This window comes from Panicum virgatum, chromosome 4K (assembly GCF_016808335.1).
Source record: "Panicum virgatum strain AP13 chromosome 4K, P.virgatum_v5, whole genome shotgun sequence".
Classification (NCBI taxonomy): domain Eukaryota; kingdom Viridiplantae; phylum Streptophyta; class Magnoliopsida; order Poales; family Poaceae; genus Panicum; species Panicum virgatum.
The window spans coordinates 12,361,006-12,429,493 of NC_053139.1; the positions used below are offsets into that span (position 1 = coordinate 12,361,006).

At 48.4% G+C, this 68,488-nt stretch overlaps 9 protein-coding genes, 3 long non-coding RNA genes and 1 pseudogene across 18 annotated transcripts in view; 8 read left to right on the forward strand and 5 right to left on the reverse strand.

Moving 5' to 3' along the window:
- Positions 1–3,369: 3,369 nt before the first annotated feature.
- LOC120703152 lies at positions 3,370–6,982 on the reverse strand. 5 transcript variants are annotated; one of them, XR_005686820.1, is made up of 5 exons: positions 5,750–6,982; positions 5,482–5,662; positions 4,734–4,794; positions 4,030–4,065; positions 3,370–3,884 (listed from the first exon to the last, which is right to left on the reverse strand). It is a non-coding gene; the product is annotated as an uncharacterized LOC120703152 (long non-coding RNA). The 5 variants fall into 5 exon arrangements; XR_005686817.1 differs by having other exon boundaries at positions 3,370–4,065; XR_005686818.1 differs by having other exon boundaries at positions 3,370–4,329.
- An 871-nt stretch (positions 6,983–7,853) lies between these two features.
- LOC120703155 lies at positions 7,854–9,325 on the reverse strand. Its single transcript, XR_005686821.1, has 2 exons — positions 8,859–9,325; positions 7,854–8,079 (listed from the first exon to the last, which is right to left on the reverse strand). It is a non-coding gene; the product is annotated as an uncharacterized LOC120703155 (long non-coding RNA).
- Positions 9,326–9,620: 295 nt separating this feature from the next.
- LOC120703154 (protein PHOSPHATE-INDUCED 1-like) lies at positions 9,621–10,736 on the reverse strand. The gene has a single exon (XM_039987166.1). The coding sequence runs from the start codon at positions 10,603–10,605 to the stop codon at positions 9,652–9,654; it is 954 nt and encodes a 317-aa protein (XP_039843100.1). The 5' UTR covers positions 10,606–10,736; the 3' UTR covers positions 9,621–9,651.
- A 1,326-nt stretch (positions 10,737–12,062) lies between these two features.
- Positions 12,063–16,368, reverse strand: LOC120703156 (protein PHOSPHATE-INDUCED 1 homolog). Its single transcript, XM_039987168.1, has one exon. The coding sequence runs from the start codon at positions 13,271–13,273 to the stop codon at positions 12,257–12,259; it is 1,017 nt and encodes a 338-aa protein (XP_039843102.1). The 5' UTR covers positions 13,274–16,368; the 3' UTR covers positions 12,063–12,256.
- Positions 16,369–17,236: 868 nt separating this feature from the next.
- On the forward strand, positions 17,237–24,281 carry LOC120701899. The gene is made up of 5 exons (XM_039985704.1): positions 17,237–17,466; positions 22,822–22,929; positions 23,022–23,170; positions 23,453–23,517; positions 24,027–24,281. Exons 1-5 carry the CDS (start codon positions 17,237–17,239, stop codon positions 24,120–24,122), a joined length of 648 nt encoding a protein of 215 aa, XP_039841638.1. The 3' UTR covers positions 24,123–24,281.
- A 312-nt stretch (positions 24,282–24,593) lies between these two features.
- LOC120703157 lies at positions 24,594–25,299 on the forward strand. Its single transcript, XR_005686822.1, has 2 exons — positions 24,594–24,820; positions 25,028–25,299. It is a non-coding gene; the product is annotated as an uncharacterized LOC120703157 (long non-coding RNA).
- Positions 25,300–29,989: 4,690 nt separating this feature from the next.
- LOC120703158 (protein PHOSPHATE-INDUCED 1 homolog) lies at positions 29,990–31,649 on the forward strand. Its single transcript, XM_039987169.1, has one exon. It carries the CDS (start codon positions 30,126–30,128, stop codon positions 31,086–31,088), a length of 963 nt encoding a protein of 320 aa, XP_039843103.1. The 5' UTR covers positions 29,990–30,125; the 3' UTR covers positions 31,089–31,649.
- Positions 31,650–37,250: 5,601 nt separating this feature from the next.
- LOC120703160 (protein EXORDIUM-like 2) lies at positions 37,251–38,576 on the forward strand. The gene has a single exon (XM_039987171.1). The coding sequence runs from the start codon at positions 37,360–37,362 to the stop codon at positions 38,341–38,343; it is 984 nt and encodes a 327-aa protein (XP_039843105.1). The 5' UTR covers positions 37,251–37,359; the 3' UTR covers positions 38,344–38,576.
- A 10,003-nt stretch (positions 38,577–48,579) lies between these two features.
- On the forward strand, positions 48,580–52,159 carry LOC120703159 (serine/threonine-protein phosphatase 2A activator-like). Its single transcript, XM_039987170.1, has 2 exons — positions 48,580–49,856; positions 51,675–52,159. The coding sequence occupies exons 1-2, from the start codon at positions 48,689–48,691 to the stop codon at positions 51,692–51,694; spliced, it is 1,188 nt and encodes a 395-aa protein (XP_039843104.1). The 5' UTR covers positions 48,580–48,688; the 3' UTR covers positions 51,695–52,159.
- A 226-nt stretch (positions 52,160–52,385) lies between these two features.
- Positions 52,386–53,181, forward strand: LOC120701900 (pentatricopeptide repeat-containing protein At2g37320-like). Its single transcript, XM_039985705.1, has one exon. The coding sequence runs from the start codon at positions 52,582–52,584 to the stop codon at positions 53,179–53,181; it is 600 nt and encodes a 199-aa protein (XP_039841639.1). The 5' UTR covers positions 52,386–52,581.
- Positions 53,182–53,650: 469 nt separating this feature from the next.
- LOC120701901 (pentatricopeptide repeat-containing protein At3g20730-like) lies at positions 53,651–54,703 on the forward strand. The gene has a single exon (XM_039985706.1). The coding sequence runs from the start codon at positions 53,651–53,653 to the stop codon at positions 54,701–54,703; it is 1,053 nt and encodes a 350-aa protein (XP_039841640.1).
- Positions 54,704–64,567, forward strand: LOC120703161 (annotated as a pseudogene).
- Positions 64,568–64,962: 395 nt separating this feature from the next.
- The window catches only part of LOC120703162 (polyadenylate-binding protein 2-like), a 4,277-nt gene continuing 751 nt past the window's right edge, over positions 64,963–68,488 (reverse strand). For all 3 annotated transcript variants that reach the window (XM_039987173.1, XM_039987172.1, XM_039987175.1), the window contains 4 exons: positions 67,802–67,872; positions 65,631–65,822; positions 65,402–65,517; positions 64,963–65,288 (listed from right to left, as the gene is read on the reverse strand). In XM_039987173.1, coding sequence (XP_039843107.1) covers positions 65,246–65,288; positions 65,402–65,517; positions 65,631–65,822; positions 67,802–67,872 — 422 coding nt within the window. In that variant the 3' untranslated portion in view covers positions 64,963–65,245. The remainder of the gene's footprint in view (positions 65,289–65,401; positions 65,518–65,630; positions 65,823–67,801; positions 67,873–68,488) is intronic.

Sequence of the window (68,488 nt, forward strand, 5' to 3'; positions counted from 1 at the left end):
GCGGCGAGGTGATGCCGGACACCGCCTGCATGAGAAGCGCCACGGACTGAAGAGAGGTGGGATTGGGGAAGCTACTGATGTCAGCATCTAATTGGGTCCTGAGACGGGGAAGGGGCGGTAGCGTTGACGGAGAGCCATGGCTGGCTAGCTGTGCGTATGTACAGTAAAGAGGAATGGGGTATATAGGAACAGGGCTAGTTTGGCTTCCAGATTGCGCGAACATTGCAGACAAGCGCTACATTGGCTAGTCTGGGGTCCAGATTGCCCTAAACGCTAAATCCTAAACGTTGCAGACAAGCGCCACATTGGCGATGTCATGTCAGGAAGCCGTCTAGTCGGTTCGAAATTTGCCAGCCATAAACCAAATCATGCGTAATGCTCTTGCCAAAGAACATGTGCTCATACATATGCTAAATTAAGGATTATTTAGCCAACTAAACCTAATCGGTCTTTATTATTGTTAGTTTAGTATTTATTGAGAAATTGGTGCCTCTAATTTAATACTGGCTTCCAAGAAGTGGTATCAAAATAGTGTGATACCGATTCTTCCGCGGATCCTATATTCACACTATATAAGAAGACCTTCAGACACCAGTATAGGAGACAAACTCAATCTCAAAAAAAAAGGAGATCAATTTTATTTGGGGACTCAAATCTTTATTCACGATAACACTTATTATAACACAAGACTCTTTATATGACGACCCTACCATAACACTACTATTTTACATGACAAGTTTGTCATCTTCTACTTGAGACCTCGTATGCCATAGTATGGCAAGAGGGGAGGGGAGCACCCCTATTTATAAGACTCCATGGCTCATATGATTTTGTCATGTGTTTATCTTCTACATATTTTCTACAAAATATCTAACTCTATAATTTTTCTCATACTTATCTAATCATACAAATATTTAGTTTCTAGAGTATTCCACATTTTATCATGAAGCATGGGAACCGTGGTTCATGCATACTCTCTAATATTCTAGAAGCTTCTCACAAGTATGCATTGCTATTTTTAATAATATTGAATTCCATCATTTACGAACTTAGTATTTCATTAGTGATGTAATGAGAGAATGAAGCTCTAGATGTACTTCAATGCATGATGTAATGAACTTTGTGACATGTATCTGTTTGATTTGATGTTCCAAATATATAAATCCTGAACTTATTTACTCATTTTGCAAAACGGTTAAATGACATTAGAGGGAGCTATATCCGCTATAGCCTTCTCTTAGCCTCTGGAAAACCGATCGCAAAGCGTCTTAGCCCACTATTTTTAACATTAGCTACAACTCTATGGGTTCACATTGAATGCTACATTGCAAATGCACATGAATAGCCTAATTTGGTGGCATTCGTGCAGTGCAGCTTGGTTTTCTTTAAAAGATATATTGCATTACTTAGAGGCACGGTACAAATACAGGGCAAAACATGCCTCAATCAAAGTTCTGGAGTGCACTTTGCATGGTACATTGAGTAGAATGCACAATTGCTTCGCAAGAGAAAACTCAACAGGAGGAGCCCATTGTTATGCCGCACTAAACCACTGTCTTGCACCCAATTTACACAAAGTTTTTATTTGAAACTAGGAACAGAGTAATCTAATTAAGACCTCCCGTAACATTTTCAAATAGATGCAGCAGGGTGACAATCACCATGGCAAACCACGATTGCTGAATACACGTCATCAACCATCCATACCCAAAAATACCGTAGAAAACCTCAAGAACATGTAACTGGACACAATTGGTTACAAAACCTTATCACAAAACTCCGATAATAAACAATTCAATTTTACAAGAAGATTTCCCGAAAACAGCGTCATTGCTTCAAAAGCCCACACGGAACGGCTCTGTTGTGTGGCGACTTGTGTATCCTGTATGTGTGCATCAAGGCGGTTTTACCCCATCCGTGTGCTGCCGCACATTCTATCCTGCGGCTGAGAGTGCTTCGCGATTCGCGCTGGTCAACCCGCGTCCTGGCGTGCGGGTGCCTACTCCCGGGCAATTCTTTCCACGAGGCAGGAATTTAGGCATCTTTGGTCCTGTTTAGTTCCAACGCAAAAATATTTTGCGATAGAATCTTGCTAATTTGAAGTACTAAATGAAATCTATTTACAAAACTTTTTACACAAATGGGTTGTAAATCACGAAACGAATCTAATAGTGCTAATTAATTTATGATTAATCCATAATTAGCGGATAGTTATTGTAGCATTACTGTTGCAAATAATGGACTAAGTAGTCTCATTAGATTCGTCTCGTGATTTACAGCTCATTCATGCAAAAAGTTTTGTAAATAGACTTCATTTAGTACTCTATGCATGTGTTAAAATATTCGATGTGACTTTTTTTGCGTTTACAGAATTTACGAGTAAAGATGTTAACAAAAGCCTTTCTCTCCCTCTGTCTCATTCCACTATCTCTGTCCATCACATTCCCACGCTCTCATTCTCTCTCATTCCACTACTAGTAAATGACGCGCGCTATCGCGCGCGAGCCTGTCAAAGGTGCAGAATTTTCTTGACCTAATGCAATTTGAGATTTCATTGCTTCATTTGTTTTATCATTGTTTGGTTTTCTACGTTAGTTTTTGTGCCAAACCTTCAAATATTTGTTCCATGGCCCAATAATCCCCTCATTCGGTACATACAATGGATGTAATCCATGTGCGTGAACGCATCGGTCATGTTTTTTTTTCTCTAACTGGTCATGTTTTTTTCTAATCTATCATAACTTATTTGGTAATTGGTCTTCTATCTGAATAATGGAATTTGTAAATTTAGTAGATTGAGATTGCAGAGGAGAAAATTTTCCTGATTATATTATAACAAAATATTAGAGTACTTTACAAGAAGTTCTAGCATTTGCAGTTATATTACAATAGAACATAGGGTTCTAGCATTTGTTGAGATAAAAGCTATCAGCTTCATAGTCTAAGATAGAAATCTAAAATATACATATGGTTATTCTAGGTAAACAAAGAGTTCCGCAAGGGGCCTGTTTTTGTTCACAAAAGGAGTGAAGATGTCATGTAATATTATAATGCAAGAAGCATCAGTACTATAATTAAGTTAGAGATATTTTGCTATTGTGGGAATAATAAAATCTAAATTTGGTGACTTGGCAGTTGATGGTGTAGAAACTTACCAGGAAGTTAGGACCCCTGTGAGATTTGGTGTTGGAGCAACATTATTGTCACCATTAGTAAAATAGTTATTAGGTGGGTATTTCTGAAGAAATAAATTAGTAAGAAGTAGAAATATCCAGATCATAGTACATGATGCGATGGTAATAAAGATTTTCCTTTCAAACTGCTGAATGCCACTACTCATCTTTGGTGACGCAGCTGTTAGAAGCTGAGTGATCATGGAATGTTAAAATTTTATCTGAAGAGCAAGGCTTCTTGGCTTTACACAGAATCGTTTGAAAAAATTATTGGTAAAAAAATTACCAGAAGAGGATACAGTCGGAATAAACAGTGAGAGGAGAACCTGGAAAAAGCACAAGTCCACTTGTATGCTACGGATCTGGAATAATTTGTGAGACGTGTGCAAGGTCATCATGGGCCAAGAAGTCTTCTATGACAGACCATATATATGATCAGCATGACAAGAGAAAGCATAACTTGTCAATGTTTTCATACTTGGAACACAAATAGTTGCGAGTAAGTAGTGAACCGTGTTGTCAGTGATCATACAAAGGATACTTTTTTTCCCGATTTCACACCCTTGCACACCTGTTTTCACACTCTTTTGTACCTGGTTTCACACAATCAGCTGAGTAAGCAGCTTTTCTGTCTGCTACCATTGCATCTCCACACAGCACCACATTGCGCACTACAGATCTAGCTGCAGTCAATCATTCCACCTTGTACTGCTGAAATAGAGTATGCAAATGCAGAAAAGTACGGGTAGAGGATTAACTAAACACAAGAGAAGCAGGTAAATAAAGAAAATATGTACTCGATCCTTTGTCCTGGCCATACAAACCAGAATCGAATCAGAAAGAAGGAGATGCACACCTGAGCTACATGTTAGGCTTGTCCTACTGGTGCCTTCTGCAAAGATCAAGCAAGATGTGAACTTATCCATTCAATCTAGACCTTTCTAGAATTAGTACCACAAATAGTATCTCCATGTCCATGAAAACTAAGAGCTAAGAAAATAAATGTAGGTAAAGAGTAGTTAAAATCAGAGCTGTTAGGTAAAACCAAATGTGTGGGGTTAGTTTAATAAAGATTGACATAAATAATGATTTTAACAAACTGGAGGAGCTTAGCAGCAACCTCCCTTTTCCTTTATCTGCTGCTATAATTATGCATCTGCAAAAAAAAAAAGAAATACTTTTGTTGAAAAATGAATTCCTTCTTGTGGTGAGTTTTGCATGGTTCTGTTGAACCAACTGTTTGAAAGATACCTAAAGGTGCAAATATCGATCTGCAAAAATCTTATCAGTCATAAGATTAGTTTTGAACATCATAAAAGTATTAACTGTGATTTAGCATTCTAATAAAAATATTTATAACACAACTTTTCTAAGTTTCCCTTTGCCTAAAAAAAAGAATTGTCGCCATCTGATGTTCTGGCATGGAAACATATACAATAGGTGTACTATTAAACTAAAATGGTCTATAAGGATAGAAGAATAGCAGTAGCTATGATCGAGGTGTGGAAGCACTCAAGAAAACTAATTGGAAAACGTTATGATTAAGGATAGTATCATTACCTTTACAACCACGAACTCTCCTTAGCTAGAGCTAGTGGTACAAATCTTGGCCAGAAAATCTCTGTTTATATGAAATGAGTATGGTTACATCAGATAAGGCCATGTCACAAAAGCATATGGTGAGCTTAATCGCAAAGGGTAAAGAATGATTGTTCTTTTGTTAATGCAATTATGTGTTTTTCTCAGAGTTTTTTTTTCTGTGTGCGTGAGACCGACAAAGGAACATCATATCCAAGGCATTTTTAACATGTTTAAATTATTGTTTCAAATAAAAAAGGGCACACCCAGTGCCGTAGGCTTCCCGCACTGCGCGGGTCTGGGGAAGGGTTGTCTTTAAGCCCCAAGCCCCACACAAATGTGCAGAGGCTGGGGCTCGAAAATTATTATTTCAAATATAAAATTTATATTCGACTTCGAAAAATTACCATAGACAAGGCAAGTAGCTTGAATGTGTCTTCTTTTCATCAAATAGGACTCCTTGTTAGCTAAATCTTAGCATGGTTAATTGGTCAGTGTTGCAAAGGCAAACCATCAAACACATAGCCTGCATCCTTCATGGCCGAAGCACAGGTTGCACAAGCAAACCATGAAACACATGGCGTAAATCATACATGGACGAAGTACTTGTTGCCAGCAGGGGGTGGAGTTGCAGCAGTACAGCTGTATGCTGGTCTTGCTGCGTTGCATCAGAGAGGCACAAAAGAACGGCCGCGAACAAAGAAAACATGAAGTGTAAGATGCAACTCACTGCTGCACGGATGTTGTTGCTGACTTGCTGTGGCTCCTTTGGCATCAAATGAAACTGCATGAAGGATAGGGGCAATTGCGTTTGGGGAGCTCGATCCAGACCCCTTTCGGCACAATTGTTGTCCCTGTCAAGCTGGCCGTTCGTGTGTTAAGAGGGAGCCCAAAAGGTCTGAACTTGGACCCTGAATTTGAAGAAGAATGATGATCTGTTCATGAGTAGCAAGGAGAGATTGCCGATTAAGGATGAGAAGTATACAGATTAGACATACCTGTAGTTGTACAATTCGTCGTATATACAACGAGCATGTGCTCGGGTAGTAGGCAGACGGCCTTCCACGGGGGCGCCAACTGCAGCACCGGCGACAACTCCAGGAACACGGCCGCGCGGATGCGAGTTCCTCTAGCTTGGCCTCCCGAGCGCGGCGGCGCTGGTCGGCGGGGAGGGTGCGGCGTACGCCGTGACGGCCGAGGCCGCGGCGGCCCAGAACGAGGATCTAACAGTGGTGTCTGGGCGTGTGCTCACAGGCGGAGGCTTTGGAAATGGAGGAGGACGCGCCGGTGGGGACGTCGGGAGGCAGTTGTCGGAAGGATAACCGCGGACCTCGGCAGCGCGTCGCGTCCGCCAGGTAGCCGCGTTAGTCGCACTATCTTCTCGATGTGGCTGCACGCGTGTCCACACCGCGCCGCGGAAGATAGCTCGCCGCCGTCGACGAGCTGCACCGAATCAGCTACAACTCATCCTCGAGCTGCAGTGCCGCCATGGAACCCACCAGCTCCTCTAGCAGTGCGGCGGCACGGGATGCCACGGACGGCGCAGAGGCCAGGCGGAGCCGGGAGATCAGCGCGTCCGCGCCAGAGTCCACGCCTCCACCGGCGGCTGAGGGTGCCGGCGTGGCGAGGAGCTAGGCGTGCGTCGAAGGCCGTGGCGGGTGGGGCTCATGGAGTGCCGCAGCCGGGCCCGACGAGGGGAGCTGGTGAACTATGCAGCATCGAGGAGAGACGAGAAGACTCTGGAGTTTAAGATATTTCTTGCAATAGTACATGAGAGGTGGGAGGAGCGTGTACCGCTGATTTTCGATCGGATGGTTGGAATATTTTGAGCTGACGTGGATGGCCTGGCCGGCTGCTGTGGGAAGGAACTTTCATCTATAGAAAAAAGAAATCTCTCTCATTCCCTCGACGACTGCCCTTGTCTCTGCCTCTCCTCTCTCTCTCTAAGCTCGCCGTCGAGCAGGGAGCTATCGCTCCACTCCCACTCCAGCTCGCCGCCATCCTATTCCTGCTTCTCAGCATCACCTGGCCGCTGCCCACTTGGCTCGTCTTCAACCTCTGGCTCGCCAAGTGCCAGATCTCTCTCTCTCTCTCTCTCTCTCTCTCTCTCTCTCTCTCTCTCTCTCTCTCTCTCTCTCTCTCTCTCTCTCTTCGGTATTTTTTTTGCCGCCGGCCCCCTTGCCTCTCGCAGATCCCTCGCCGCCGTCGCCATTTTTGTGCTTCCGTCCCCCCCCCCCCTCTTGCCTCTCTCTCTCTCTCTCTCTCTCTCTCTCTCTCTCTCGTCACACACCCTGGGCACAGTTCTGTCAGCGCCGCTGCCCCCCCCCCCCCGGCTCTCTCTCTCTCTGAACCTGAGCTCCCGGATCGGTCTCGTTCTTAATTTTTTTTACTGATGTTGGTCCAGAGCCTTATGTTTTAGTACTGTTGTTTGCTGCATATCAACTGCAGTGCCTTTCTAATAATGGTGTTTGCTGAATATCAACTGCAGTACATTTAGCGTACAACTCATTTTTCCCCTGATTGATTGACTATGCTTGGATAAAGTTGAAATGTATTTCCAAACTCAGTAATTTTTAATACTCGGTATGATGCAACCTATATTTATTTGTTTATAATTACATAGTTCCCCGTTCCCCCTTAGGGTAGTGAAGCTACGGCTTTACCTTTGAATATTTGTTTGTTTATTATTTCAGTAGCTCTATTCTTCCATGTTAAAGTTACTTTCTTACCAGATTCTGATTATGCATAATTTTGCTAGACTCAAAATTGCAGTACATATATATATAGATGCATACAGTTTTTTTTAGAACTGATGCATACAGTTTATGAGCTTGCATTTACTAGGATTCAGATGTAGTAATAATATTTTTTTCGGAATCACTGAACCAAAGCTGCAATATGGTTACCATGTTTTTTTCTTCAGAATCCATATCAACCGATGCTACAATATATTTGTGAGCCCCTGTTTATTTTTACTGTATACTTTTTATCTAAAAACCCTCCATATACTACCGTAAATTCTTTACATGCATTTTCATCCTGACCGTTACCGGCATTTTCAGAAACTTAAGAAACATGGTGTAGCATCTTGTTGGTGCATTAAAAAAACTTTTTTTTTACTTTCTAACAACTGAGGATAAACATTGACATTTGTTCTACTTGTAACAAGAAAACAGGCATTCATGGTCACCAACATTTGCATATATGTAAATAATTTCTTGCTAGCAGATCAACCTCCTTGAGGAGACAAATGTTTCCTTCGTAAAAATATTTTGCTGCCCACGGATTACTAGGATCCAAATCATCCCCATATCAGTAAATTACATATCTGCAAAATGGCAATGAGGTTAATGTTGTACTACTATATAAAGATTTTATACTAGACGCCTACAATGATTTAGTACTCACTACCACAAGTGCTGCTCACTTGATAACTGAGTACCAATGTGAGAACTAGTCATCTTTAACTGACAAAAAATCATACTTCTAAAACTATCATGCATGTAAATAAATTCTCTCATGAGCACCAATGAGCTTAACAAGATTATTGTAGCAAGGTATGTCAAGGTAATCAATCTTTGTCAGTTATGTAATTTCTATTATGTTGTAAAGAATCCTGAAACTGACATTTGTGCTTGATGAAATGGAGGGCATAATAGACCCAACCTTCTGGGTTACAGCTGCTACTTGGGCACTCAAATGCATGTCATGGCAACTTTGATAAAAGATATACTTCTTTTTCAATTATAGATATTACTTATATCTGAAATATAATACTTTTTGCAAAGTGCTCTACTTTGTGAGAACTAATTACTTTCATTTTACAGTAAATGATCTATAAAATGGAGTCCATGACATATAACAATAATTAATATTGCAGTATGAACTATAGATAGTATTTTTTTAATTCTACTATAGATAACAATATTTGACATCGATAGTTTACTTTATATTTCCTATGTAAAATTGGCCATAAATTCTAAATATCTATCAGCACTACTTGGAGCTACGGAAGACAATCTTTGTCAGAATAGTGATATATAGGTAAACAAGAAGCACGCTTTCGGCATCAAAAGCAGTCAAAGAAGAAAGCAAGACGGATCAAACCTTAGTGGAGAAGAAGATATCTGAACGAAGGCGGCACTCCTAACGGTCGCCGATGTCGACGCCGATGCCGATGATAAACTCGGATGCGGCGCTGGTCTGGATCCGGGGATGCGGGAGCTCGAGGAAAGACTACGGCAACAGGGGAAAGACGGTGCGGAGAGAGAGAGAGAGAGAGAGAGAGAGAGAGAGAGAGAAATAGAAGCAGGGAGAGGGAGAGAGAGAGAGAGAGGGGGGGGGGGAGAGAACGGTTGCCTCAGAGTCAGATCCGGATCCAGAGAGAGAGAGAGAGAGTGGAGAGAGATCGAGGAAGACACAGAGAGAGAGGGCTAGAAGAGGGAGAGAGGGTGGCCGGCGAGGGAGACAGAGGTTGAAGACGACCGGGGGAGTGGAGAGAGAAAAAGGTATGGGGGAGAGAGAGAGAGATAGCTCACTGCCCACCCTCGGAAACTGCACGTGGGGCCGGGGTGAGAAACTGCCTGCGTGGTGAGGCACAAAACGCGCGCGGTCAAACTAGCCAGGGCGCGAGGCGCAACAAGCACGAATATTGGCGTGCGGTGTGCGGTCTGAGATAAAGTGTGCGCGAGCACACGGATGTGGTGTTGATTTTCCGAATCTCGTATATGTACAGAAGATGCTTTTGAGAAGAGCGCAGCAACGCCAAAAGAGCTAATGAGTTTCAGCAGAAGGGTTTGTCAGAAGATCCAGCACACGTTTAAGTGATGATCCACGGCAACAGACACGTCGTCGAATGCAAGAGCGCCGACTGCAAATCTTGCTGCCTTGTGCGCTGGATCTACACCAAAGTAGAGCACCCAGGCTTGGCGGCGTCGTAGACGGCGGGGAGCAGGTACTTGTGGCCTCCGGCGCCGACGGCGTTGTAGCTGCCTCCGGTGGCCTTGTCGACGAGCACGTCGCCGGCGTACCCGGGGTACGAGCCGCTGCCGTACACCCCGGCGCACGCCGTGCAGGCCTCCAGCGCGGCGTCCTTCTCGCCCTGGTAGTAGGCGTCGCGGAACGGGTTGGTCACCGCGCCCGCCACCATGCTGGCGAGCGTCACCATCATGCCGTCGACGCCGACGGCGCCGTTGGGCGCGGCCAGCGGCTTGTCCTTCGGCCCGTAGGACGGCCTCGCGAACGGCCACGCGCACTGCCCGGGGCACTGCCGCTCGGCGTCGCCCGCCCACGCGTAGACGTAGCCGGCGCCCGCGTCGGCGCCGTGGAGGCCGCACCGCACGCTGCCGAAGCCCTCGACGACGACGTCCGCGTCCATGAGCACCAGCACCAGCGCGCCCTTCCGGGGCGCCGCACCCGCCGCGAGCTGGAACACCTGGTCCAGCGTCAGGGACTTGCCGAGGGAGTACTGCTCGTCGGCGGCCTGGCTGGCGAGAAGCACGCGCGTGTCGCCGCCGGCCGCGGCGGCGTTGGACAGGTAGACCTTGCGGATGGTGGCCCACCACTGCGCGACCGAGGGCGTCGCGGAGGCGGGCTTGGACGTGAGCGACTCGATGAAGTCGACGACGATGGCCTTCTTCTCGGGCGAGAACATCCCGTACCAGACGATGGAGACGGGGATGTCGCCGCTCAGCACGGCGCCGCCGTGGTACGTGAGCTGGTCGCCGGCCGGGATCTCCGCCAGCTCGAGCTCCCGGCGCTGCTGGCACAGCGACGGCCGCGCCAGGCTCAGGACGATCAGCGCTGCCGCCGCCATCTGCAGCGCCCTCGAAGAGATGAACCCGCGAGAGGCCATTTGGGCCGGGCTTACTACTTGGGATTGGGATCGACCGGGAGATGGGAAAAGCAGCGGCTTGCTGGTTGCAAGAAAGAGCACCGTTGGCAAGGAATTTATAGGTCATTTTGGGGGTTGAAATGACGCTGCCAATGCGGGATCTGATCTTGGCACCCATGTTCAAATTAGCTTCATGTCACGCTATGTGCTTTGCAGCCCTGCTGCAGGCATCGACGATTTGCTGTTTGAACGGTGCTGCACTTGCAAACGATGGTGGACTGGTCGGCAGGTGGTTTGTATCTGCCGATGCAAGGCACGACGTGCGCATTGGTGAACTGAGACACGTTAAAGCGCTCGGTGGCGGTGGTCGCGACAGTATCGTGGGCAGGCGCGGGACTTTGACCAAAACGGGGCCTGCATTGTCACGTAAGCGGAGTACTTTCGTGCAGTACTCCACCCAGAATCCACCGGAAATCGGGCGAGCTCGTAAAGCAAGGTATCCCGGCCGGCAGCCCAGGTCGGTCGGTGCCGGCCGGCCAGCCGGACACGGCCGCGCGCGCGCGTTCCCGGGGGGCGCATGGCCATCCGGTGAGCGCGGTGCGGTGCGGTGCGGTGTGCGGCATGCCCGGGCGCTCTTTGGCTGCGGCTCCCCTGGTCGACACCGGCATGTAGCACGCGCACGGACTCACCAGATCGAGTTGCTGCGGCTGCGGCCCGTGCACCGCGGCCGAAGATCCAGACGCGTACAACTTGTTGCATTAATTGTTCCAAACACGGGGAAGTTTTCGCGGTTCATAGCGCCTGGTCTGGTCGGCTATCATGTGATTCCGATGCCTTGCACTGCGCTGCTAGTACTTACTAGTGTATGAGGATCAACCGTGCTTCGAAAATGTGTTGGTGCCGAGTGCATCAAAGAGAGGAGAAGCCTGGTTTCGTCCGCTTTCTTCTGCCAGTTGACCTGAGATGGCTGGCAAGTGCATGGTTTCGGCTTTCTTGCAACGTGCCGTGCAAGGGTCGCTGCATTACTGGTTGGTTGGTAATAGTATGTGTATTGGCTGGGCTGGGCTGGGCTGGTCTCACCGGAGTGGAAACGGTTTGGCCCGGTCTGAAAATACATGGGCCTTAACATGCATGCAACAATACAACAAGAGGGCCTCCAAAAAGAATACAAGAGGGTCCACACCAACACAGGCCCAAATTCTAGGCCCGCACAGCACGCTCTGCCTGCGATCAAGAAGAAGTCGAAGTCTGTAATAAAAAAAACTCTTCAAAAAAAAAAGAAAAGAAGAAGAAGAAGTCGAAGCCTTCCCCAAAATAGGGAGAAAAAAATCGTAGCTTTTGCGTGGGCATTGCAGATCAAATTCACCCATGAAGCATTTTCGTTTGCTAAATGAACTCGTCAGCTTCCGCGGTGCATGTTTCCAGTTCACAAAAAAAGAAAAAGAAAAAAAACACAACGTCACGATGACACCGAGCACTTCCTGGAACAGAGCACTTCACATTTTATACGGTTCTACCATCCTGTTGGTTTTTGGACTCCAAGTATATACTTATTAACAACACGCCATCACTCGGGACCGTCGCAAACTAGTATACACACCACCTGGCATACAATCACATCATCCACGGAGACGGATGCCTGCTGCCAAGACACGGGTCCTCCTCTGTCCTCTCAGACCAAGGTGGCGCACTCACCCGTGCCGGGGTCGTACAGCGACGGGAGCAGGTACTTCCTCCCGCGCGCGCCGTGCGCATTGGAGCTGGCCCCCGTCGCCGCGTCCACCAGCAGCTGCCCCGCGTACCCGGGGTAGGCGCCGCTGCCGTAGACGCCCGCGCACGCCGTGGCGGCCTCCAGCGGCGCGCCGCGGTCGCCCTGGTAGAACCCGTCCCCGAACGGGTTGGTCACCGCGCCGGCCACCATGCCGGCCACGCTGATCACCGCGCCGTCCATGCCGGCGTCCCCGCTCGGCGGCACCAGCGGCGGCGCCTGGGGCCCGTACGCCGGCTGGTGGAACGGCCACGCGCACTGCCCGGGGCACTGCGCGCCCGGATTCCCCACCCACGCGTACGCCGCGCGGGCGCCGCCGCCGCCGCCGCCGTACGACCCGTGGTGCCCGCACCGGCTCGCGCAGAAGCCCTCCACAGCCACGTCCTGCGCCGTGAGCACCAGCGCGATGCCGCCGGCCTTGGCGGCGGGGCGCGCCGCGGCCGCGAGCGCCGGGAGCTGGGACAGCGTCAGGCTCTTCCCCAGCGAGCACGCCTCGTCGGAGACCTGCCCGGCCAGGACCACCCGCGCTCTCCCGGCGGCGCCGTTCTTGCCTACGGCCGCCGCCTTGGAGAGGTAGAGCCGGTTGATGGTGCCCCACCACTGGGCGACGGACGGGGCGGGGGGCGCCGGGCCCCGCGGCGCGGGGGAGAGGGAGAGGAGGAAGTCGGTGACGACGGCCTTCTGCGCGGGCGTGAAGCGGCCGTACCAGAGGACGGAGACGGGGACGTCGCCGCTCAGAACGGCGCCGTCGTGGTACCTCAGCATGTCGCCGGCGGGCGGCCTGTAGAGCTCCATGAGCCTCCTGCTGGGGCTGGCCGCGCCGCGCCGCGCCGAGCTCATCAGCAGGAGCGCCAGCGCCAGGAGCGAGAGCAGAGCGCGGCCCCTGCGTCGGAAGCCACTGGAAGCTGCCGCCGAGGCCATCGCCTCACCTCCACTGGGAGAAGAGGAGCGAACTACCAAGTGGAGTAAGCACTACGCGGGGCACTAAGATACTAGTGTTGACCGGAGGAAGACTCGGTGGTGGCGTGGCTCCGAGACGGCGAGGAGCTGGCCTTTTTATAGGGCCTGCCGCCGCCATTGTTTAGCGATCGCTGCTGGTCAGGAATTCAGGATGAGTGTGGGCCCCGGGCTAGCAAATACCAGGTTCCCATTATGCTTTACTATACTTGTACGCACAACAGTACCGGTATCACAACTGCACTCAAAACTTGTTAGTAACATTAAAATTTAATCAGAGCATATATAATTTGTAGCAGAAGCAAATAGAAATATAGGACTTCCATCCTACAGTAATGTGCCTCACCATTCCCACAAGCAACTGACTGGAAGTTAGTTCTAAAAAAACCAACGTCAAAAACCCGTATCCCTCGGCAAGGAACTGAACTGAGGCGGCTCTTCTTCGAACTCTGGATTTTAAAATTTTAGCAACAAGAGTGAGTACAATTTTGTACTCACAAGATTTCGGGTGTATATCAAAAATTCTATAATAATGCATGGTTAATCAAGGAAGGCTGACTGGTTCACTAGCACTAGACTGCATTTTATTTGAGTGTATCTTCGTACGCTTAATTTTGAAAATATTTTGTTTTATACAAAACAGACCGACATCACCAATCATGACTCCCTATTTCCCATTTCGCGGTCCTTTGACCATCTATATCGGTCCACCACCTTTGAACCGGTGCAAGTGTTTCCAAACAGTTCCCATTCCAAATTTTCAAACCAAAAGCTCTAAAACCGGCGACTAGCTCAAGCGCTCTTGACCGTGAGCACAACTATTCGAATAGTTTTACACTCTGCAGAAGTTGTACACTTTACCCATACGTCATGTATCGCTTTGATGCCAGTGCGGAGCCAAGGCGCATTTACACAATCCCTTAGATGTGTCGACAAGCTAACATGACAAAGCCGTTACATCAACTAGATCCAAGATATGCTACTCGACAGACTGTAGGAGTTTCTCGGCTCCGTACATCTGCCCGGGTTAGCTACCCCGACGCCAACGAACTCCTCGAGCACTCGGGCGGTAGCATCCTCTCGGGGCCAACTGACTTAATAAGTTAAAGCCAGTGCCCATTTAGTCATATGGTTGCACTGTAATACTTGGCTAGAATAGTGCCAATTACCGGTCCTTAATTTGACACGGGTGATAAATCCCTAAAATGCGCCGAAAACACATACAGTACCAAGCCATATCCATCATCCATTTTACCATTTTTTTTCTATCCACATTCTTTTTCTTCATCCTCGTACCATCATAACCGCTAGACCATATATTCACCCTCATCTACCATAGAGTTTTTATCCTTTTAAAAACAACCACATAAATGTATATTTTCTTTAAAAGAAAACAACCCATGTGATGCTATTTGACTATTGCGCAAATACTAAGCCAACTAAGCATGTGACGGAACTACGCAAGTAACCCATAACCTTAGGGTAACAAGGTATAAAAGGGGTACAAAATAACAAGGAAGATAAATGCATTGAAGTAGGACGTGTCTACCCGACATAAAATAACATTCGGACTCATAAAAATCATCATCGCATGCATATATTTGTAGGCTTAGGAATTCATATATGAGCAAAAAATGATCAAGGAGGTGCTTGTCTTGCTGCTGATTGTTCATATTCTTAAGTATTAGCTCGGCGTCTGGCACAGTTACGAACATCTTGTTGTCTACGTGAATCGGACGAACGACAACACATGCAAAAGAACCAAATAAACAGCAATAAACAACCAAATTGTTGGGGATTGGACCTTCGGATAGGTTCCCACCCTCGGAAATGCTCCCTAACTCGTTTGCAGGGCTCCAACGAAGGAAGGCGAGCATACCCGAGGGGTGACGGTCACTCCCGAGATCGCCCAGGCCAGGGAGCTCACCTTCGGGTCCCGAAGGAGACGAATGGTTACTCAGAAACACAAGCTTAAAGACCAAGACCTGCGATGAATAAAGGATATCACCTTTGGGTGGCCGAAGGTGACAGATGGTCACTCAGAAGCACAAGTTTAAAGACTAAGACCCGCGATGAATGAAGGATATCACCTTCGGGTGGCCGAAGGTGACAGATGGTCACTCAGAAGCACAAGCTTAAAGACCAAGACCCACGACGAATGAAGGATCTCACCTTCGGGTGGCCGAAGGTGACGAATGGTCACTCAGAAGCACAAGCTTAAAGACCAGGACCTTCGGGACCAAGGGGATTGCCTTCGGGAACGAAGGTGACGGCTGATCGCTCGAAGACAGAACCTTCGGGGCCGTGACCCCCGAAGTACCCCGAAGGAAACGAAGACCTTTGTCGGGTGTAAGCGTGCGTGTAAAACGTGAATACGTGAGAAGGTCGGGTTTGTACACCTGAATACGTGAGAAGGTCAGATTTGTACACCTCCAACCTTGTAATTTTACCCCGAAACCGGTTGTAAGTGAGCTGTAAATGAGTTGGAAGGGGGCAATTGAGGAAAACCTGGCCGAGGGATAGGGGTATAAATAGCCCCCTCTCTCCACAGTGTAAAGGGTTGAATTTTCTGATTATTACTGGAGAATTAAGTGCCTACTTTCATTGCCATTTTCATACTATTCATGCTTACTGTTTGGGCATCTAAGAAGCTAAGATCCCAACACAAATAAACACCATGAGATGATAGAACATGATTTTAGGAGATTTTAGGAAAAAGAATCACCTAATTTGGAGCTAAAATGATAAAGCTATGCATGGTTGAAAATCAAATTCAGGATTAAAAGGTGAAAAAAAACTATTCTGATGAACCCTAGATTTTCTTGGTTTTTCTCCATTTATTTTCTTACAGGAAATTCATATGCGAAAAGGTTTGTTTCACTGACATGTGGGGTCCACAGGGCAGGGTATATACTATGTATAAAACATGTATTCGGGATTTATTTTTCTAAAGAAAAGACATCGCTGACATCATCGTGACGTCAGCATGACGTCACTCTGCTCGAGTCGAGCAGAGGCGTCGCGCTCGCCGGCCGATTCGTGCGCGGAGAAGGCGCGCTCAGGCCCGTATCTAGACACGTGCGGACCGTGCGACCGCACAGGGCCCCTGAATTCGAAGGGCCCCCAACATATTAGATATACATTAGATATAGTCATGTAAATACTTTAATTTAATTGATTGTTGATCCAATTTATGGCAAAATATGACCCAAATTGCTTCTAAAAGATAAATCATTGTAGGCGTATCACTTATCACTTTCTTTTACATGGGTGCTACTCGGGGTCACGTGTGTGATCTCGAGTGGACCTATCACAGCACCACAACCTCTCCAGGATTCCATATTTTGAAACTAAAATCGGCCTAATAAACCAGGCCCCTCAATGCTTTGTTGCTAGAACAAATTTTTTTTGGAAAAAATTTTTGTTGCTCAAACAATAACAATTGTTCCAGCAATAAAAGAAATTATTCCGGAATAAAAAATAGTTATTAGACCTTTTGTGATGATTTAACTGCCAGTCACACGTGTGACTTCTAACATTTGTGTTTTCACACAGCACATCGCGCTTGCCGGCTGCTATCGCTTGGTATTCACGATCCTGCACTAGTTTACTAGGGCCCAGTCCATTGTTTCGTACAGGGCCCTCGAATTTACCAGTACGGCCCTGGCGCGCTCGCGCCGTGCTGGCCGCGCGTGCGCGTGCGCGTGTGCGTGCGCTACCGAACGGCTGCGGCTCGGGACCCGAGGGTCACCGGAGCCTCGCCGGCGGCGAACAGTGCGGCGGTCAGGGGCAGGGCAACGCGGCCGGGCCGATTCGGCCACGCGCAAGCGTAAAGAGTATGCCGGGGATGCTCACTGTGATGTGGGGAAGCTTGCAGGGCGGCCAAAGCGGGCGGAGGATGGCCGGAGCTGCTGTCCGAGGGCGGCGATGGTCCGGCGGCTGAACGACGTCATGGAGAGGCGGAGCAGGAAGACGTTGCGACGTGGTGAGCTCGTGGTGTTCGGCAGGGGCGTGCGGCTTGACAGCAACGGCCTTGGGTTTGCGGAGTCACCGTGCAGCGCAGCTCCCCGTGGTGGTTCCTCCACGTTCAACTCCTCCTCGTGGCTGGTCCGGCTCAGCGTGGTCGTCGATGCAGTGGCGTCACAGCTTCCGGCCTGGTAGCTCCTTCGGCTCGCGGTCGGCGGTGTAGTGCTGCCCTCCTCCCATTGGCTGCAGCTTGCTTGCTTGCTGATTGGACAAGGGTGCAGTGCTTGAGTGGGCAGAACTCGTTCAAGGGAGCAGCGGCGGCCGGCTGCTCTACTTGCTTCTTGCATGGAGAAGAAAAACAAAGAGGAGGGAGAAGGCGCTGCTGGGTGCTGTTTGCTTGCGGTGGAAAAAAGAAGGCACTGGGGCTAGCTCCTTGTTTGCTCGGATTAGAGAAATCAGAGGAGGGGAATCGATTGGAGAGAGCTACTGGTGCTAGGATTGCAGCTCGTGCTTGCTCGGTGGTGTGTTGGAGGAGTAGAGGGGATGAGGGGCTGCTGCTGCTACTTGCCGTGGGTGGCTCAGTGGGGAAGAAGAAACAGAGAGGGAGGTGAGATTGCAGCTGCTTGGCGTGGGAAAGGAACAGAGGGAGGGTGGCGTTGGGCTGCTGCTCGGCACGGGAGAAAGCACAAAGGAGGGGAGATGGCTGCCTGCCGCCGCTGGCTTGCTGTGGAGAAGAGAGAGGAGCAGTGGAGGCGCCATGGAAGAGGTGTGCTTCACGGGACGCGGCTCACACCGACAGAGAGAAAGAGAGGGAGCAGTGGCGCGAGGACGGACGGCGTGCACCGCGTGCACGCGCTGGAGCTTTCCCGGCCTTGAATGCGCTCGTCCAGCGCATGTCCTTGGCCCGGGCGGCGCGGGAAGAAGACGACGCGGGGCTGGCATGCAGCGAAAATGACCTCTCATGCCATATTTCAATATGATGTTTTGGCGATTGATGACACACACAACACTTGGACTAATATGATTGTTAAGATGAACATTCTCAGGCATTTAGGTTCAAGTGATGACAAAGAGAAGATAGACATAGCTAGACCCGAAGGACTGCCCCTACGGGGGTTCGAAGATTGAAGAGATCGTGAAGAAACCAAGTCAAAACAATCAAGACAGAGATATTTTAGTATCACCGGTTGAACCGACGCTAAGAAAAATTACATACGTCGGTACTTTGACTTGGAGCACGTCTGGGAGTTTTGATAACACCGGTTGAACCGACGCCAGGAAAGTTGAATACGTCGGTGCAATGAACTCAGCAGCTGAGGCAAAATCTATACACCGGATGAACCGACGCTAGATATTGGTGAACGTCGGTGCAGTTGTCCAGAGAGTTAGTTTTTCAGCAACTACACTCACCAGTTAAACCGACGCTGCATCGGTTGATTACGTCGGTCGATTGAGGTGGCCATTGAAGCATAACGGCTAGTTGGAAAATGCACTCACCGGTTAAACCGGTGATGACAAAAACGGGAGCATCGGTTTAACCGGTGATAGCGCTTTTTGTCAGCCTTTTTCCAACGGCTAGTTTGGGGGTGTGTGGGCTATATATATGCCACCCCATGGCTCATTTGAGAGTGCTGGAGACCAAGGAAGTATACAAGAGCCAAAGATCATCTCCAACCACCTTAGAGCTTCATTGTACATCATATAGACTTAAGCACACTTGTGAGAGTGCTTAGTGCTTGTAACAGGGATTAGTTCTTGCGAGAGCTCCCTTGAGAGAAGTCTTGCTGTGGCAAGTAATCCTTGTGATCCGTCGTGTGACCCTTCGACTTGGTGTGGAGTGGCAACGACACTTTGTGCGGGGGAAGAGGAGACCCCCTCCTTGGTGGAGAAGCTCCGTAGTGGATTTCGGCCGGGTGACCGAGAGAGACGGTGGCGGTGCACTAGACTCGGTGTCTTGTGTGCACTTGCCTTTGCTTGCCGGCATCGCCTTGGTGGCGTAGTGCAAGACGGTAATCGGAAGAGCCTCGGTGTCCCGTGGATGTAGGCGTTTGTGCCGAACCACGTTACATGACCGTGTCTACTCGGGAGTTTGCATCCCTCTTGCACTCACCTCTTTACTTACCGTATTACATTTCCGCATTTACTCTATCTTGCGTACCTTTACTTTCCTAGTTGGTTTGATTAGGATTGGCTAGGTTGCAAGTCTTTTAGGGGTAAGTAGAGAGTAGCATAGATAAACCTTAGTCATAACTAGCATGTGTAGGACGTGTTAGGTTTATCTTATGCAAATAGATTGAGCCCTAGGATAGAAAGCGATTAGCGACCCTATTCACCCCCTCCCCCTCTAGGGTCGGACACCCCGGTGATCCTTACATGGCGGATTCCACCGCTACACAGGGGATGGGGAAGATTCGAGGTGGCGCACAGGGACGGGGGAGGTCGGGCCGCGCTGTGCTACTGATTGACGCGGCTCGGAGGAGCAGCGTCGGGCTGGCGGCCGTATGCGAGCGGCGCGGTGAAGCAGCGGGCGGCGCGGGGGCAGTGGACGCGCGGCGCGGGGAAGAAGAAGACGGCGTCGCGGGCGCTGACCAGCGGGCCCGAGCGGCAGGGGGGGCCTATCTATATTCCGGAAGATGGAGAAGATATCATCTTCCGGCACACCTAGGCCCATCTGGCCATCTTCTTCCTCGGCTCGACCACCGCCACGCCTCAGCTGTTCGCCCCCGCCACCACCACCGCCCTGCCCGCTGCTGGAGACGCCGCCGCCGTCTCGACCGCGCCCTCCGTCCACCCGCCACCGGCGCATCCCCGCCCTCCCTAACCTCTCCGGCACCACTCCCCCGCCCGGGACCTGGCTCGACCGCCGGCAACCACCACCCCGGCCAGCGGCGCTCCGCCGCCTCGCCGCCCGCCCACCAACCACCGACCACCGACTGTCGATTCCCCCCCCCCCCACCCCCTTCTCTTCTATGGCCGAAGTCCATTGAAGCCCCCCGACCTCCGGTAACCCCAAACCCTAACCACCACCGGCCTCGACCACCACCCCGGCCAGCGGCGACCTCGCCGCCGGCCGCTCCCCCCACCTCCCGCCCCCAGCCCCCAACCCCGAGAGGAGAGGAGAAAGAAGGAGATCGTGCGGCTGCACGAATCTCAAACATCAGAAGGTGAGGGGGCTTTCCACCTTCCGGAAGATACATAGGATTGGCGGAGCAGCAGTGGTGCGGGGAAAGGAAAGGCCGTTGGGCCGCCGTGGACCGCGGCCTGCCGGCCCAGAGAGGAAGGCGAGCTGGCCCGAGGCTGGCGGGCTGAGGAGGTGGAGAAAAGGTGGGCCGGTTGGGTTCGGCCCAAACCGAGATGGGTTCTCTCTCTCTTTTTTGATTTTTAAGGATTCAAACCAAGATTCAAACTCAAATTTAAATTATTCCAAAAACCTTGAGGATCTCACCAAAACTAGTTTAGTGCTTTAAGATTTTATGTAAAAGTTTGCGAATTTATTTTATCACTCATCTTTTAGCAATATTTTTAAACATGCTCAAGGAGGGTTATTAATGCATAAAGTATGAGAGGAGCCAAATAAAAACAAAACAAACATTGATTTTTTTATTTATTTTGATTTTACTTATATTTTAAATTTGGGCTGTTAGAATGAGATCGGCCTGATGGGCGGAAGCAGCTGCGTGCACGCGTCCGCCGGGCTGCGCTTGTTCGCTCGAGGCGCTCGCTCAACTGGAGTCTTGGGGACAGCTGGATTGGCATGGGGCATGGGCCGTGGCGACGACGCCTGTGAGGATGAACGGGCGAGCGATGCTTCGCGGTTCGCTCGCTCCGCCAGTAGGCGGCATCTACGGCACCTCCCTTTCGGCCTAATTTTTGGCGCCACACAGAGCCGTCCCAAATGATTGGTCAGCTCCCTGTAGCGGATTAGCAGCAAGCGGCGCTGCCTGCTGCCTCAACCTTGGCAGTACGGGTACGGCAGCCTTGATTAAACATTAAGTTGACCTAATCCGTGGGAATCCTGGGTCCGTGATGGGGTGCGATGGGCACTCGTGCAGGGGCACGTATGATTGGCGTGTCTTTAAAGAGGGAAAGCTGACTCGATCTTGGTTGTCGGCTTGGTCCTATCTCAGGCGGCGGCATCGGCATCGGCATCGGCATCGGCGCCATCCGAACAGTGGATTCCGGCAGAGAGCTGCCCCGCTCACTGCGATCCTTGAAGCCGTTGGAGTCGAGCATTAGTGGAAGGCTCGGACAGCTTATAGCCAGGTTCACTGACCACGAAACTTGTCTTAGTACTTGATAAATCAGTATGGCAAGTTGGCAACGCCGTGTGACACACTTGGTCCAATGAATGCCCGTCAGACCAGATGCGGTGGCTCCGGGCCGGTGGGCACTGACAGCGGGCTGTGCACTTACTTGGGGCGTTGGAGGAGACTTTCCGGGTAGTTTGCGTGCCCTGTCGCGTGCATCGCTTCTCTCGGTCTTGAGCATTAGTCTCGTTGAAGTACTACCTCCGTTCCAAATTATACTTCATTTGACCTTTTTTACTTTAAATTTAACTAATCATCTTATTCAAAAAATTTGTACAAATATTATTAAACTTAAATTACTCTTGAAAATATTGTATTGATAAAGCAACTCACAACAAAAAGAAGCGATATTTTGCACAAATTTTTTAATAAAACGAGTGGTTAAATTTGAGATAAAAAAATCAAACGACATACAATTTAGAATGGAGTGATATAACTAGTAAGGTTTGCGCCATTGAAGCATCAGGGGAGGAGTGATTACGTACGGACACGGACAGTGTTTTTACAAAGATCGTGCAGGGCTGCAAGCCATCAACGGCAGTAGTGGCGGAGCTGCATGATATGTCAGGTCTCAGGTGATCCCTGACATGCATACCCTAATTAGCTCAGCCTATTAGTGACAAAAAAAAATGTGTTCGTAAATTGGCAGGCGGGCGGCCGGTGCAGCAGCTGGGAACGGCGTACTAGTAACACTGTTAAGGATGGGCGCTCGGTCATCCCACACCTTAGAGCAAATCCATCCTATAAGCCACCAATCAAACTTCCCTAAGGCCACCTCAAAAATTGCACCCCGCAGTCATATCCAAACCATTGTGTACTCCAGGAATTGTACCCAAAGAAACGATTCCATCAAAATCGACGTCTCCTAACACTACCTACGGACTTCAACGCGGTCGAACGGTTCAGCTTCTAAGGATCCGCAGGCTTCAACGCGCCCCCCGCTCCCCCGCGTCCCTCCCGCGCGCGTACCGCGCGCGTCGCCCTGCCGCACCCGCGGTAATCCTGGGCCATCTCTTTTTCCTTCTTTTTCCCCTTCTCTTCTCTCTTTTTTCTCCCCCTCTCTTTATTCTCCTCACCGCGGCCACTCGCCCGCGCGCCCTCCAGATGCCGCGCCTCCCTCCCGACCCGCGCCTCCCTCTCCCTCCCGACTGTGACATGTCGCCCCCGCCGGTGCCTCCCTGGTCGCGCCACCCCGCCGTTGGGACGGGGCTTCCTCCCCCTCGCCTTCCCCTCCGGCAGCACCCCCCCCCCCGCTCCGATTTCCCCCAGCGCCCTAACCCTAGAAGGCCTAAAGCACTCCGTCCAGCGGCGCCTCCCCGGTCCGATTTCCCTAGGCCGGCCGACCAGGTCCGTCGAGCCTCCCTCCGCCTCCCTCCGATCCGATTCCCCCGACCCTGGTGCCTCCCTACGCTAATGACGTCGGCCCCCTTTTCCTACAGGAAGGACGCCGCTCCCTGCTGGACGGTCGCTGCCCCCACCCTGCTAGACGCCATCGCCCCCCTTCAGGAACAGACAAGGTACGATGCCGGAGACATCACTGCCGTGAGCTCTGCACAGGATCCCACTGTCCGGCTGCTGGATGGCCAAGGTCGATAGTTTTTTTCTCTTTCTAAGACCAATTTATCTTCCTGCACATGGCTCTTCCTTATAGATTCAATTGCTGAATAATGGTTATCGGGTTGATGTTCTGTCAAACAAAAGCAAGGTCTGTATGCTAAATTGAGTAGGCAATGTGCTAAATTGCTAATGCATATTTAGCCCCACTGCTATGGAACGGCCATAGCCCCACTGCTATGCATGTTGAGCCTTACAGATTTTAAGGAATCAAACTATTTTTGAATTGATACATGTGTATCTCCATGTCTTCAAGGCCGTCTTGGGAGCAGTGTATCTCATAGATTGTTGTACCAAGGATATTGCATGCTCAAACATGAGGTATACTCCCTCTCATTTTTTGCCTTTAATTCTGTTATACTGTAATAAGAATTAATGATTGCATTTTCATTATGTTTTCTGATGCAATGCCATGGTGTCAAACATATATTTGATATTTGAAACGTTTGTCCAAAATTTGAAAGTCTCATATTTGTTAGTGAGCTTGTATCCTGATGGCTTCCATTGAACACTAGATCAGCGGGTATGTTTCATTGAACACCAGACCTGCATCTTGATGATTTGCTGATTTGTTCTATGGTGATTGTACTGCTTTTTATTTGTTAATTTACTTAACCTTTGGATTAGGGACTGTGTGTTGCACATATTATTTGATTGACTGCGAGTCTTCAATCTAGGATAGTGACAAGGAATTTGGATGGTCCGATACAAATGCCACATTTTGTGTGTTTATTGTTAGGTGACTTTTGTAATAGTACAAGTGGTATTTTTAGAATTCCACAGCGTAATTCCTTGTTTGTTTGCTCATGTTCCTGTCGTGCATACTTCAGTTGATGAAATGGGGTGTGCACATAGCCATTCAGGACAAGATAGGATCAGAGCAGATATGGGACCTCAAGAGATTTGGAGCAAACTTAAAAGATTAAAGCTTCAGGTTTGTTCAATATTGTAGCTTGTTAGCTGATTTTGAACTTAATTTTGGATCAGTTGCAGACACCAATTTTTTATGGATAGACTCTGATTTAGGAGGATACTTTACTTTGTATTGTTGTGTAAGCTATATATGGAGGTGACAGCCTTTAGGACTTTTATTGTTAAATTGATTAGGTTTTGGGTTTGAAAGGGTAGTTTAGCACACATGGAATTTTCAGTTTGCCACAGGATTTTTTTTGCATAAAAAATTGTTTCTGTTTTTTCTTGGAGATGCTATAAGCTGTGAGGGATTGGTAATTCTTTATTACAACTATCTTACTGTTATTTCTTTCAAGCAAACTAAGTTAGGCTAGGTCAGTTTTCTTAATTCAGATTGTACTGCAACAACTTGAATGCTGCCGAGGACTAATTTGAGAGGGTTAATAGTTTCTCTTTGTTACCTGGCTGTTAGCTTGAGATCAATGCACTGTGTAGACAGTGCACGATCCAATCCTAGGATTGTCATAAAAAGCATACTCTGAATTATATATATATATAAAAGAATGGGTTATGTTGAGCTTGGCTGTCAGAAGATGCATCTGCTGACACTTATATTGCTCTTATCCTTCAGGTTACTATCGTGCTCAAGATGTTTAGGCAAAAATTGATGTACCAGCACTACTAATTCCTGTGCTTGAAGAAACATTTTCCGGTATATCATCTTGTAAAAACCAATTTAGGGTTCATTGCAATATGGAAAGCGTTTTTATTCCTTTATCTGAATCATTCAATCATCAAGCAATGAGAGAAACTGAGTTGTGATGGTAGATTGTGAAATCCTGTTACTCCATATATGCTGCTCAACGTAAAAGGAATAAAAACAAACATAGCGTCTCATGTATAGCTAATGTTGCTGTAGATTTCAGGTTCTAGAGGGCTCTTGGGCTTGCCACTACGTACTGCAGATGCATACTATGCATGGCAAATGATGATCAAGCCCTGTCCACATGCCAACAGGTTCCCCTTTTTACTGCTCTAATCTGATTGAGTTAATATTACTTGCCATGGTCAGAGTTAATGTTAATTGCCGTGGTTTGGTCAAGGTATCAATTGTTATGTAATTCGAACTAGACAACTATGTCATCACTTCTGAACGTAGAAATGCCAATGATCAAGGCCATGTCAATGGTTTAGTGTATTGGTTGCTTCTTCTTGAATATTTGTCCAATTATAAAAATTTTAGTTGAGTTTCAGAAGTTCAAAAACATAAAATTGCATTGATGCTATTGCTCAAATGTACCATTTTGATTTATTTAGTGTATATCATTATTACACATAAATATTACATGTGTTGTTTTTTAACTCGTAGCGTTAGCACGGGCCAACTTACTAGTATTATAGGTGGGTGAAGAGCTGGGCCAATTTACTAGTATTATAGGTGGGTGAAGAGCTGGCTAAATTCTACGTGAAAGAAAGAGAAAATATGAAAGAGAATGAAGCGAGCGACTGCTGAAACGCTTGCTTTCAGCCGGCATAGAGAAATGTTATGTCAATGAATGCTCAGTAGGGCCCGTCACTACCGCATGTGACGAGGCACTTCTCAGCCCGCTGCTGGCGAGGGCTATTAACCATGCTCTTATCGGCTTATCCCTCCCCTGCATTCCTGCCTACGGCCTACTACGAGGCCGGCACTCTCGAGCCTCTGCCCTCTGCCAATGATTGTGTGGCCCGCCCACTGCTAGTTTGAGTACGACTACGGCAGCTGGGGACCGGCCGCCTCCAACCGTGAAGCTATGCTACGCCCACGCGTACGTCCGCGTGCGCTCCCGGTCCCGGAACGCCGAGTGCGCGCAGCTGCCTGCCGAGATCGATGGCGGCAAGATCGATAGCCCAGCACGGCGAGGCCGGCCGGCCTCATGATGAGGAGGCCGCCCGGCCGGCGACGTTTTGACGCGCCGCTGGCGGTTTGCGCGCGCACGTGAACCATGCGGCCGTCGACGGCCCGCCGGCGCGCGCACGCCGTCGGCAGGTAGCGCCACCCGGCCGGCGGTCCCGATCCCGTCCTCGGCCGTCCGCCGTCGGCATCTACGGCCGCGGCAGCTGTTGGTAATAGACCGCTCACCCTCCGGCCTCCGAATCGCTCGCGATGGGTGCCCGTGCGTGTAGCCGTGCTAGCTAGCTATCGATGCCTTGAGGACTCCGCACCGGTTGCGATGAGATGAGATCGATGCCCTGCTGCTGCTACCTGTTGTGTACTCCTGCCAATAAGCCCATACTCCTAAATAAATCCTAACAAGCATGCAGTGGCCAGTGAACTTCTCTAATAAGCTGGCCGATCGAGCTGCAGCAACATTTTTTTACCGTATTTTTGGTATAACGATGCCCTAGAATTCAGGCTATTGCGCGCGCGTGTTTGCCGTCGGCTACGTACCATCAATAGTAAAAATTCTAGTAAAACTGTCAGCAGTGAAACTCGATACTAGCAAGCTGCTAGCTTAAGTGCATGCATGCTATAAACCTGCTGCATGCACTCTGAATCCAACAGTGCACGCAAACTGCTCGACGGAACAGTCAGCGACGCTGACCGCCGCCGATCGCTGAACGGAATTATTCCTCACCGAGCCCACGGCGGCGGCGGCGGCGGCGGTGGCCGGCTGTCGCCTCGACGCGTGACTGCATGCGGTGCGGCGCACAAAAGGCTCCCTGCATCCTTTCGGAGAACAGGTCCACGGCGCGGCCTGCTGTACCCGCCCGCCTCCATTATTGTCGCCGCGACACTGCAGCTAGCTGCCGCCGTGCCGGCCGGGGCACCGGCCGGTTCCTCCCGGCCCGGCGGCCCGTGCAGGTGGTGCCCCGCGCCGACACGTCTCCGCGCGAGTTAAGGTGCATGGGCGCCAGCTGTGCCGGGGCTACACGATGATGATGGCCTCTCGAGTTTACAGGGCTCTATCTAATTAGGCGCTTTCTTTGCCGGTAACCTTTGCTTTAGGTTTGGTTTGGTCACTCATGGAGCGGAGCATGCATGCATGGTGCTAGTATACTACTACACGACACAGCACTTCGCATCATTGGTGACTTGTCGTAGGGGATGGGGCCTATCAATTGTGGAACTGTAGCGCGCTAAGCTAGGACACGTACTCCTACTGATCTAGAGCGGCGGCGGCGGCAGGTCTCCCAAAGTGCTCTTGTTTGGTGGCTGCATATGCCTCTGGGATAATCTTAACAAAGCCTCAGCTGGTTCCATATATGATGTATATATTGCCAATTGTTTTCTTTTTTTTGATGAAACGATATATATTGTCAATTGTCATCTGATTTGTCATGGGAGAAAGGATCGCCGAATCCGAATGTTTATTCCATGGCAGGTCACTCGAGCATCGGCCAAGCAATGCACGATACACGGCAGTTGCGAAAAAAAAAGAAAAGAAATAAATTTAACGTGGCTCGAACTCGAACAAGCAAGCACCGGGAGCAGGTGAGGCCAATTATGGGCCTCGAAAAATCAAGAGCTACCGGTGATCTTTTCTCATCATTATTTTTTTCAAAAAAAATCGATCAAAGAATCGTCTACTAGTTCCATTCCATCCCACTGTTCACCACTCGCTACCAAATGGATGCATGGAACATATTCCTTTTACACCAAAAAGAAAATGAGCCGGAAAAAGGTATGTAGAGGCATCCAGCTGGCGCGCGCGACGGGGACGAGCTGACCGCGACGGCTCCATGCGTGCCTGTCATGTACTTTTGCCTCGCGTTCCTGCGGCCCAAGCGCCCAACGCTCCAAAGGAGCTCCGATGATCCCATCCCGGCCGGAAGGCGTCATCATCGCCATGGGGTGGCCCCCTCCAATTATACGTTTACGTGGATGTGGTCCGGTCCGAGCAAGGAGCGAGGCGACGCTCGTTTGACTTGCACGTACGCGCCCGGGGGCCCCCCGGTGATGATTGGGATCTAGTTCCCGTCCTAATCCTCCAGGACACCGGCAATAATTATGTTCTCGCCTTGCTTGACCACCTCACTACACCAGTACCCCTTTTCTACTTCAGAGTACCATCAGATTTATTTCCATGCTGTGATCCGTATCGCGAGTGTATGGCGGGAGTTTTTGAAAAGTTTTAGGAAAGGTTATTTTGAATAGACAGGTACGTGGTGAATTGATTGCAACATTGTAGTAGTAGTTGAACTCAAATAGGGGAGGGGGGGTGCAGATACTAAATTTCAGGGCAAGCAAATGGGATTTTAGGATAGGTTTAATAGGTTTAAGAGCAAGGCTGATGGTTCAGCTGTTGCCGGCGGTAAGAAAGTCTAGCTGAGTGGGTGGGTGGTGGATTCCGTCATCTTTAATGCTCTCTATCTATACCATGTGAACCAATGGGAAGTGTAGGAATTCGTGGTGGAAGATAATCTAACCACTTTTTGCCGGCGCATGGTCTCTTTCCTACTTTCTCTACCTTCCACATCAGATTTAGCCGGCTCCTCGCCGCTTAACTAAGAGGATGTGCTAAAATAGAGGTGCTAAAGTTTAGTCTAAGTGTGCTAATAGGCCCAAATATAGGATAATGAGAGCTACTCAAGGGCTAATGGGTTATAACGACCAATTGGCCATCATCTTTGTAACTAGATCAACAACTAGTCTATGTTTAATCCTACTATTTGGCATGTAAATATATGGTCTAAAGTTTAACTTCTTGGATCCAAAGCTCCCCTTAATCCTTGGTCGGTCTGGTGAGACGGCCTTATTTAGTTCGTGAAAAGTTGTTGGTTTTGGTACTGTAGCACATTTCGTTGTTATTTGACAAATAATGTCTAATCATAGACTAATTAAACTTAAAAAATTCATCTCGTGCGAATCAGTTAGACTGTGTAATTAGTTATTTCTTCCAACTACATTTAATGCTTCATACATGTGTCCGAACATTCGATGTGACAGGCACAGTAGAAATTTTTTTTGAACTAAACAGGGCCGGTTGAGGGGATTGTCCTTTTTCCCCAGCCACCTAATCCCTTTTGAGTGGACTGTGTTGGTACCTGAAGCACGCCTAAAAACTTTTTGAGTGAACTGTTACTACTCTAATAGTGTTTGGTCGCTAAATAAAGCACCATAAACACTGAAAAGCTGAAGTGTGTGTCGGACTGATGAACTGGTTGGGAACTCGCCTCCGTAGGCCGTAGCTACAGGCAGGGATTTTTTTCCCGAAACCAGTCCGGTTACCGCGGTAACCGGTCAAACCGGTCTGGACCGGTTCTGGTTTGGGGCAGTTTCAAACCGGTCCAAATTTAAATTTTAAATTTGAATTTAAAAAAATATCAAAAAATTTCTAAAAATACTTCAAGTTGCGACGAATTTAATGGTGTCAAAATTTTCAAATATTCGTTCATTTAGTATACTTTGCGAGTATTTGAAGTTAAACAAAAAAAACGTGCATACAAAAATATACAAATACAATGTAAAACATGTTATACATTGTATTAATGTAAAAGTAGTACAAAAGAGGATTGGAGAGTTCATTTAGGCTAAAACATATTATACAAACATTCATTTAGTATACTTTGTGGGCATTTGAATTTAAACCAAAAAAGAAAAAAATTGAATTTGACCGGTTACCACTCAAACTGATCCGGTTTGATTGCCAAACCAGCCAGCTAACCAGTCGAAACCATTTGAACTGTCCAATTTGATTTTGAATTCGACTTTGTCCGATTTTTACCGGTAATCAGACAAATCGGACCGGTAAACCGGGACAGGTGGCCGGCAGTTTCGACCAAACGGTCAGTAAAAAAAACCCTTGGTTACAGCAAGCTGACTTGTTTCGCATGCTTATCGATACGGATACGGATAGTCCAGTGGGGATGCGCGGCGCCTCTATAAAAGCAGTTCTCGCCTTGGCTTTGCTCCCCACACTGCCAAGTGCCAAAACACATCACCTATTCACCTCCCTCCCGTTTTCCCAAACTGAGCCACCGAGCTAGAGGCCGGGAATAGTATTCTTCTAGCCCGTCTCGAGAGCCTTCTCCCAATGGCCAAGCACGTTGCCGCCCTCCTGCTGCTACTGATGGCGGTCGCCGTAACCACGGCCCCGCCGTCAGCGGCGTTCCTGGTCCAGCCCCAGCCGAACCTCCTCACGTACCACAACGGCGCCGTACTGAGCGGCGACATCCCTGTCTCCATCCTATGGTACGGCCGCTTCACGCCGGCGCAGAAGGCCGTCGTCTCCGACTTACTCCTCTCCCTCTCCGCGACGCCGTCGTCGTCGTCCCGCGCCCCGTCCGTCGCGCAGTGGTGGAGCAGCATCAACCGGCTCTACCTCTCCAAGGCGGCGGCCGTCGGCAAGAACGGCGCCCACGGCGACGCCGGGAGCGCGCGGGTGGTCTTGGCCGGGCAGGTCTCCGACGAGGCGTGCTCGCTTGGGAAAAGCCTCAAGATGTCCCAGCTCCCGGCGCTCGCGGCCGCGGCGCGCCCCGCCAAGGCTGGCGGCATCGCGCTGGTGCTCACGGCGCAGGACGTGGCGGTGGAGGGCTTCTGCGCGAGCCGGTGCGGGCACCACGGGTCGTACGGCGGCGGCGGCGGCGGCGCCCGCGCGGCGTACGCGTGGGTGGGGAACCCGGGCGCGCAGTGCCCCGGGCAGTGCGCGTGGCCGTTCCACCAGCCGGCGTACGGGCCCCAGGCGCCGCCGCTGGTGCCGCCGAACGGGGACGCCGGCATGGACGGCGCGGTGATCAGCGTGGCCGCCATGGTGGCCGGCGCGGTGACCAACCCGTTCGGGGACGGGTTCTACCAGGGCGACCGCGGCGCGCCGCTGGAGGCCGCCACGGCGTGCGCGGGCGTCTACGGCAGCGGCGCCTACCCCGGGTACGCCGGGCGGCTGCTGGTGGACGCGGCGACGGGCGCCAGCTACAACGCGCGCGGCGCGCGCGGGAGGAAGTACCTGCTCCCGGCGCTGTTCGACCCCGACACGTCGGCGTGCTCCACGCTGGTGTAGCCGCCGTACGTAGACCCGATCGTGCCGAGGTGACGGACCCTCCAAATTAAAAAAAAAATGTTTCTCAAGTGTTGCTATCTGTGTAAATACTGTATAGACCTATAGTACAGTGAGTATCATCGTACGTATACGTACGTAGCTGCCGGCCGGGCAGTGCTAAATAAAGGGCCTGTGAATTGTACGTAGTATCGTACTATCGTGTACCGCAGCTGGCATGTACGGTGGAGCTCAGGAAGCTTATCGGCTAGGGCCTAGGGGATGAGGCCTGAGGAAGACGACGCCACGCCGAGAAGGGAGATCCAGTCCGTGCTGCCTTATTGGGAGTTTGGGACACCAAAAGGAATGCGCGCATCATGGAATGACACGTAAGGTACGGTTTGCTGGCGACCATACCGCACGTGTGGCCCCAGGATGGCGACAGCATGGACGTGCTTTTCTTAAATGGGACAGGATACATTTTGTGACGGGTCATGGTAAGTAGCCCGTAATTACTAGAATAAATTCCCTGTATGTCATTGGAAAATAGATGTGATCCCTTATATGCCATTGAAAATTACCTCATCCCTTCTATGCCATCATTTATAATTTTCTCCCTTCCATGCCATTGCCGTTAATTTCTCTAACAGATCCGTTAAAAGATACATGGGAAAAGACAATAATACTCCTCTGTTTCCTCACCACAATTTTTTTCCCCGAGCAATTTTTTCCCCGAGCGCCCCGCCCCTCCCATCCCAGACGCAAATCCCGCGTCCCCATGACTCACCGTGGGGCGAGGGCGCGCCGGTGCCGGAGGGGAAAGAGCCGCGCCTCCCTTGCGCAGGCCCCGCGCCGCGTGCCCCTCGCGCGGGCCCCACGTGCCCCCTCGCGCAAGCGCTAGCGCTGGGCGGCGCTAGGCACGGCGGGCGCTAGGGCCGCCTGCCTCGCAGGAGTTGGGCGGGCAGGCGAGCGCGGACGGCCGGCCGCCGCGACGCCGTGGCCCTCCATGCCCGCGCTGGCTGCGGCCGCCGCAGCCCTCAGCGAGCGCACCCTTCCCGCCGCAGCCCTCGCCGGCCGCCGTGCTTGCCGCGGCCCTCACTGGCGCTCGCGCTGGCTGCCCGCCGCCGGGACCCTCGCCCCCGCGCGTGCTCCCCGCCGGCGCCGCGGCCGCCGCGCTCGCGCTCCCCGCCGGCCGCCGTGCTTGCACCCGCTGGCTTCCCGTGCACCAGCCTTCCCGTGCGCCTACACCTGCTGGCGGCGGTGCTGCACGACGCGGCGCGCTACTGGCGTGGGCCAACGAGCGTGGGTCGCCGACGGCGCCGGCCGCGTCCTGGCGGGGCACGCTGACCTGCTCCACCACCAACAGGCGCGCGATGCGCTCCGCAGGCACCCCTGGACGGAGCAGCTCCTTGACGACCTCCACTGGGGCTTCCGCGAGTCGCTCGTCGCGCTCCGGCAGCTCCTCGCCGAGACGCACGCCACGCGGCGACGGCGCGGCGACGCCCGCCTCGCCGCCGCGCTGCAGGCGCAGCGGCGGTCGGCGCGGGAGGTGTCCCGCCTGGCGTCCGCCGCGCCTCTCCCACCGCGCGGCGCCCGACGAGGCCACGCTCGCCGACGCCTTCGCAGCCGCGACGGACGCCGTGTCCGGGGCCTTGTCCGCGGTCTTCGCCGGCGTGTCGGCCGCGTCTGCCGAGTCCGCCGCCAGCGCCGCGCCGTCCGTTCGAGGACTCGTGTAACGAGGAGGAGGAGCGGAAGGCGGCCATGGGCAGGGTGCGCGGGCTCGAGGCGTGCGTCGAGGCCGCCGAGGCCGGCTGAGGAGCTGTACCTCGCGCTCGTGAGCGCCAGGGTCTCCTGCTCAACCTGCTCACGCCCACGTTCTGACACCCTCCAGTAGCTTCTCCCTGGTACGATAAGACGATAAGGCGAGGGTGTTTTTAACTGCGCTACAGTACATTGACGGTGAAAACAAACGACAGTGGCACAGAGGGGATAAAAAATTATAAACGATGGCACTGAAGGGATTAGACATTTTTCAATGGCATGTAAGGGATGAGTTGTATTTTACAGTGGCGTAGAAGGAATTTTCTCTAATTATTAATGGGCTAACATATTTGCTCTGGCCCAAATTATAGATTTGAACCAATTTCAGCCCTTTCTTCTAAGTTCTAGCCCGTTCTTCTTTTTTTTTTTGAAGCGAGGACATCCCCATTTCCATTACAAAGAACGGAAGCAGTTCAAATAGGAGAAAGGGGAGGGAGGGCGGGAGGGGTGGAGGAGGGTATCAGTACAAGTTCGCAGGGGGGATGGATACGACTTGAGTTTCAAGTTTCATATCACCCAGCTACCGATTGCCCGGGTCCTAGGCTTCCTAGGAGACGCCCACACGGGGAGTTTTGACAGACCGGTTCAACATGAGAATGCCGTAAAACTAAGAACAGAAGGGAGTGAGCGACCGCAGCATCTTCATGCATCACGCTTCATCAGCAGAGGTGTCGTCTCCCTCCTAGCCCGTTCTTCTAATCTCAAAAAAAAAATCTATAAAAAAATGCTCATTTCCAGTAAAAAGAAAGGCGCGCTCAATTTTTTCAGTCAAAAGAAGTAAGAAATGTTCGTTTAACAATTTTAAGGTTGAGAGTAAAGCAAAAAAAAAACTCTGGAAGAAGCAGCGAGTGTACTTTAAAGAACATAATATTTTAAAACGCAACCTTTCTACACATCATTTGCCTAATTGAAGTTTGATTTAGGCGACGGCATTGTTTTATGGTTCCTTCGGTTCTAGGATAGTTTTAAGAGGTCTCAAGGTCCAGAAAATACGTAGGGTGCTCGCTTTGACAAAAAGAGTAGTGCTTGACAAATGACAATGGGCGGAGCGTTGAAGCGGCTCGGCACCACTGGGGGTAGAGGTGGATGGTGGATGAGCAGGGTGATGGAGGTCGCCTCGGCGGCAGGCGAGTCACTAGAGAAGAATTGAAAGGTGTATGGGCAAGGTAGGGTTTGGGAGCGAGGTGTGTCTTCTTGTCCTCTCACGATGCAAAGATAAAAAACGTAGTACTAACAAAGAATATTTACTTCAAAAAAAACAAAGAATATAATCATTTGCCTTTTAGCTAGATATGGACCCTTGGATTGCAATCAGATGAATATTGTTCTTTTTTCGCGACTGTGCCTGAGCATGTTTTTCATTAAGAAGAAAGCAGTTAGCAGTTACAGACACAGTCTTGATGCGGCCAAACAGAGCTTTGACCGACACAAGAGCACAAAGGACTAAAAACAGAGAAACACTGAAGAAACACACACACCAGCGAGAAAACACAACGACAACACCGAACAACAGCAAGCAACACCCGAACCTACGAACCTAGCCAACACCACACAACTGAACCTACAAAAAGAAACTACACCGCCAAAGGAGCGAAGATCTGCAACCCCAACAAAATGGCAAAGCATCCATCCGACCAACCAATAGCGACAACAAAGCATCCGTCCGAAGAGAACTCCAGCCAACGACGATGGCGGCAAAGCATCCATCAATAGAGCAGCACAGCGGCCGACGACCAACGCGATGTGGACGATGTAGAGTGAACTAAGCGAAGGCAGGCGCAGAAGTGGACCCCTCCGAGAAGAGGGAGGTCGACCACCACCGGCAAGAGTTTCCAGGACAACGCCTCCAGCGAGGGAACGACGCAAAAAGCGCCGCCATCGTCTGACCAATATAGTCTAGATGTTCACCTGAAGAGCTCACCGAAGAAGAGGGCAAAGGGGAGAGAGTGACGCTTTCAACAAAGTAAGCGACGTCCTCAGACGTCGCCGTCACCAGTCCGCAAGGGAACCAAGGCTTTCACCTTCACCCCCAATTCCAACCTGGAGCCGAAGACAGCAGACACCGCCGCGTAGGGACCTGGTTAACACGGCGTAGGGGAACACCAGCACCACAGCCACACAACCAGGGCGAGCGGGGGGCAACCACCCGAACGGGGGCAGGACGCCAGCCGCCACAAGCTGGAGGCCGGCCGCCGGCAGACCAGTACAAGGGCTGCGCGAGCGAGACCAGCCGGGGAATATTATTCTTCAACTGACAAAATGGAAGATTTCAATCACCCAAAAATAACAACACCCTTTAAAATCTTACAATAAGGCATACAATATTTGAATGAATTAAACAAATTATATACTCTCAAGCACGCAAACCCAAGCCAAAACCGCGAGCTCCAATTGCTGGCAACAGAAACCACACGCCGGAAACACCAGTCAAGCTCCTGGGCGGCCCCTCCCGGTGCTGCGGGGCCGGCCGGCGTGGGCGCGGGGCGTGGGTCGTGCTGCCCCGCCGGCTCCGGCGCGGCCCCTGCCTCCAGGTGCTGTGCGTCTGGCTGGCGTGCGCCACCCCTTCCGGTCGCGGATCCGGTGGTCCTTCGGCGGCCGCGGCGTCCAGCTTGGTTGGGCTGGGTGGGCTCCCTTGGCGCCATGTTCTTGAGGGAAGGAGGGGCTCAGACGAAAACCATGACCACTTGTGGGTCGATGACGACGGCGCCCTCGGGTGCCGCCTGCCTTGTTGAAGGCGTTATTCGTTCCCTCTTTTTCTCTCCTCTCCGGTGAGTTTCTTGGGTGAAAACTTTGACCTTCTGGTCCAGCAATGGTGGCATCAGTGGCGTCACTTCCTCATTGGAGGTTTTGCTGTCAGTGCTCTGCCGGCTTTGGGGCCATGAGATTCTTTCCCTTCCCACCTTCTTCAGGCGTCGTGGAGGTTACCACTATCACCGCCCCTCCGTTTCTGCTTTCGCTTCATCTTCCTCGCCATCACCTATAGTTGCTCAGGTCGCTTCAGTCTTGCGGATGCTTTGCCGCCTTGTTGGTTGATTCATTTAGGTGGTTGCTTTGCCACCTCTATTTTGTTCAGACGGATGTTTTGCCATCGGGGTTTGAGCTGGTCGTACATCTTGGTGGATGCTTTGCCAACTCTCTTGATTTGGGCGGATGCTTTGCCGCTGAAGATTTCGGTGCTACGACGAAGGCTGTGCAACCATAGTGTTATTGTGTTTCTTTTTGCAGGTTTGGGTGTGGCTGTGTTGTGGGTTCTTTTGGTTTGCAGGTTGAGCGTGTTGTCCTCCCCGTGTTGTTTGCTGTTATCTGTGTTGTGTCTGTCGCTTGTGTATGCGCTTTTTTCAGTATTTTTCTATTTTTAGTCTTTTGTGATCTTGTGTTGGTCAATTTTGTTTGGCCGCCTCAAGATTATGTTTGTAAATGCTTTCTTCTTAATGAAAAACGTGCTCAGGCTCGTTCGCGAAAAAAAAACACCGGTCAACCATTTGAACGCTGACGGAATAAGAGCATCTCCGAGAGTTTCCCATCCCAGATTGTCATTTTTATTTTTTTTGGCAAAAACAGAAAAAATCTTCTCCAACAGTTTTCCATCCCAGATTGCCATTTATGCCAAGTTCGGAAAAAGAGCCTCTGCGCGCGTATATATGCGCGCTCGTATCTGCGGCGCATCCGTCCGTATCAGAAGAGGTGGAAGTGCATAAAAATAATTTTGTTTCTATCTCAGGGTTCCTGATGTAAGTTTTTATGAGGTGGGAGGGCATAAATATAATTTTGTTTCTCTCTCAGGTTTCTAATGTAAGTTATATCTGTGTCTGGCAAATGAATTATGTCAAACTATTGGAGATGAGTTTTTTTATTTGGCATATGTTTTTAGAAATTGGCAAAACACAAGATTTGCTAAATAAAATTTGGTAAACTCTTGGAGATGGTCTAACCCCGAAATCTATTAATCAAATGCGCAACACAACGCGATCGATCCCGCGGCATTCAAACTTGCAGCCATGAAAATGGTTGCGGCCACATTCCGTCCCACCGCAACTCAGCAAGTGGTGGCACTAGCCCAACGACGTCGCCTTCGTCCCGGCATCTTCCATTCCCCGATTTCGAATCTGGATACGTGCACCCGCGAACGAACTACGGCGCCTGGAAATCCAATCCATCCAAACCCGCGGAGCTGATGCACGCGCGCGTCACGCGCCTCTTAACTCCGCGGCGCGGCCGAGCCGGCCGGCGTCCACACCACACCACACGCGCGCGCCCGGCAGGCGGCCCACCTCCTTCACGTCGTCGCCATTACGGCCACACGCTCCAGCCCACTATATAAACCCGCCGCGACACCACGATCGAGGTAACCCAACAAGTTCCCGAACTCCTCACACACCACCACAGCAACGTGCACACCAGCTTCGTCTTCGACAACGACAGGCCGGCTCATAGTTCGATTTGCACCTCACTGATCTCGATATCGCCTCCGGCAATGCAGTCCATGGGCGGCGGGCGCAGGAAGCCGGCGTATCCACCGCTGCTGCTCCGCTTCGTCCTCGCCGTCGTCGTGCTGAGCGCGGCGGCGCCGCGCTGCGCGGCGTTCATCAACCCGCGCATGCTGTTCCTGGTGAAGCCGGACCCGATCGTGCTGCGGGACCACGGCGGCGCGCTGCTCACGGGGAACCTCACCGTCAACCTGCTTTTCTACGGCCGCTTCACCCCGGCGCAGCGCGCGGTCGTGGCGGACTTCGTCCGGTCCCTCTCGGCGCCCGCGCCCGCGCCCGCGCCCGCGGCGCCGCCGTCCGTGGCGTCGTGGTGGCGGACCACCTCGCTGTACCGCGGCGGCGGCGCGCGGGTGGCGCTCGGCCGGCAGATCCTGGACGAGCGCATGTCGCTGGGCCGGGGCCCGCTCTCGCCGGGCGACGTGGCGGCGCTGGCGCGCGCCGCGGGGCACCACCGGGGCGCCGTCACGGCGGTGCTCACGGCCGCCGACGTCGCCGTGGCGCCCTTCTGCGTGTCGCGGTGCGGCGCCCACGGGCGCGGCCGCGGCGGCGCGCACGGCAGGGCGCGGTACGCGTACCTGTGGGCGGGGGACCCGGCGCGGCAGTGCCCCGGCCAGTGCGCGTGGCCGTTCCACCAGCCGCCGCACGGGCCCCAGGCCCCGCCGCTCGTGCCGCCCAACGGCGACGTCGGCGCCGACGGCATGGTCATCAGCCTCGCCGCGCTCCTCGCCGGCACGGTCACCAACCCCTACGGCGACGGGTACTACCAGGGCGACGACGCGGGCGCCGGGCTGGAGGCCGCCACGGCGTGCGCCGGGGTCTTCGGGAGCGGGGCCTACCCCGGCTACCCCGGGAAGCTGCTCACGGACCCGGCCACCGGCGCGAGCTACAACGCCGTCGGGCTGGGCGGGAGGAAGTACCTGCTCCCGGCGTTGTGGGACCCGACGACCTCGCAGTGCAAGACACTTGTCTAGCTAGACTAGACGTGGCCGGAGGGAGACGGCCAAATGCTCTCTGCATGAGGGAGGAAAAATAAATGCCTCATTTATTTCCATTCCTTCTGTTCAGTGTTCACTTCCTTGCTGCATTTAGTACTTGTAGTTTGCTCTTCGAGGAGCAGATTGTATGTATGATGATGCGTTTGTAGGATGCCTGTGCTTGGATTTGCATGTTATGCTTAAACGTGGAGTAATGCGCTCTCGATCTATTATTTTTTTTTCATAACCGTGACTGAGCATATTTTTTATTAAGAAAAAACACATTATATAAATCATCATATTTGTTTATTTAGATTCCAACCGCCGGAGCAGCTGCTCGTGATGGTGGATGACGAGGAGCAGGGGCGGATCGCGAGCCTTGCCATGAAGCCGGGACGCCGAACCGTCATCGGCGCATTGCAGCAGGTGGATGTGGATACGCGGTTCGTCTTCGACCTCAAGGACGCCAAGCTTTCCTTTGCATCGGAGTCGTGCATTAGGACACCGTCCAAGTCGTTTAGACTTTAGACGATCCGCCAATGCTGCTCGAATTCCTCTTGAAATAAAATCTGACGAACCAATCTTAGGAACTGCTTGGTGTATTCAGTATGCCTACTGTTGACACAGAATCGCGCCAACACACTCGAATGCGCTAGAACGCACGAACGATCGTCAAAACGATCAACACCCGCGAAACCCTGGGCGGACCGGTCTGACCGGTACCGTCGACCGGTCTGACCGGTGCAAGCAGGGACTCGCTGGAAACCTAGAACAGCGAGCTCGGGAGGGACCCCATCGGAGCTCGTGATCGTATGGTTGCTCTGAGGTCGGCAGACCACTCAGAACATCTTCAAACGCCGCCGGGACGAAGGAAGAAAGCAATCTAGGGTTGGAAAAAACTAGGGTTTGAGAGATAAAAGTAATGCGATTTTTGTATTGATTCGATTGGGAATAATCTCAATCGGCCTTAGGCTTTATATTTATAGGCCGGGGAAGACGTACCCCTTCACGAGTAGGATTACATGAGGACTCTTTACAAAAAATCTAATTCTACTCGGACTGTACAGACCTGACCGGTCTGACCGGTTGGCCCGACCGGTCAGACCGGTCGACCTCAGCAGATGCCAAATTTGGCTGTCAACATATGCCCCCCCTGCTTTTTGGTGAGTTTCACAAACCAAAAAGCAAGAACTATCTTGATGTACATGTTTTACACAGTGCATACAACTCTAAAAAACAAAACTAAGGGCGATATATAATACCGGCCGTCTTTGTCTTCATGCACTTTGCCATATGCTAGGATAAAATTTCTTCAAGTATCTCACATTGATAGCTCTAGGTAGACGCTCACCTTACAACGTCTCCATCATATATGAATTACCGGAGATAACCTTGATAATCTTGTAGGGTCCCTCCCAACTTGGCGACCATTTGCCAAACTTGTTGCTTTTCATCCCAAGAGGCAAAATTGTCTTCCAAACTAAATCTCCAATCTGAAAAGACTTAAGTTTTACCTTCTTATTGTAGGCTCTAGCCACCCGAAGCTTGTCCTTCTCAATTTCCTTCAAAGCCTTCAAACGCTTATCGGTTATCTCATCAATATTATCCATCATTATATCATGATAATCAACAGCGGAGAGGTCATTTTGTTTTGCTAATCTATATGCGTCCAGATTTACCTCAACAGGTAAAACGGCCTCTTGACCATACACAAGCTCAAAAGGAGTAACCTTAGTAGCACCATGTCTAGATATACGATGAGCCCATAATGCTTCGGATAACACTTCATGCCATCTCCTAGGATTTTCTTCTATCTTCTTCTTGACAAGTTTGATCAAAATATTATTACTAGACTCGGCCTGCCCATTGGCCTGAGCATAATATGGAGATGAATTGAGCAATTTAATCTTGTAAGATTCGGCAAAGGCACGCACCTCTTTTGATATAAATGAAGTACCTTGATCCGTTGTTAAAGTTTGTGGAATGCCGAATCTATGAATAATATGCTCAGTAATAAACTCAATTACCTCTTTATGCGTCATATTCTTCAAAGGAACCGCTTCAGTCCATTTAGTGAAATAATCCGTAGCAACCAACACGAAGCGATGCCCCTTTGAAGATGGAGGATTAATTTGTCCAATGAAATCCAACCCCCAACCTCGGAACGGCCATGGTTTAATAATAGGATGCATCAACGCAGCAGGCACCAATTGCAAATCACCAAACCGCTGACATTCCTCACATCCTTTATAGTACTTGAAACAATCGGATAGCATAGTGGGCCAATAAAAACCGGCTCTTCTAAGTAACCACTTCATCTTAAGAGCCGATTGATGAGTACCACAAATACCTTCATGAACCTCACCCATAGCAATCCGGGCCTGATCCGAGTCTAAACATTTGAGGAGCAAATCTTCGGCAGTTCGACGATAAAGTTTGTCGTCAATTAAAATATATTTGAAAGCCAAACGCCGAATATTTCTCTCTGCGCCATGACCAAGATCTCTCAAATATGATATAAGAGGGACCCTCCAATCCTGAGCTTCGGCCGAAACAATTGAATCAACTTTTTTGGCCGAATCAGAATTAGCAGCTGCATCACCGGTCAGACCGGTCTCTGGACCGGTCAGACTGGTCTGGGCGGTCAGACCGGTATCGCCGACCGGTCGGACCGGTGTGTCCAGAACCAGAAACTCGGCTTTCGTTTGCATCGGCTTGCGAATGTTAAAATATTTTTTCGTAACATTATAACCAGATGCCTGCTGAGCCAGAGTATTTGCCTTTTCATTTTCTTCCCTCAGTATATGTTTAATAATAAATTCATCGAAGGAGGAAATAATATCAAGGCATTTATGAATGTATGCATTTACAGAACCGTTATAGCATTGGCATACCTTAGATACTTGCTGCACCACTAGAAGAGAATCTCCAAAGGCTTCAACATGCTTCACGCCCATGGATTGCAAGAATTCCAAGCCAAATAAAAGAGCCTCATATTCAACTTGGTTATTTGTGCACTCTTCTTCCAATCGGTTTGAAAATTCAAAAACAGCACCATTCGGAGAAATAAGAACAGCACCAATCCCTTGACCATCATCACAAACCGATCCATCAAAGTACAACTTCCATGGTGTTCAAGTAATATAACCGGCTTCTAAATCATGCTTCTCACCAATCCGATGCTCAACAATAAAATCCGCTACAATTTGGCCTCTCATAGATTTTAAAGGTTCACAAGCCAAATCATACTCAACCAAAGCAGCCCACTTACCGATTCTCCCACTCAAAATCGGTTTCTGTAACATATGTTTGATCACATCGGTTTGACATATTACTATGCAAGTACTAGATAATAGATAATGTCTCAATTTGGTACAAGCATAATAAAGAGACAAACATAACTTCTCAATGAATGTATACCTCGTCTCTGCATCAATAAGTCGTCGGCTCAAATATGTAATAATATACTTCTTCCCTTCGGTCTCTTGAGTCAAAACAGCTCCAATAACCTTGTCTTCAGCAGCCACATAAAGTCTGAAAGGTACTCCTCTCCTAGGTGCTTTGAGTACGGGTGGTGAAGACAAATAAATCTTGATCCTCTCAAATGCTTCTTGCTGTTTTGCCCCCCAAGTAAATTCAGTTTCATCTTTTAACCGAAGAATAGGAGTAAAAGCATCGATCTTCCCGGACAAGTTAGATATAAATCTTCTCAAGAAATTTACCTTGCCCAAGAACTTCTGTAAATCTTTCTTGCATGTAGGGGCTTCAATCTTCTTCATGGCTTCAATTCTCTTAGGATCAATCTCTATTCCCTGCTCATGAATAATGAAGCCAAGAAACTTTCCAGCCGATACACCAAAAGCACATTTGAGTGGATTCATCTTTAAACCATACTGGCGCATCCTTTCAAGAGCAATCCTTAAATCGGCTAAATGATGATCTAAACCAGCCGATTTAATGACAATATCATCAATATACACTTCCAAGATAACACCAATTAAATCATGGAAGATTAAATTCATAGCTCTTTGATAAGTAACACCCGCATTTTTCAAACCAAAAGTCATAACCACCCACTCAAATAAGCTGACAAATCCCGGACATCTAAAGGACGTTTTAGATATATCTTCTTCGGCCATAAATATTTGATTATAACCGGCATTACCATCAAGAAAACTAATGACACGATGTCCGGAAGCCTCATTAATCAACATATCGGCTATAGGTATAGGATATTCATCTTTGGGAGTAGCTTTATTAAGATCTCTAAAATCAATGCACACTCTAATTTTCCCCGAATCCTTTTTCTCAACAGGCACAATATTAGAGATCCAATCAGCATAACGACAAGACCGAATAAATCCAGCATCAAGTAAACGATTAATTTCAGTTTTAATTCGGTCATAAATAATGGGATTGAAACGCCTAACCGGTTGTTTATAAGGTCTAAAACCGGCTTTAATTGGCAAACGATGGTCAACAAGATCACGACTCAAACCAGGCATTTCATGATACTCCCAAGCAAAACAATCAACATATTCCTTTAATAAATTAACCAAATCAGCTTTATATTCAGCCGATAAATTTTTGTTTACAAAAGTCGGCCTAGGAATAGTTCCATCACCAATATCTACCTTCTCTAAAGGATCAGCCGATGCAAACCCTTGGCCCAACTTATCTAGATCACCAGAATCTTCAATGGCTTCACACATATCGTTCGTGCGCGCCCGATATTGATCTAGCCTCTGCTGCAGCCATTCTGCGTTGGACCGGTCTGACCGGTCTGGGTATCCGATCTGACCGGTAGGCCCTGTGCGCTGAACGGGACAGGACCGGTTTGACCGGTCGGCACTGGCGGTCTGACCGGTCGCCTCTGGAATTTCTGTTGTACTCATCTGATTTACATTAAATGATTTAGCCGATTATTCATCGGCTTTAGCACAGCAGAAACAAAACCATCCTTAGTGCAACTGATCAAATCATAATCGGACAGATCCACGCCCGATAAACACTTGACGTTGTCGTGTGCACTAATGGAATCCGAATCGACTAAAGCAACAAAGGATGAAGTGTCCCCATGGACAATCTCAACCTCATCGCCGATCCACTGAACAAGAAACTGATGCAAGGTAGAAGGAACACACTGATTTGCATGAATCCAATCCCTCCCAAGAATCAAATTGTAATTACCTTGCACTTCCGCGACGAAGAAAGTTGTAGCAAGCGTCTTACTTCCAATGGTGAGCTCCATGGAAGCAACTCCTTTGGCGCTAAGGGGCTCGCTCCCTCCAACACCACTGACGGTCATGTTTGTCTTGATCAGGTCTTCGCCTTGGCCACCGAGCTTCTTGTACAGCGAGTAGGGCATAAGATTTACAATGGCCCCACCATCTATTAGCATGCGAGTTACCGGCTTCCCGTTGATGTGTCCCCTCATGTAAAGAGCCTTGAGGTGATTGTCCTTCTCGCTCGGCTTCTGGAACACAGCTTCACGAGGCCCGAACTGAAGATGAGCCAAATCTTCTTCCGGAACCACGAAGTAATCCGAAGATAAGTGCACCACATTGACCTCCATATTGGTGCGTTCTGGAGACGCTTCGTAGTCTACCAATTCCTCGTCTTCAGCTATCGAAGGAACTGCTGAGGCTTCATCAATAGAAGGAACCGAAACGGGCGGCACCGATTCGGCTGTTGCCTCTGCACTGGGCTCGACCGGTCTGACCGGTTGGTCAGAGCGGTCTGACCGGTCCTCCTGACCGGTCTGACCGGTCGGCTGTGGCGGTCCGACCGGTCTGTCTGGCTGGTCAGCTGCCTTAGCTTTCCACACCTTGCTTTGAGGGAACATAGGCCTGTATCTGTTGAATTCCTCATCCCTCATCTTCTCCTTCTCCTGTTCCTTCTTTTCTTTGTTGTGGAGGCGCTGCAATTTCCTTTTTTGAGTATGAGTTAATCCCGAAGGGCACCATCTAGGCTGATGGTACTTATCCGCTGCGCTTTTGCTGCTACCAGCCTCATGATCATTGGCCATGACCGGCTTTTGCGAAGGAACGTCAACCGATGCATCTATATCCATCGGTTTCTTGCCCGTATCTCTTATGGGCACTTCGATTTCACCGATTTGAATAACATCCGCTTTGGACTTTTCTGAATCAACCACGGTCTTCTGCTCCCCCCTCTTTTCCTTGACGCGATATTCAAACCTTGGAACAGGAGCTTGACCCGGCTTCTGATGAGACCGGTCTAACCGGTCAGTGTGTACCGGTCTGACCGATGTAACCTGCTGCCCTGGACCAGATTGGCGTGGTCCCAATCGGTCATGCACTGCCATCCTGGAGCTTTCCCCTTGATAATGTGGAGGATAAGGCATCGGGAAACACTGCATCCATATCCCCCCATGTTCCCATGCCAGATTTGTTGCATTTGAAGCCGGTGGCATCCATGGCATGGTAGCATACATCTTCTGAGGAGGATATAACGTGACAACATCACCTCTGCGTCTGCTGGATTCCCTTCTTGGGGACGCTGGACGATCTTGACGCGACGGTGAACGCGGTCTCTTTTTAAACGGCCGATCGTTTTGAACAGCCTTTGTATACTTGTTCAACAACTGGTTGAAGGTGGGCTTTTGATTAGCAGTTCTTCCCTGCACCTTCACTTCGTTGGTCTTCCAAGTACCCACTTCCGGACGTTTCGGCTTGAAGGTCCGGGGACGGTCACCAGGGCGGTCTGACCGGTTGGAAGAACCGGTCGGACCGGTCTCAGACACCGGTCTGACCGGTCGTGCCTGATCAGCAGACCGATTTTCTGATGGAGAACTCCCTTGCCCCCTGAGTCTGGGATTTCTGACAATGATCTTCAGAGTACTCTTGCCATCATCAGTTTTCTCTTTGATAACTTCTCGGGCAAGGATCTTGTCACTTGTGTTCATCGGTCTTGGATCACCGATGACAACATGCTTTCCCTTAGCTCCTTCGGCTTGTTCTGGCCGAATGAGCACCTTTGGATTGTTCAATTCTAGCGTATGAACAGGGAAAGGAGCTTTATCAATCTGCATCTCAGAAAGTACCAATCGTCCTTCATTAATGGCCGATTGTACCTGTCGACGAAAAACATTACAATCGTTAGTAGCATGAGATGTAGAGTTATGCCACTTACAATATGCATGTCGTTTAAGCTCGTCGGGAGATGGAATAGCATGCGATAATCGGATGTTACCATTCTTAAGCAATTCATCAAAAATCCGATCACACTTAGAAACATCAAAAGTAAACTTCGGCTCCTCCTGCCGATTCTTTTGAATCGGCTTGAGAGACGGAACCGAACCGGGTTTGGCCTTTGATGGCCAAACAAATTCGGCGGCATATACTTCCTTACTATCATCGTCCGAACCATCCGAATCATGATCAAGAATGTGTGTGTTGGACCGATGAGGCTTGAAAGTATCTTTGGCATTTTTAAGTTTAAATTCTAAACCCATGACTTTGACTTGCAAGAAATTCACGGTATGATATTCAAAGCCCTCAAGTTTCTCTTTCAAATAAGAATGTAAACCATTAAATGCCAAATCCGCCAAATCTTTTTCAGAAATTGTCAAACTAAAACACCGATTTTTAATCTCTTTAAATCTTTTGAAATAATCCGAAGAAGATTCATCACGTCCTTGCCTAATCGATGTTAAATCCAACAATTTCGCTATCGTTTCCCCACTAAAGAAGTGATCATGAAATTTACGCTCCAATTGAGCCCAATTGCGAATAGAGTTAGGAGCAAGTGAAGAAAACCAAGAGAAAGCTGTTCCAGTCAAAGATAAAGAAAATAAACGCACACGTAAAGCATCATTAAAACCAGCTTCCCCTAACTGCAATACATATTGACTAACGTGTTCCCAAGTTGTACGAGAATCATCACCATTAAATTTAGTAAACTCAGGAATACGCCAACCAGCAGGAAAAGGAGTGAAATCAAACTAAACGGGGTAAGGTTTTTGAAATAAACGTGTAGTACCCATATCCACCCCAAGCTTATTCTTAATCGCATTTGCCAGATCCTCTTTGAACTTAAGAAGATCGGCTTGATAGTGCTGGCTGGTATAGAACTCAAAAAACCGATGTGCATTAGGATGTCCATGCGCCATTGTCTGTAATGAAGTTGGGATCAGTCCTTGATTAGGTCCAGATTCCTGTGATACTCCCGCTACAGCAGTAGTGCGGGGCGGTGTATAAAGTGACAATTCATTAGTTCGGCTAGAGGCAGCCGAACCTGGAATTGTCTCGAGAGGCGTTGGCAACGGCACTGAGTAACCGGTCTGACCGGTCTGGTAACCGGTCTGACCGGTCGTACCGGTCTGACCGGTCTGTGGGACCGGTCCGACCGGTGCTGTGTGCACGGTCGATGGTGGCGGGGTTTGCCCTAAAAACGAGTTCGGCGGCATACCATAAAGTGGTTCAGATGTGAACTCAGGGGTAGCCGAACTCGGATCTGATGAGTTAGGATCTGACATAGGTTGTTTACCTTTAAGCGCATCAACATCAGTACTCAATTTAACTAACATGTCACCTGTGGCAGCTTGTGCAACAATAATCTTCTTATCCATTAAAGATGACATCCTATCAAACATATCAGATGGAGAAAGGCTTACATTGGGGATATCTTCAATCTTATCCTGGTTAAGCTTGAGAGACGGCAGCACGAACTCATCCACCCTTTTGACGAGGCCACCACGATCCTTCTTGAAGCCCTTCAAGAATTGTGCCTTGACGTGCTCCTCCACAAGAAGGTAGGCCTTGCGTCCTCCTCGGTGAGCTCCTCCATGGTAGCCGTGATGATGTTTTCCTTGTTGATTTCTGAAGAGCCCATCTTCTTCAGGGAGTAGATCAGATCGGTTTTAAAACCAGATTAATCTATCCCCAGCGGAGTCGCCAAAAAGTATGTTGACACAGAATCGCGCCAACGCACTCGAATGCGCTAGAACGCACGAACGATCGTCAAAACGATCAACACCCGCGAAACCCTGGGCGGACCGGTCTGACCGGTACCGTCGACCGGTCTGACCGGTGCAAGCAGGGACTCGCTGGAAACCTAGAACAGCGAGCTCGGGAGGGACCCCGTCGGAGCTCGTGATCGTAGGGTTGCTCTGAGGTCGGCAGGCCACTCAGAACGTCTTCAAACGCCGCCGGGACGAAGGAAGAAAGCAATCTAGGGTTGGAAAAGGCTCGGGTTTGAGAGATAAAAGTAATGCGATTTTTGTATTGATTCGATTGGGAATAACCTCAATCGGCCTTAGGCTTTATATTTATAGGCCGGGGAAGACGTACCCCTTCACGAGTAGGATTACATGAGAACTCTTTACAAAAAATGTAATTCTACTCGGACTGTACAGACCTGACCGGTCTGACCAGTCGGCCCGACCGGTCAGACCGGTCGACCTCAGCAGATGACAAATTTGGCTGTCAACACCTACATATAGTATGAAATATAATAAATGAAGCAGTCAGATGTTCTCGTCGTCACAAACAACTTTTTTTTTCATGGATGTAAATGTTTTACATTGAAGCCCTTCATAAAAGACGTTTTAGATTGAAAGAAAATAAAATCCCTATCTTCCACGTCGTCACAAACAACTATATTTTTTTGAGGGGTAATAACAAATAAACAACTATAGTCAGTCAGATGCTTGATCCTTCCCGCTTAGAGCAACTCCAGTAGGGCTACTAAATGTGTTGCCATCTCTATATTTGCTCTGTGTGTGCAAAAAATTAATCTCCAGTAGGCCTTCCAAATGGACTGCCATTTTGGTAGGTTTTCCAAATTTCTTCCCCCACTTCCCAAATTTGGTGGCCCTCTATTTGACTGCCAACTATGGACCCTCTATAGAAGTCCAATTTACTCAGCCTGTTGGAGTGGAGACTCATATTTGGGTGAATAAAATTTAGAAGTGTGCTTCTAAATAGACATTTGCTCACTCAAATTTCTAAATAGATATTTGCTCACTCAAATTTAGAAGCCCTGCTGGAGTTGCTACCCCATATGACGAAGGACCGATTAACAAAAACATAGAGAAGGCCCAATATTGCGGCCCAGAAACCTAACAAATCCATATGCCGAGGCCCATCAGTCGGGCTAAATTCTCCTAGTCGGCCGGCCCATTCAACTCAACCATTTCGGCTACTTCGCGACACCTCTCATCAGTGACCCACTACAACTTGCCGATCCACACGCCCAGGACAGAGGCACCACAGCCGCCTCTCCGCCTCTCCGATCAACTCGCCTCTCCGCCTCTCCGATCCCCGCACGCCACCACAGCCGCCGCCGCCGCATCGCCACCGGCACGGGCACGGTAGCCATGTCCAACCCCGGTTCGTTCCCCACCTCCGCCTCCGCCTCCGCCCACCACGACCACGCGCACACCCCGCTCTGCCGCTCCTGCGGCGCGCCCACCACGGCTCCGACCCCGGCCTCCTGGTCGGGGACCTCCGACTCCCCGCCGCCGGCGTACCGCCCGATCCGCCTCCCGGCCATCAACGCGCCCACCAACACCTCCGCCATCGTCCTCTCCCCAGTCCCGCAGCCCCTGCCCGTGCCCCCGGCCGCGCCGCCCCACGCCTTCCAGACCCCCACCAAGCGGATCGCCTCCCCCGACGACATCGCCCGCTTCCACGCCTCCCTCCACGGCCGCCACTTCCTCGGCTTCGTCGCCGCGCTATCCGCCTCCGTCCACGGCCGCAAGCTCTCGGACCCGCTCCCGGCTCCGCCGTCCGCCGCCGTCTCCGCGCTCCTCGACCTCATCTCCGCCCTCACGGCGCTCGTCGCGTCCACCCCGCCGCTCCCGCACAACTCCCGCTACGGGAACCCGGCCTTCCGCCTCTGGCACGAGAAGCTCACCGACTCCGCCGGCGACCTGATCGCGCGGATCACGTCCACCGCCGCGTCCCCCGCGGACCTCGCCGGCGCCGAGGTCGAGCTCGCGCCGTACCTCCTCGACTCCTTCGGCAACGCCACCCGCATCGACTACGGGACGGGGCACGAGACCAACTTCGCCGCCTTCCTCTACTGCCTCGCCAGGCTCGGGCTCATCACCGAGCCCGACTACCCAGCCGTCGTGATGCGCGTCTTCGCAGCCTACCTCAACCTCATGCGTACGCTGCAGGACACGTACCAGCTGGAGCCTGCGGGCTCCCATGGCGTCTGGGGCCTTGATGATTTCCACTTCCTGCCCTTCATATTTGGGGCTGCGCAGCTTATCGATCACAAGTACATGAAGCCCAAGTCGATTCACAACCCAGATATTTTGGAGAACTTCTCCAAGGAGTACATGTACCTGGCATGTGTCGCGTATGTGAAGAAGATAAAGAAGGGGCCCTTCGCAGAGCATTCACCGATGTTGGATGATATCAGTGGCGTGCCCAATTGGAAGAAGGTGAATAGTGGGCTGCTCAAGATGTACAAGGCTGAGGTGCTTGAGAAAGTGCCGATCATGCAGCATTTTCTCTTTGGTTCGCTAATCAAATGGTGTGAGTCTTAGCCCTATTTTCCCCCCTCATGTATTTGGTACCCATGAATTGATCTTGTTAGTTCCAACTTAGAACAAGAGCTTCTACTGTAGGTAATGGCTGAGAAACCCGCTGAATTGTCAGTGACTAATTCAGTTTTGTTTCTAGACAAGGTTTGACATAGGATTCATATGATCGATAACCATATGAAAAAGGAAAATGGGGGGATGTCATTTTTATCAACTGGAACCTATGGATACATTATTTCTTGGAAAGAAAATGCAGGTTGCTTGTTTTCTTTGCATTTATGGAATTCAGGAAAATTCTATGATGATCCTGAATTCCTGATCCTGTAGCCTGTTTTGCCTGATATGCTAACTTTTAATGATTTGCAGATCCATGGCCAAATAGTTGTGTTTTCAGATGTTTTGTATGATAAATGCTGTCTGAGGGAGATGACCCGAAATGGTCACTTACTTACTTTAGTTTTCCAAAATCATCTCTTTCCCATTTCCATGGTATCTCTAATCATTGTTGTAGAACCCCATTTCCTCTATGTGACTAATAACCAGTTGGGTAGTGTTGAGTGCCAATTAGAAGAGTAGATTAGAAGAGCAGACCAGTTCAGACCCAAGTAAGGTTATGGACAGAAAAGTTGCGATTAAACAGTCTTTGGATAAAATACTTGAATGTTGTTATGTATGTAAGCAGAATTAGTGAGATTAAATTGAATTCGATTTACTGGAATATAGTTATCTGTCCCTAGCATGAACAGATAATACGCTTGAAGATATTTTTGGAATGTTGTGATGCTAAATCAACTAACATAGCATACCATTGAATCATCGAATAGTTCTTTCCAGTCCTTGGTGGGATCCATGATTTCCCTAGCTAGTAGGTCACCCATTTTGTTCTATTAGAGTTCAAATGTCCAAAATAGTCATATTTGCTTTAGACCATTACTGCAAAGATCATCTACATTCAATTTATTAGTTGATGCTTAAGTTATAGGAATTTTTCTAGCATTTTTTCTGGTTTTTGATGCCAATGTACTACATTTTTCCTTCATATTGTTTCTGAAACATGAACTAAAAAAATCAGCGAACTATTTTATCGCTATTTTTAATTCTTTTTTTTTTTTTACTCTACGTGCTCTTGGCTTTCTAGTATTCTATTGTCTTGATCACTTGTATGAGGTTGTCCTTTTGTACCATTGCACATTTTGGTTCAGAGAATGGAATAAGGCACCGCTGCCTCATTCTGCATGGTTCAGCTTTGTTTTAAGTCGCGGATACAAAGTATGTACATGAATCCAGTTTGAAAAGTTTGTCTAAACACTCTTTACCCAGTTTTCCAGCATGCTACATTGCCCACGTCACAGAAGCATCATAAATTTTGTTGTTTTATACTTTTATCCTTGACCAGCAAAGTCTGAAGCAGCATCTATTTAATGCAATAGAGCAAATAGCCAAGGGTATGTGCTTTGTGTCATACGAAAACACAATTGCATAGGTACCCAAGAACAGTACCTTCAAAAACTTTTCCCTGGGTTTTACACTGCTCTAACTCGAGAAGAAGAGTTCGGGGGGATTTAGCACTACTTTTGGACTAAATGTATAAATCCAACAAGGGTTTCTTTCATCCAAAACACCCTTAAGTGCAATAAATCAGTTCGCAACATACCCCCATTGCTTGGGTTATAGCAGCCGATACACGTTATTTCATCTGTTGGTACTAAATGAAACCATGGTTAGCGATGCATGATACAGACCTTGGTGCGTACTGTTTCCTGCACTTTTCATCAGACCTGCTGATGAATTCTGTGCTCCATTTTTTCAGGGAGGACTAATTCCATCTAAAGAAGCTCACCATGATCTATGAGAACTCCTGTGTGATGCGAGGACTGGTTGTACAGTGGTGCTGCTCAGAGTGTGTAGAAGAAAGACCTATAGAGGGTCATTTTCCGTCTATGAGGAATGAGGGTCATTTTCCGTTATGAGGAATGGGCTTTCTGTATGTTTGCAGCTTGCATCTCACTGCTGTTTTCGTGCTTCAAATTCTGGGAACTTGCCCCTTCCTGCTCAGCTTGCATTGCTTGTAGCTGCTGAATAAACACCTTGTATTGAGGCTTTTGATGTATGTAGATGAGATGACTAGAGCAGTGGAGCAGTTTTCTCTTCTTTTTTTTTGGGTATAAGAATCAGTATTGCTTGTAGCCTGAAGGTGCTGCCGCTTGTAGTGGGTTTGCACTGTGACTTACCTTGAATGCTGTTGTCTTCAGACTTTAATTGCCCTTGCTGAATTCATGGTCCTTGGCATCTCAATGATCTCACAAGTAAGTTCACTTTAACAAGTCGAAGAAAAAGAAAAAAAATCTAATGTATGGCATTTTATCATTTTGAAATTTGTCATGAATAGCTTCGCATTAATGTTGAGGATCATCATTTTTTTGAAGAAAATGAAAAAACATCGCTATTGCACATTTTGCTACTTGGAAAAACCTACTTTTTTTAAAAAAAAGTTGGAAAAAGTGAAAAACCCAGCTTCAAACTGAAACCAGCTCGAAAGTCGAAGCTGAAACTGACAAACGAACAAACCCGCCACCAGCGCCGCCGTGGCGCCGTCTACCTCAACTGCGGCAACCTTCTCCTACTAGGCCACTACCTTCCCCCGGTCCTGCTTCCCGCACGACCTCAACACCGGCAGGATGCGATAGATCCGTGGGTGTCGAATAACGCGCGTCGCAATGACCCCTGTCAATGGCCCGAAATCCGCCGCCGCGCTCTACTCCTCCCTGCTCCAGAGCTGCATCGGATCCAACGCCTTCCGGCAAGGCAAGTCCGTGCACCACCGGACAGTCATCGCGCCCTCCGCCTCGCCGCCGGACCTCCACCTCAGCACCAAGCTCGTTATCTTCTACTACCACTTCGGCGACGTCGCGGCCGCCCGCAGTGTGTTCGACGGGATGCCGCACCGGAGCGTGGTGTCCTGGACGGCCATGGTCTCCGCGTACGCCAAGAACGGGCGGCCCCGGGAGGCGCTGAAGCTGTTCGCGCTCATGCTGCGGTCCGGCACCCGGCCGAACCAGTTCACGTTCGGGAGCGCTGCCAGCGCGTGCGCGGGTGCCCGGTGCCCGGTGCCCGCGGAGCGGGGAGCAGGTGCACGCGTGCGCGGCCAAAGGGAGGTTCGCGGGGGACATGTTTGTGCAGAGCGCGCTCATGGATGTGCACCTGCGGTGCGGGTTGGTGGCGGATGCGAGTCGGCTGTTTGCGGAGATGGAGAGGAAGGACGTGGTGTCTTGGAATGCCCTCATCAGGGGGTTTGTGGAGCGCAGTCATTACAGTGATGCGCTTGGATTGTTCTCGTCAATGCTGAGAGATGGTATGTTAAACATCTTTCTTTTCACTAATGAAATATTTTGCTTATCCTATGCACCTCAAGTCCACACGTCCCCTTGTACCCTTAGCATATGACTAGAGTAGATCATCTAGTTCAATAGTTCTAGTGAAAAAGAAAAGGTGATACACTAATATAACAAACAAAGTTCTGGAAATGCAACATTTCTTCTCTCATTCAAGTAGACTAAATGGAATAACTGATACTGCTCAGTGATAAATGGCACATTTCTTTATGTGGGAACATTGGTGCCTAGATGTATGTTAATTGTTTTCAATGGCTCCTCTCCAATCTCTTCAGTCCACTTTAATTTCTTTATCGTGCTGTTTTTCCTTCTTGTTTCTCATTCGATAATGTGATACATTCCCTTTTTGTTTAAATTTACATTGCCAATCACTCACATCAATAATCTGACAGCGATGCTGCCTGACCATTTCACATTTGGAAGTGCTTTAAAGGCTTGTGGAGCAGTGAGTGTGCTCTCCAACGTGGAGCTAATACACACTTGCATCATCAAGCTGGGTTATCCGGATGGCAAGATTGTTACTGCGTCACTTATTGATTCTTATGCAAAATGTCAGAGTTTGAGCAGTGCAAGGGTGATATATGACTCCATGTGTGAACCAGACCTCGTTTCATCTACTGCACTGATCATTGGGTACTCTATGGATAGAAACCACAGCGAAGATGCAATAAAGCTCTTCTGTAAGATTCACCGTAAGGGTTTAAAAATCGATGGTGTTCTGTTAAGTTCTTTGCTTGCTATTTGTGCTAATACAGCATCAATAAAATTTGGGACACAAGTTCATGCTTATATGAGCAAGAAGCAACCTATGGGTGATGCAGCATTGGACAATGCTCTAGTTGACATGTACGCGAAAGCTGGTGAATTTGCCGATGCTAGGCGTGCTTTTGATGAAATGCCCCACCGAAATGTGATTTCTTGGACTTCACTTATTACTGCCTGTGGGAAAAATGGTTTCGGAGAAGATGCTGTGACCCTTTTTGACAGGATGGCGGAGGATGGTGTAAAGCCAAATGATGTGACATTCCTTGCTCTTCTGTCTGCTTGTAGTCACTCTGGTCTTATGAACAAAGGGATAGAGTATTTCACTTCCATGATGAGCAAGTATGGTATCAATCCAAGAGCGGAGCATTATAGCTCTGCTATTGACCTTCTTGCTCGTGGAGGTCAGTTGGAAGATGCATGGAAGCTTGTTCAGAAGATGAACGCTGAACCCAGCTCATCAATGTATGGTGCCATGCTTGGAGCTTGTAAAATACATGGAAATGTGCCTCTTGGAGAAACTGCAGCCAAGAATCTTTTCAGTATAGATCCTGAGAGCTCTGTAAACTATGCTGTTCTTGCAAATGTGTATGCAGAATCATGTCTATGGGAAAATGCTCAGAGAACCAGAAAATTATTGGCCGAAACATCCAGTGGAAAAGAAGTTGGTTGCAGTGTCATATGAGAAGGTTATGGTTGATGGAGACAAAATTTCCTAGGTGATGGTTATCTGTCTATTATAAATGCAAAAGACGATGCTGAAATCTGAATCACCTTAATTGTTCAGGAGCTCAGGTGAACATGAGGCCATACATATTTGAGAGAGAAAAAAACATGAGGCCATACAAACATGAGCGTCCTCAACTCTGAACTTATGAATGCTTGCCATTTCAGTTAAACAATAGGGAACTTGTGACTTATCAGCAGCCATCATATTGGTCAATGGTAAGCACATTCTGTACTCTGTAATAAAACTGCCGTGCAGTTTGTTTGTTATGCCATGCCTGATGTTTACTTGTTTAGGTTCCTTTGAATGCCTATATTGCAACTGTTGGTTTAGTTTGTGATTTGCATCGTTGAATCCTAAATCGTCTACAGTGTTCACAAACTTCTTTGTCAGTCTATCTAGTCTTACATCATTATGGACCTGTGTTCCCTTTACTTTTTTTTGTCAAGTTATCTGCATAGGTTTCTATTACTCTTTGGAAACTAAGAACAATTATTTGACCAAGAGCCATTCAGGGCCTGCATTCTAGATCTGTTGTCTTCTAGAGTGATCAAGATTTTTTTTATTTAAATTCAAGAATGTTTACTACCAGATAGAAATTCAAGGTTTAAAATGGTTTGAATGACATGGAAATCTCATATTTTCTGTTTACTGTTGAGGGTTCAGTTTGTTTGTAGGATATAAATACACAGTAATCAGAGAGCTTTTAACTGCATTGGTAGTGTCATAACAAAGACTGCATTTTGCTGAACTGATTGTGCTATGCAGGGTCTGCCACACTTTTATTCTGCTGAATGGCTCACCATGATCACCATCTGAAAAGGAATCGACACCTAGCCTCAGCTTGTGAGACATCGGCAATTGGCACAATTGGCCATGTCAAGCACAAGCTGGGTTCTTGTTTAGTGCTGGCATCCTGGATGATATCCAAGATCTGGTGGCAGGGGAGGCTCTTTTCCTGGTAAGAAGTAGCAGAACTAGTCATTAATTGTGGTTTGTTCTTTAAGTAAGAAAGGTTAATATCCTGGTAAGAAGTAGCAAAACTAGTCATTAATCGTGGTTTGTTCTTTAAGTGAGAAAGGTTAATATTTTGTGGAAACAGGCACGAAATTAGGTGAAAGGCTGACAATGGTGGTAAAGGTTTGAATTTCCTCATTTTACCAATACTGCCTCATGTTGCTTGCAGTGATGAGAGTTCAACTACTAGCAGAGTCTTTCTTGTCTTGTGCACCAGTACGGAGAGCCTTGGCTTGTGCTGTTCTGCTCTAATTAAGCAGATGAACCGGATGACGCCGGTGAAGGGGATAATTCCTCTCCCCACGAGGGTTTTATGACGCTGTTGTGACCAGGCGGAGGAACCGGACCATTCAGAACTTATTCAGTTATTCACACTGTAATTTTTATGAGCGCAAAAGGATCTAGGGATTCAGCTTTATATATATGGATTATTCTGCACGAACTAACTTCTCAGTGTTAATGGTGGTTAGGAGTTGCAGTGCAGGATTAGGGTTTAGGGGCTGCTAAACCCTAATTCTAAACCATTAACCCTAAATTGTTCAAATCTCTCCGAACTAATAAAGTACAGGGGCTGCTATAGCTGAAGTACTACATCACCCTTTGATTAGGTGGTAGCTTGATTGCGTAATAAGAATACAATGCGGGAAAAAAATTTACACCATTAACCCTAAATTGTTCAAATCTCTCCGAACTAATAAAGTACAGGGGCTGCTATTCCTGCAATGCAGGAATACTCGCCACTATACTAAAACGACTGGCTTGTTGACTTGTTGGCTGGGTCCTATAAATCATAATAGTTTCGTTTGGACATACATCACTCAACTCTGTTCTCTGGCTGATGCATGCGAATCTCCGTGGCAGACAGCCGGACACCTGGTAGCCATCAAATTCGAAGAAAGCTAGAGCTGACAACACCGTCGGTGACTCGGTGCCATACTGCCATCTGCCGTGGAGCACAGCAATCGGTGTGTTCCTTCGTGCTCCCATGTCGAACCAACTGCAGATTCTCATCCTCCGTCGGTAAGTCAAACACCGACGGGATGCCATTGCCATCGAAAACAGGCCGGCGTCATGGACAGCATGAACACCACCGTCGATCCCCCTCAACGGCAAGTAACCGCACGACAACTCCACGTTCATCAAATCATCCGTGAGGACCAATAAAAATCGAGCAAATAAAGCAGCTAGAATGAGAGCAGCAACGCAAGCGGCGCAAAAAGGGCTCTGAACTCTGCGTGCAGGGACGCAGGAAGAGGGAGGAGCGAGGAAGAAGACGGCGGGATCCGGCGCAGGGCAATACAGCACTGACACGAGCATGGGCCAGTCTCTGATGATGAAGCTCTTCTTCGACAATTCCTGTCATAAAGAAGTGAAGGTAACAAACAACACGCCAATACGCCATCGCCATTGCTGCAGACGGGCACTGTGATTAAGCTCTACTTGTGGCTCTGACTCCTTTCTCGGCTGTTCTCCCCCTCCCTTGTCCTGTTGCCAATGTAGGTTGTGATGCTCGGGCTGGACGCCGCCGGCAAGACGACAGATCCTGTACCGGCTGCACGTCGGCGAAGTGCTGTCGACGGTGCCGACGATCGGTAGATTGCTGTAGCTAGATGCCGGGAGCAGCGCTGCGAGCATGGAGAGGCGTCGCGAGTTGACGAAAATGTCGGTTGCTCCTCCAGGTTTCGACGTGGAGAAAGTGGAGCACAAGTGTGACGTAACCGCCAAATTAAAACTCTAAATTAAGCATAATGGCCATTATTTGAGCACATCAGGCGCATTAGTTTAATGGTTTAATTTGGCGATCCTTTCTTAACCCACGGCCCGATTGAAACAATACCGGAAGTCCCACACGAAGGCGGACGCAGATGGTACAAGCACGACGAATACTTCAAAATACAACAACACGACAATAATAGAAATAACCATCACTTTTACAAAAGAGTTCAACTACAATAATTTTATAAACCTTGTTCAAATACAAATATAAATTACAAGTGTTACAACTATCAACTAGAATTTACACACAAACAACGACTACACTACACTGCTGCCCACTGACAGCATAACACCACCGGTCAGACCGGTTAGCCACACTGGCCAGACAGGCCGAGGACTACTGGTCAGACCGGTCGCAACAAAACAGAGAGGCTGCACGCTCAGCCTGCAAGCGTGCAGCCCGCCATCAGCCAAGTCTAGGGGTCTCGCTCATCCACCTTCCACCCCTCTGCACTGCGGCAGATGAACTTGGCACAGCAGGGGCAGAAGTCAACGTCCTGGGCTCCTGAAATAATTTGGGTAGCAACAAACCCTGAGCAACTAATACTCAGCAAGACTTACCCGACCAGTGGGTATAACTTAGCCCACATATCTAGACATGCAAGGCTTTTAGCTGGTGGTTATTTTAGAGAAAAGCGACTAAAGTAATTTCTTACTTTCAGTATTTTAGCCCCAGATTCTATGCAAATTAACTCTATTCTAATATTTGCATGAATCAATTATAGCAAACATGGTGGTCCAATCAACAATAATTCAAGGTGTTCATCATCATATGTATATAAATATACTCATCATCTCGTCATAACACTACGATGCGACACAGTGATCAAGGTGCTCATATCCGAGAGCGACTGACGGCGATTCGATTCGATTTAACCTTGCAAGGTGGACCTAACCAACACGGCACGCAAAAGCCCCATCGGACCCCACGCACCAACCTTTCCCCTCCCCGCCTCGAACTACAGGAACCAGCCCAACGACATATAGTCAGCCGAGCCCTACGTGAGACCACCAAAAGTAAACATATACGACCCCTTTCTCCGCGGCCACTCGACTCGCCCTAGGAGTTGGGTGTGGGTTCCTGTACTTTTGAAGCAAAGCAGTACTCGGCTTACCGGTTTTGACTACCTCCTACTCCCGGTATGCGGTTAGTACAATTCAAACATGATCAGCAGGGCCAACAACGGTACGGTCCTTAACCGACTCAGACAGAACTAAGACACCCAGAAACCCTGTCCTGCTGCCATACCTACATATCCTCATCATTCCTGTCCGGTCTCAATTCTCCATTCATTACATATCAAATTAAACAACTCATATACTGAAATATTAATATATCTTGTATCTCACGAGTAACCGGAAAGTACTCGACTTCTAATCATCCTATTTCTCGCGAGTGACCAGAGATCACTCGTCTTCTACCGAGAACCATTAAGCATAGCACTTCTATCGTCCTATACATACTAGTATAACTCAAGGGAACCTAGGGATCATGCAACTAGGGTTCCAAATAATTCCTAAATCTAATACAAAAGTAATAGAGACATATTTAGGTGTCATAAATTTGAAAGAATAGGATGTGCACCGGGACTTGCCTTGCGTCTGCTGCTCAACACCGGGGTCCACTAGGCCCTAGGCCTGGTTCTCACGCCTCTCCTCCTGCTGGGCTTGCTCTAATGGCTCCGGGGGCTCCGCAACCACCTCGTATATCACCTCCTCCGCTGCGGCTGCTACACGTATGCATATGCATATGATATGAGAGAATGCATGCATGACTTCCAAAAATTACAAGTAATCAACAACCAAATTAATTTCTATCCAATTGTACCAACTAACCCTAATTGAACTCTCTCAGCCCTGCTAGCACCGGTCAGACCGGTCTGGCCTGTGTGCGACTCGAGACCAAAAATTCGGAGTATTCGGACGTATTCTCGGAGCATCCGGACTCCCAAGTCCGGAGAATCCGGACCTAAACCCGGAATGTCCAAACTACCATAAACCCGGAGTATCCGAACACATGGCCGGACTGTCCGGACCCCTACCGGTCAGACCAGTCCCTCCGACCGGTCAGACCGGTCCAACCCAGACCAAAAGCTGGAATCCTTGGCGCGGCGAAAATCATCCACAAATCTTTAAACCCTTCTAGGCACTAGTTCAGATATAGATTTAGAGGTTTTTGACCAGAGGAAATCACCTAAAACTATCTAGAAAAGGAGATCGGCCAACACAAGCGTTTATACCTTGAGTGAGCTCCTTTGTGCACAAGAACTTGAATCCCAGGCACCCCAGGGAGGGAATCGTGGAGAGGAACACATCCCACGCCGATTTGATTTCTTTCCCGGCCTTGGAATCAAGTTGGGGTGAGGATTTGGGACTCTAGGGCTTGGGGAGAGGGGTGAGCTCGGGGAAGGTGAGTGAGAGGGCTGGGGAGGATGAGTGAGTTGTTGGGAGAGAGAGAAGAGTGGTTTAAATGATGTGGGCCCAAGAAAAAAACGGTTGGCCCAGCGTCCACCGGTCAGACCGGTCGGGCCAGACTGACAAAAAGAAACTTATGGTTTATTATTTAGGTTCGAAACTAATGACCTTAATTAGCTTAATTGCAGTGAATTAATAGCTGAGTGTTACAATCCTACCCCCTAAAAGAATCTCGTCCCGAGATTTAACAGAGGTGTTAAATTGCAAAGAAACATGGAAATACATGGAAAGTTAGGTACTTTGGTGAGTTTGGAGCAAATCCGGACATTTTGACTGAACAAACTCCTCCGTTTCCCAAGCAGCTTCCCGCTCGGAGTGATTACTCCATTGCACCTTATAGAATTTGCTAGTTTGATTTCGAGTAACTCGGGTCTTGAAATCGACAATTTTCACCGGGTGCTCAGGATACATAAGATCGGGCTCCAATTGTAGCTCCTCTATATCCACAATCTTGGTGGGAACACGGAGGCACTTTCTGAGCTAAGAGACATGGAATATATTATGAACCGCAGATAAGTGGGCAGGGAGTTCCAGACCGTATGCCACTGGCCCACACCGCTCAATGATAGGAAAAGGCCCGACATAGCGAGGGGCGATCTTTCCCTTCACACCGAACCGTTGGATCCCTTTCATTGGAGATACCCGCAAATAGACATGATCTCTCACTTGGAACGAGACTGATTGACGTTTCTTGTCCGCGTAGCTTTTCTGCCGGGATGGAGCTATTTTTAAATTCTCCTGTATGAACCGGACCTGTTCTTCCGCCTCACTGACCATATCGGGGCCGAATACATTCCTTTCACCGGTTTCTGACCAATTCAATGGAGTTCTACATCTCTGCCCATATAATGTCTCAAAAGTAGCCATTCTGATGCTCTCTTGATAACTGTTATTATAAGAAAATTCCGCTAACGGCAGACATTCATCCCATTTCTTGCCGTAAGAGAGTACACAAGCTCTAAGCATATCCTCCAGAATTTGATTGATTCGCTCAGTTTGACCATCGGTCTGTGGGTGATAGGCTAAGCTGCGAATAAGCTGCGTACCCAGAGATGCCTGCAAGTGTTCACAGAAATGCGCAATGAACTGTGAGCCTCTGTCTGATATGATTGTCTTGGATACACCATGAAGACTCACAATCTGAGCCATATATATCTCAGCACATTGGTGAGATGAATAACTTGTCTTAATGAGCGGATTTAGTGAGGCGGTCAACGATAACCCAAATAGAGTAATATCCCTTTGACATGGGAGGAAAAACAACAATGAAGTCCATACTAATATCCTCTCATTTCCACGAAGGAATATCCAAAGGCTGCAGCATGCCAGCAGGTCTAAGATGACTTGCTTTGACCCTTTGACAGATATCGCACTCAGACACATATTTGGCGACCTCACGTTTCATCCTTATCCACCAAAATCGCTGCATGAGATCTTGATACATTTTGTTACTGCCCGGGTGAACAGAATACCTAAAGAGATGAGCCTCATCAAGAATTTGTTTCCGGAGTTCTAAATCCTTAGGTACCACCAACCGGTTCTTAAACCATAAAACACCCTCGCCATCTAGATGGAAGCATGCCACTCGAGGATCATTTTCTCTGAGCCTTTGTCTAATCTTTTTCATGCCAATATTATTTTTCTGAGCCGCAATAACTTGATCTCGGAGGGTAGGGATAAGGGTAATATTAGCAATTATGCCTTCAGATACAATAGCCAAATTCATCTTCTCTATTTCTTGCACAAAGTTTCTTCCAGAATGTAGCTGAGACACAGCTGCAACTCGCCTTGTGAATCAGTGCATCGGCAACGACATTAGCCTTGCCGGGGTGATAATGAATCTCCAGATCATAGTCCTTGATCAATTCTAACCACCGCCTCTGGCGCAAGTTGAGCTCACTCTGGGTAAAGATATACTTGAGACTCTTGTGGTCTGAGTATATATGCATCGGATTGCCCAGAAGATAATGGCGTCAAATTTTTAAGGCATGCACCACTGCTGCCAATTCCAGATCATGAGTGGCATAATTCTCCTCATGTCGCCTGAGGGCTCTGGAAGCATAAGCAATCACCCTCTGGTCTTGCATGAGTATACAGCCGAGGTCCGTACCTGCTTCATTTAATAATTATCAAGGGGCCGACTAATAACCGGATGAGTTAAACAGGGATGAGGACAAAGCGGAAACTCGTACCTGATGCATCACAATAAACATCAAAAGACCAAGTAATGTCCGGCTGAGCCAAAACAGGGGCCGGCGTCAATAACTTTCTCAAAGTCTGGAAAGCTTGTTCATATTTATCGTCCCAAACAACTTTACCCCTTTCTTAAGCAATTCCGTCACGGGCCTAGTAATTTTGGAGAAGTCCGGTACAAACCGGCGATAATAACCTGCTAGCCCAAGAAAACTCCGGATCTCTGGAACGGAGGTAGGAGCCTTCCAATTCAGGACATCCCGAATCTTGCTAGGATCAACAGAAATTCCATCTTTTGAAATGATATGGCCCAAAAATTAGACCTCCGTGAGTCAGAAATCACATTTACTGAATTTGGCATATAGCTTGTGCTCCCGCAAGTGCTGAAGCACAATGCGGAGATGATCTGCATGCTCCTCTTCATTTTTGGAATATATAAGAATGTCATCAATGAAAACCATAACAAACTTATCTAGCTCAGGCATGAATACCGAGTTCATGAGATACATGAAATGAGCAGGGGCATTTGTTAGCACAAAAGACATGACCAGGTACTCATAAAGCCCGTATCTGGTGGAGAAAGCCGTCTTGGGAATATCCTCAGCTCTAATTTTTATCTGATGATAACCAGAGCGGGGTCAATTTTTGAAAATATCTTGGGCCCGAATAGCTGATCAAACAAAATATCAATTCTAGGAAGAGGATATTTGTTCTTGATTGTGACGGCATTCAGAAGTCTATAGTCCACGCACAATCTGAGGCTTTGATCTTTTTTCTTAACAAAGAGTGCAAGACAGCTGGGGAGGATGAGTGAGTTGTTGGGAGAGAAAAGAGTGGTTTAAATGATATGGACCCAAGAAAAAAAACGGTTGGCCCAGTGTCCACCGGTCAGACCGGTCGGGCCAGACAGACAAAAAGATTGTTAACTTATAATTTATTATTTAGGTTCGAAACTAATGATCTTAACTAGCTTAATTGCAATAAATTAATAGCTGAGTGTTACTACAAGAACGTGGCCTTCACGGTGTGGGACGCAGGGTTCCCCAAACCGGTGGGAATCGGTCCGATTTGACCGGTTACCGGTCAAACCGGTCCGGCCCGGTTCCGGTTTGGACCGGTACCAAATCGGCCCAAATTCAAAATTCAAATTTAAATTCAAAAAAATAAAAAATTCTCAAAAAAATCCTAAAAATATTTCAAGGTGCGATGAATCTAATGGTGTCAAATTTTCTCAAAAAATCGTTAGTTTAGTATAGTTTGCGGGGATTTGAAGTTAAACAAAAAAAACGTGTATACAAAGGTATACAAATACAATGTAAAAGTAGTAAAAAAAGGATTGGAGAGTTCATTTAGACTAAAACATGTTATACAAATATTCATTTAGTATACTTTGCGAGCATTTGAATTTAAACAAAAAAAACTTGAATTTGACCGGTTACCAGTCAAACCGACCGGTAAACCGGTCCGAACCGGTTGAACGGCGAAATTTGAATTCAAATTTGAATTCCACCGGTTCCGACCGGTAACCGGCCAAACCGGACTGGTATACCGGTACCGGAGTCCGGCGGTTTGGCCGGTCCGGTCGGAAATGAAAACCCTGGTGGGACGTGGGAGGGCAGGACAAGCTGCGCCCGCTCTGGAGGCAGTACCTGAGCTACTCGGACGCCTTGGTATCCCAATCTCTTTTCCCCACTAGTTATATTGATCTACCATTCCCTAAAAAATTCAGAGCCTGTCGTCAGTGCTGCCTGCCTGCGAACTCTGAACGAGACTCGATGTGCCGTGCTGAAGATTGTTGCCCCATTTGCGGTGCAGATATACGTGGTCGACTCGATGGACAGGGACCGGATTGGGGTTGCCAGGGAGGAGTTCCAGGCCGTCGTCGAGGACCCGCTCATGCTCAACAGCGCCATCCTCGTGCTCGCCAACAAGCAGGACATGGTAACTAGCTAGCGATCCAATCCAACCTAACCGAGGCACACAAGACAAGACACGTTGATAGTGATAGCGATCCAGCTCTCATCTCTGAATCAGACTCTGATTTTTCTTCTTCTTGCTGTTGTGCGCGCAGAAAGGGTCGATGAAACCGCCGGAAGTCGGGCAGCGCCTGGGCCTGTACGACCTCAGGAACCGGACGTCGCGCGTGGTGGGGGCCTGCGCGCTCACCGGCGAGGGACTGCACGAGGGGCTCGGCTGGCTGGCGGCGACGCTCAAGGACGCGCACGCGTGGGGAAGCGCCGTCCGCTTTTAGCTTTGCCGATAACAGCTGCGTGCCGTAAAGAGGATCGAATCGAATGCTGATGCGAACTGATTTTGCTCACTTGTGTTTGCGTTTAATTGACACGAGAATTGCCCATTTTATCGAGCATGTCTGCTAGTTTTGCTTGTATACATGAGCTTTTTCTGAAGGAAAAAAAAGCAGGGAATGATTTGGCTGCTCGTGTGATCGCAACTTTGCAAGCAGGGGCCTGATTCCGCGGCGGCATCTAAAAAGTCAGGTCTTGTGTGGACTTCGGATGAACATATTTCCTCCAAATCCGTATGGATTGGAGAAAATGAACTAAATTTCCACCTCAATCCCTTGCAATACCTATGGATTGAAGGGGATCAATATTTGTCGAACAAGGTTTCAGTGGGGAACAGTTCCTCGACAGCTCCAAATTTAATTGAACAGAATATTTAGATGCGATAAAGTGAAGAAACAAAACCTCAGCCTAAAGGTCGAAGAAGACAATCATATTCCAAACTTACATTCGTTTAAGCAAAAAACACGTTATCGCAGCAACAGGCAGCCCAACATCACAATAGTATCTTCCGTGTAACCAAATCGTAATTGTTTTGCACAACCGTCACTGAAAGACGACAATACAGTACAGTACAAGCCTTAAGCATCGTCAATTCAAAAACATGTCTGAGAACATAAACCCAGGATGGTGTTAAGCTATGAAATAACAGAAAGCAGGAGTAAGGCCCAGCTTCCTCCTGAATCTGAACCGACTATGCTCCATGCGCTGACACAACTCTATGGAGACCTGAGCTTCAAAAATAAGGTCTGCGTGGGCGGCGGAATCTGGGGAATCGCCTGCATCAACAAAAACAAACGGGCACATTAGAAAAAGGGAGGATCGAAATCAGTATCTTCTTGTTTCAGACAGTCTAGATGCCACAAAGCTGAATAAACAGTTAACAACTCACCCATAGCCATAGGGACTATAACCATATGGCCTCATGTAGGGGTGGCCATGGTAAGGATTGAAACCTCGGCCGCGGGGTTGCTTCATCCCAGGAACATTAGTCCTCTTTGGTGCCACCTGATGAGAAAAAAAAGGTACTAATGTCAAATGCAAGTGTCAATGGAGGGAGCAAAAAATGGAATAGATCGTTAGCTGTACTTAGTGAAAGCAAGAAGCACCAAGATCCACACCTTGAGTTGGCGGCCATGCAACTCTGACTCGTTCAGCTTAATAGCTTCCTGAACAGCTTCAACTTCAACAAATTCCACATAAGCAAAACCTTTAGGCTGCCCAAACTTGTCAGTCAGTATTGTCACTCTGTTGACAGTTCCGCAAGAATTGAAGTGCTGCTGTACTTCTTCTGGAGTGCAGGCATAATCAACCTGCAGTTGTGATTACACCAAAAGTGAGTGAATTTGTATTGTCATATACTTCAATAATCAATCAGCTGAAGACAACCATGTAACTGAAATAAGACAAACACTGAATCTAGATTTTTGCAGACAATAAGCATCTACAAAGTCACTCATAAGTTGTTTCTGTTCTAGACGAAAATAGTACGCGAGTCATGAGTCAGCAGTTCCAAAATATCATAGCAAGGATGCTGCACCAGAACTAACTCAAAATTGTCCAGGTGTCACTTTGATTCTTGGAACATCATTCCTATAAACTGCTCCATCTAGGTCAACCTCTGGTGACAAAAAGTGATGTTCCAGCTAGTTTGATTATCCCTACCGTCCCAAAACTGATTAAATGATGCTCTAAGGTGGTTAGAAAGTTAGTTAACAAAATGAATCCACATTGCCACTGCACAACAAACCAAATTGCAGACATCAAAATTACCGATTAAATTTGAGGGAAACTATACAGAACATCTACTTTGCATCTGGCTAAATGAATGAATTCAACTTGCAAGAAACATGTGCATAATGCTTTACCTTGAAAAGAAACATGTATTTACGCACTAATTAAATAGATGAAGGTCATGAGAATGATAAACCTAGGCTGTACATACATAGTAAAACAAACTAAATTACAAAACCCTAGTATACACTTACCTACACGAATATCTTCCTAAAACATGATATTTTTTTATAAGAAGAAATGGAGTACAGCTTTAATGAGAGGTTTCTAGGATATAATTTGTCAAATTATGGGACCTTCAATCAGGAGAAGTTCTTTTCAGGGCCACATGACATACAAAAATCTATCATGAAGCACTGGGGCTTTAGCTTAAGATTATTATTATAACATGATTTGGCATCCTACTATGTTTACTGTTTATACAATGCCATGTAGCTATGAAGACATGCCAAGAAAGACACAATAATACGGTTGGATTGTAGAGAACAGTGTTCAGAGATCACACGAAGCAAACTAATGGATAGAAGTTGACTTGTTTTAAAAATGGATTCAGAAGTGCCAAAAAGAAGTTTCAGTATGAAAGGAGAAAACACAGATACAAAATTGCAGAAGAAAAAACAAAAGTTTCCCAACAGGAAAATTATCAATAGAAGAAGACAATGATTATACTCAGCATAAATGTGAGGTCAAACTTACATGCCATGCCTATGAACCTTGCCAGTAAATGGCTAATGATATCACGCCACATCAGTACCAGGAAGGTGCCTGACACGTTCTCTGCTGGCTACCTTGGGGGATAATTCCTAGTCTATGATATATCATTTTCCCTCTCTATCTTTTTTTTTATACTTTTTTCAAACCATTTTTTCTGATTTTCCCCATTTTTTCTTTTCTTTTTTTTCAAGAACTTTTTTTTTTTTGGATTTTTCCTCTTTTTCTTTCCCCCATTAAGCTAACACTAGAACTTGTGCCGAGATTCAACCAGATGCCAAAACTTTGATTGAAAGGCTTGATGACAGCAGACTAACCTGCGACCATTGCCATTGCTCAATCAATGCAACAGAGAAAAAAAAGGAAATAGATAAAGATAAAGGAGACAATTTTATGATTTGTATCGTTAACAGAAAATAAGACCATCAGTCCTGTTGTTCAATGAAATGAACTTTGCAGAGAAACTACATAAAATTGTACAACCCTCATGTTGAAATAAGATTTCTAATGGAGCCCGCCCAAAGAGATATACTCTATACTGAAAGTGAAAAAAAATACAAATCATATTAACAAGAAAAATCATTATTGAAACCCCGAATATTATATTATATTTTAATTAGTCAGGACATGAATATCAATTTTATATCTTTATTTTGAAAAAAAGAACATATTCTGGAAACAAGGACCAAAACGTGAATGATCAGAGATATGCACAGCCATAGGTTAAGAAATATTTAATTGTACATTAGTCCTCTTAAATTATATAAAGGGAAGAGATAAAACTTACATTTCCAATGAATACTGACCGAGCATCCATCTCCTCTTTGTTTTCAGATGTGGTTGCATTAGGATCTACACCTACAGAAAAAGAACAACGATTGGCTGTGAGAACTAACAAATTAATGTCCATATAGTTATCTTATTACAAAATGCAACATACAAAGGCTAAGGGCCTGTTTGGATAGGGGATGATTGGGATCCAAATACATAGAATTACTAAAATCTAAAAGTTTACAACCAATTGCACATATGTTCGTATTCCAAACATGCCCTTATGTATGGACAAACTCCAAAGGTGCTAAAACAGAAAGCTGAGGTTATTGCAATGGAAAATAGAGGGGATACGAAATACTACAAAGTAATCTTGGAATTTTTATCAAGATAAGCCTTCTAGATCCGAAGTGACAAGGAGACCATGATAACAGAATGGGGTTGACAAACATGACGGGAAACAGAGATGTCTGTCACAAATCACCAATCCCACACCGAGCCTATTAGACACAAAACTACCCAACCTGCACTTTCACCTGGTAACATTATTTGCTGCATTCATATCCATGCAGCAACCAGAAAAATCAATCTAAACAACAATCACAAGGCTTCTAAAGCAACCAGCCAATTCCCAAGTACTGATAAGCAGTGTTAATAAATATCACAGCCCACCCTACTATAGATGAGCTGTAAAACCACATAG

What these genes read in the sequence shown, in the direction of transcription:
- LOC120703154 (XM_039987166.1), bottom strand. Translation starts at nt 10,605, where the DNA reads ATGGCCTCTCGCGGGTTCATCTCTTCGAGGGCGCTGCAGATGGCGGCG.
- LOC120703156 (XM_039987168.1), bottom strand. Translation starts at nt 13,273, where the DNA reads ATGGCCTCGGCGGCAGCTTCCAGTGGCTTCCGACGCAGGGGCCGCGCT.
- LOC120701899 (XM_039985704.1), top strand. Translation starts at nt 17,237, where the DNA reads ATGGTCCGGCGGCTGAACGACGTCATGGAGAGGCGGAGCAGGAAGACG. An exon ending in TCCCTAGGCCGGCCGACCAG is followed by an intron (nt 22,930 to 23,021) that starts GTCCGTCGAGCC and finishes CTTTTCCTACAG; the next exon opens with GAAGGACGCCGCTCCCTGCT. An exon ending in CCGGCTGCTGGATGGCCAAG is followed by an intron (nt 23,171 to 23,452) that starts GTCGATAGTTTT and finishes CATGTCTTCAAG; the next exon opens with GCCGTCTTGGGAGCAGTGTA.
- LOC120703158 (XM_039987169.1), top strand. Translation starts at nt 30,126, where the DNA reads ATGGCCAAGCACGTTGCCGCCCTCCTGCTGCTACTGATGGCGGTCGCC.
- LOC120703160 (XM_039987171.1), top strand. Translation starts at nt 37,360, where the DNA reads ATGCAGTCCATGGGCGGCGGGCGCAGGAAGCCGGCGTATCCACCGCTG.
- LOC120703159 (XM_039987170.1), top strand. Translation starts at nt 48,689, where the DNA reads ATGTCCAACCCCGGTTCGTTCCCCACCTCCGCCTCCGCCTCCGCCCAC. An exon ending in TGGTTCGCTAATCAAATGGT is followed by an intron (nt 49,857 to 51,674) that starts GTGAGTCTTAGC and finishes CCATTTTTTCAG; the next exon opens with GGAGGACTAATTCCATCTAA.
- LOC120701900 (XM_039985705.1), top strand. Translation starts at nt 52,582, where the DNA reads ATGACCCCTGTCAATGGCCCGAAATCCGCCGCCGCGCTCTACTCCTCC.
- LOC120701901 (XM_039985706.1), top strand. Translation starts at nt 53,651, where the DNA reads ATGCTGCCTGACCATTTCACATTTGGAAGTGCTTTAAAGGCTTGTGGA.